This window comes from Cervus elaphus, chromosome 10 (genome assembly GCF_910594005.1).
Source record: "Cervus elaphus chromosome 10, mCerEla1.1, whole genome shotgun sequence".
Taxonomy (NCBI): Eukaryota; Metazoa; Chordata; class Mammalia; order Artiodactyla; family Cervidae; genus Cervus; species Cervus elaphus.
In genome coordinates, this window is record NC_057824.1 from 34,959,679 (window position 1) to 35,028,955 (window position 69,277).

At 45.6% G+C, this 69,277-nt stretch overlaps 1 protein-coding gene across 2 annotated transcripts; it reads left to right on the top strand.

The window, feature by feature from the left end:
• The first annotated feature begins 7,676 nt into the window (after positions 1–7,676).
• Positions 7,677–35,697, top strand: SCNN1G (sodium channel epithelial 1 subunit gamma). 2 transcript variants are annotated; one of them, XM_043915586.1, is made up of 13 exons: positions 7,677–7,831; positions 11,293–11,640; positions 13,453–13,762; positions 16,819–17,009; positions 18,025–18,128; positions 20,845–21,008; positions 29,015–29,113; positions 30,646–30,763; positions 31,599–31,677; positions 31,761–31,818; positions 32,008–32,069; positions 33,787–33,862; positions 34,157–35,697. In XM_043915586.1, the coding sequence occupies exons 1-13, from the start codon at positions 7,689–7,691 to the stop codon at positions 34,535–34,537; spliced, it is 2,133 nt and encodes a 710-aa protein (XP_043771521.1). In that variant the 5' UTR covers positions 7,677–7,688; the 3' UTR covers positions 34,538–35,697. The 2 variants fall into 2 exon arrangements, with proteins under 2 accessions (XP_043771521.1, XP_043771522.1); XM_043915587.1 differs by lacking the exon at positions 7,677–7,831 and adding an exon at positions 7,845–7,881.
• The last annotated feature ends 33,580 nt before the right edge of the window (positions 35,698–69,277 follow it).

Consider the following 69,277-nt stretch of genomic DNA (forward strand, 5'->3'; position numbering starts at 1 on the left):
ACATATCAAAAATTACAGGATGTAGCTGAAGTATTTCTTAGAGGAAAATTTATAGCCTTAAACACCTATATTAAAAAAAAAAAAGATATCAATTTAAGGGCTTCCCAGATGGTGCAGTGGTGAAGAATCCTCCTGCCAATGCAGGAGATGCAAGAGAGGTGGACTCAATCCCTGGGTCGGGAAGATCCCCTGGAGGAGGAAATGTCAACCCACCCCAGTATTCTTGCCTGGAAAATTCCATGGACAGAAGAACCTGGTGGGTAACAGCCCATGGGGTCACATAGAGTCAGACATGATTGAGTGCACACACACAGAAACATCAAATCTGTAATCTAACTTTCCACCCTAAGACAGAAAAGGAAGAGCAAACTAAATCACAGACAGCCATATGGGATCTGGTTTCTATAACTTTTGAGTACCTTTTGTATCCTGAGATGGTTAATTTTATGTATCAACTTGACTGGGCTAAGGGATGCCCACACACCTGCTAAAACATGATTTCTGAGGGCTTCTGTGAAGCCTTCTGAGATATTAGCATTTGAAGCAGTAGCCTGAGTAAAGACCATCCTCATCAGGGTAGGCAGGCATCATTTAATCTGCTGAGGACCCAAACAGAAGGACAAGAAAGAGGAGGGGGTTGTCTCTTTTCTTGAGCTGGGATGTCCATCTTCTCTGCCTTTGAGCACCCATGATATAAACAACTACTGTTTTAGGAGCCTATTTAGTGCCATTTTTCACACTATTGTGCGTTTTGTTAGTGATTTTGCTGTTTAAATTGGCCTTCAAGTGTACTGCTGATGTGCTGTCCTGTGCTCCTATGCACAAGAAGGTTGTGATGTGCTTTCAAAGAAAATATGTGTGTTAGATAAGCTTTGTTCATGCATGAAGCATATGCCATAGATGAACAGTGTTCATCAATGCTGATGAACCAACTATATATATATATACATATATATATATATATATAACATTTTATATATTTATTTATTTACTTGGGCTGTGTCAGATCTTAGTTGCTGCACATGGGCTCTTCATCGCGATGTGTGGGCTCCAGGGTGCACAGGCTCAGTAGTTTTGGCCTGCAGACTCTCTAGCTGTAGCGTGCAGGCTTACTTGCCCCACTGAATGTTGGATCTTAGTTCCCCAACCAGGGATAGAATCCATGTACACTGCCTTGGAAAGCAGATTCTCAACCACTGGACCACCAGAGAAGGCCTGACAATATATGTTAAATAAGATATTTTAAAACAGAAACACACATTTTTAAAATTTATGTATTGATCAATTGATGAATACATTGTGACCAGAGGCTCACAGGAACTTAGCTCTCAGTTTCTCCTAAGAGTAGTGGTTCAGTAGTTGCTAATTCAGTGTTTGTGATGACTTCGTAACTTCAAGTGCAAATATCAAGAAAAACTTTACGTTTTTAGTTCTAAAGGTAATCTGACTGCGACATCTCTTATCAGTCATATGTTGGCTGGAAGAGGTCACTTTCACTATTTCTTCCTTCTTGCAGTATCCATCTCAAAGCTGCAAGTGGCATTTTGGGGGAGAGGAACATATCGTAAGAGACCTCCTGCGTCCAGGGAGAACCCATAACTGCACCCGTAGCTGCTGTCCATGGTGCTGATCATCTAAAGCCAGCTTGCTGCAAGAGAAAAAGCATCTGAAAAATCATTATGAAACTTGCATGAGTAGACTTAAGGATCCTGTCCTCTACTCCTCCATGATCAAAGAGAATAGGTTTCCCAAACTGGGTTAATGAGCATGCATGATTAAAGAGTCTTGATCCCACCCTTGTAACATAAACGTAACATCCACAAGTACCGAGGAACACTATTCTAGAGCCACAGGAAACCTGGAAAGAGCCAAAGTTGGGAGCACACTTACTGATTACCACTGAGTCCCCACACTTTGCCAATCCTGGGCTACTGAGGACTAAGCCCTAGTACCAGTTCAACCAATCCTTCCAAATCACTTTAGATTCTCCTCTAACTCTCCAGAAGATTTAAGATCTCCTGGTATTTCTCATGACTGGCTTCTTGAGTCTCCAAACCTCGATCCTCTAAAACCCAGAATCTTTGCAGACTCTGCATTACAAAAACTTTCAGAAAGCAGAAGTAAATTTTAGATAAACTGATGCAACAGAGAAGACAGTGTTTCCCTGAGACAATAATCAAGAGCAAGTGCCAAAAAAAAGGGAAAATTGGGGAAATTATGGAAGATTAGCTGTTTTGAAACCCAGAATTTACCTGAATGTTGCTTTTGGGAAAACAACCACTGTCTCACTCTCAAACCATGTGTTTTGGGTAAAGATGATTCCAAACCTAAGCATGTGATCCAAGCCTAAGCCTATCAACGCATTCTCTATTCTAATCTCAGCTTTCAGGTAGAGGTTGGGACATGCTTCAAGCAAGGTAATAAAGCCTAACAAGGACAATTCAGTAGTCATGTATGGCTGTGAGAGTTGAACCATAAAAAGGCTGAGCACCAAAGAATTGATGCTTTTGAACTGTGGTGTTGGAGAAGACTCTTGAGAGTCCCTTGGACTGAAAAGAGTTCCTTAGTCAATCCTAAAGGAAATCAACCCTGAATATTCATTGGAAGGACTGATACTGAAGCTGAAACTCCAATACTTTGGCCACCTGATGAGAAGAACCAACTGATTGGAAAAGACCCTGATAATGGGAAAGATTGAAGGCAGGAGGAGAATGGGATGAAAGAGGACAAGATGATTGGATGGCATCACTGACTCAATGGCCATAAGTCTGAACAAACTCTGGGAGATGTTGATGGACAGGGAAGTCTGGCATGATGCAGTCCATAGGGTCACAAAGAGTCAGGCATGACTGAGCAACGGAACAACAAGGACAATTCAGAACTAATTCTACAAACTATGCTGGAGCCACAAGTCTTGCTGGACTCAGTTATGTACATTAGAGACTAGAGCTAATGCAATCTTCTTATGATCAAACTGGACAGAAAATGGCATGAACACTGAGAAAGTAGAGCCAAGACTTAATTGTAGAAAAAAACAGGTCCTGGTGACATCTTTTCTTGTGTGTGACATCTTTTGAATCCAGGCTTATGCTAAGCTGAAACCAATTCCTCAGTATATGAGATGATTTGTTCCATCTTAAAACTAAACTTGTTCAGAGTTGTTTGTTTCAGATACTTTCAAAATAGAGTTCTACTTAGATTACAAATAAGTACTAGAAGTGGACTAAAATATTTTAGGTGGTGTATGATAAAATGTGGAATTCACGAAGGCCAAGTAAGTTGGATACAGGGCAGTGAAAACCCTTCTGACATAGCTTGGAAGTTGGGAAGACTTTTCACCTGTTAACAAAATGTTGATTAAATTCTTTTTAGGGGAAGGTTTTTATCAGCTGGCTCAGGAAGCATCCCCTTCCCGCACAAATGATGGCCAAAGAGAAGATTGCTGTGGTTGGTGTTGAAGTGGGGGGCTCCTAGCAGAATCATATGGCTATAAGCTAGGGGAAGATGATTTCCCAAAGTAAAATATAGGCTCTGTTGCCAGTAGAAAGTGGAATGGATTCCAAGCAGGCAGGAGAAATAGAGTCCATCAAGAACTCTCCTGAAATAGTTGTCTTGTAAGTGCTTTCAATAAGTCCCCTCATAAGCATGTCTCTTGAGCCTTAAAGAATCAGATTAACAAAATAATGTTTCTTGTACTAGAAAATGATGCTAACGTTTGTTAGAAGCATTTATGTCCCTTGGAGAAAAAAATGTCGGGGAAAATTAATGTAACCAGAGGTACCATTACACGCCAGTCAGGATGGCTGCTATCCAAAAGTCTACAAGAAATAAATGCTGGAGAGGGTGTGGAGAAAAGGGAACCCTCTTACACTGTTGGTGGGAATGCAAACTAGTACAGCCGCTATGGAGAACAGTGTGGAGATTTCTTAAAAAACTGGAAATAGAACTGCCATATGACCCAGCAATCCCACTTCTGGGCATACACACTGAGGAAACTAGATCTGAAAGAGACACGTACACCCCAATGTTCATCGCAGCACTGTTTATAACAGCCAGGACATGGAAGCAACCTAGATGCCCATCAGCAGATGAATGGATAAGGAAGCTGTGGTATATATACACCATGGAATATTAAAAAGAATTCATTTGAATCAGTTCTAATGAAATGGATAAAACTGGAGCCTATACAGAGTGAAGTAAGCCAGAAAGATAAACACCAATACAGTATACTCACGCATATATATGGAATTTAGAAAGATGGTAACAATAACCCTATATGCAAGACAGAAAAAGAGACACAGATGTACAGAACAGACTTTTGGACTCTATGGGAGAAGGCGAGGGTGGGATGATCTGAGAGAACAGCATCGAAACATGTATATTATCAAATGTGAAACAGATCGCCAGTCCAGGTTGGATGCATGAGACAAGTGCTCGGGGCTGGTGCACTGGGATGACCCAGAGGGATGGGATGGGAAGGGAGGTGGGAGGGGGGTTCAGGATGGGGAACACATGTAAATCCATGGCTGATTCATGTCAATGTACGGCAAAAACCACTACAATATTGTAAAGTAATTAGCCTCTAACTGATAAAAATAAATGGAAAAAAAAAAGAAAATTAATGTAACCAGATTTGCATTTCTTTACTATTACAAAAAGTAATGCTATTGGCCCAAGGTAAGTCAATGTGCAGAAACAGTGTTCAGGTTACTGGAAGCTAGGGTTGGATTAAGAAATAAGAATGATTGTCTAGTGTGTGTGTGTGTGTGTGTGTAGAGATGTGTAGAGAGAGAGAGAGCAGTTCAGATAGAGTGGACACCTGTCACAAGGCCTGAAACAGGAGTGTGTCCATCATATACAAGAAACAACGTGGAGGACAATGAGAAGGAAGCAGAATAAACTAGAGTATAAGTCACAGGAGATAAGGGAAGGTTGATAACAGGAGTCAGGTCATGGAGGGCCTCGTTGGTGTCATGACGACTTTGGCTTTTACCCTGAATTAAGTAAAAAGCCACTGAATGGATTTAAACAGAAGGTGATATGATACGGCTAATATAAGAGCATCCCAGTGGGTAGTGTACTGACAACAGGCTATAGAGGATGGGCTCATCCAGGCTAGTTGGGAGGCTATGGCAATGATCCACAGGAGAAAGATGATGAATTGGAGCACAGTGGTGGCCCCAGAGATAACGAGAAGTAGACTGTAGATACATTTCATAAATATGCTTCTGGGGGAAAAGAAGTCTAATAAGGGCTTCCCAGGTGGCACTAGTAGTAAAGAACTCACTTGCCAATTCAGGAGACAAAGAGACACGGCTCCATCCCTGGGTTGGGAAGATCCCCTGGAGGAGGACATGGCAACCCACTCAAGTATTCTTACCTGGAGAATCCCATGGACAGAGAAGCCTGATAGGCTACAGTCCACGGGGTTGTGAAGAGTCAGACATGACTGAAACGACTTAGCACACATGCACGCATGGTCTAATGATGATAGAGTTGTTTCAGTTTTTATAACTTGAATAACCATGCCGCCTTATGCAAGCACCTTGAGAGAAGGCTTGCAGTCCCATGGCCCAGGAAGTGAGGGGTTTCTCTCCATCTCAGCCATCCCAAGGGTGTTTTGTCATCCTTCATGTGGGACCTGGAAGGATGAAGCTTGGTCCTTACTCACAGCAAGATTCTCATGCAGCCTTGTGGGTAAGTGTGTAGGCTTTGTATTCCATAAAACAGACTTGGATGCAGATATTGGCTCCACCACTTACAAATGGTAAACTTCAGCTTTCTGAGTCTCAGTTCCTTCATCTGTAATACTGGGGTAATAATAATTCCATAAGCAGAGGCAGTGATAGCATAGTAGAAAAACAAAAGTCACAACTGAATTCAGGGGGGAAACCAGACACAAAAAGACACACATACTGTGTGACTCTATTTACATGAAATTTAAGAACTGAGAAAGTGAATCTATTATTTGCCCTAAGAAATGCTGGCTGTCTATGGTAAGTGAGTAAAAATGAACTGAGGGAACTCTCTAGGGAAATGCGCTATATGTTGATTTGAGTGATGCTTACATAGTGCATATATTTACCAAAATTCATGGAAAACAAAAAATCTTTGCATTTCATTGTATACACATTTTTACTTGATTTTTTTAAAAAAGAAGGCAATCTAGCCTAAATTCACTATGTCCTATAGTGACATAGATCTGATTTTAAGTCTTATTCCTGATTTCAACTAGCTCCAAATCTTGTAAAAACATTTTTTATTTTTATGATACAGGTTTTATATATATATGTATATATACCTATATATATATGGCTAAGCATTGAATAATTGATGCTTTCAAACTGTGGTGCTGGAGGAGACTCTTGAGAGTGCCTTGGACTACAAGGAGATCAAACCGGTCAGTCCTAAAGGAAATCAAACGTGAATATTCATCAGGAGTGATGCCAAAGCTGAAGTTCCAGTATTTTGGCCACCTGATGTGAAGAACAGACTGAAGGGAAAAAACCCTGATGCTGGGAAAGACTGAAGGCAAAAGGAGAAGAGGGCAGCAGAGGATGAGATGGTTGGATAACATCACCAATTCAGTGGACATGAGCCTGAGCAAACTTCGGGAGATAATGGAGGACAGGGAAGCCTGATGTGCTGTAGTTCATGGGATCACAAAGAGTTGGAAACAAACTGGTGACTGAACAACAGCATATATGTGTGTGTGTGTGTGTGTGTGTATATATATATATATATATGTAAATAAAACAAGAAAAAACAAATAAAATTCACTTGTAAGCCTACCCCAAGAGATAACTTCTTTTTAAATATTTCAATATATATTCTATATGCTGTTTTGTAGCCTGCTTTTTTCTCTTAACTGTCCTTTTTGTTGTGCCGATTAAACTGAGTAAATACCTTGTCAGAAAAAAATACACATAGGATTTTATCTCCCAAAAATAATCAGAGATGAACATGATATTTTACAGAATAATTAGTAAAAAATTGGAGACGATCTTGAAATATATCAAAAGATCAATTAAATGATATGTGAGTGGAATACTTCGGTAAATGTAGTTACTGGCAAGGAAAGTTACATATACTGTATCATAAAGTGAAAAAAGCGCAGACACCTTCTCCTCTCTGCACCTGTTCCTTCTCTAGTCAATGGAGCTGTGACAGAGGTGTCCCTATGGTCCCTCCCAGTTGCTATTTCCCAAGCTCATTTCTTGTAGTTTTCAGCGTGAGTTCCTAAAAAAAAGAAAGAAAGAAAGAAAGAAAAAGACAGCTGAAGAGACTGAAAGATGGGCGACCTGTCTGAACATCCCTGCTGCCCAGGTGGGCAGTGAAGCAGCCTCAGGCTCCATCCAGGTCAAGAGGAAGCCGGGGACAGGAGGCTACTTGGGATTTCTCTTGATGCTGGGGCCGGGAGGGTGCCCAGCTGGACCAGAATGGAAGGCTCTGGGCAGTAACAGGGCGGCAGGAGGCGCTGCGAGCGCGCGAGGAGCAGGATGCAGGGTGGCCTCAGGGCGGCAGCAGGCCCAGCGCCGTACCACCTGGAAGCACAGCGCTGGACGGGCTCGGGCGCAGAGCGCCCTCGGGATGGCAGGGGGCGCTACAGAATCGTGGCCTACTCCCGGCGGCCGCAAGTCCCCCGGCCGCTGGGGAAATACACCTGGGCAGGTGGGGGGCGGGGCCCGATGGGGGCGGGGCTCCAGGGGGCGGGGCCCAGCCCACAAGAGCTTGGCGCCTGGGCCTGCGGGATGCTCTCGCTGAAAGAGGAGCGGAACAGAGCGTACTCGGATCGCGCGCACGCTAACCGCAGACACTTCCGAACCGTGAGGTGAGCCCAGCGGAGTTGGGTCGGGAGTTTCAGACACCGGAGAGGCCGCGGTGAGCTTCCGGACGCTGTCCGGGCGGTAGACGCCGCGTGGGCATCATCAGCCCCGGGCTGCCTTCGGGTACCTGGGATGCTCGGACTCCTTCCCAAATAAATCCATTCGGTCTAGCGCTCTGCTGTCTGCCCACGCGGTGGCCGGGGAGTCAGAGCTAGAGCCGGAGGCGTTTCTGATTTATTCAGAAACTGGGTCCAGGGGTTCGGGGCTGCGCCCCGCCCAGTCTCTCCACCCAGCACCTGCTCATTCCTTTCCTGGCCTCAGTGAGACGCGTGGACCTGACAGCGGTCTTTCCTTTCCCCCTCTGGAATGTTTTCTTTAGGGTGACTGTGGTTGCAGAAAACAGCAAACACTTGAAGCGAGTTGGTTGGGTTCTCTCCTGCGGCTTCAGCCCTGGCTGCCCCGAAGCAGACGTGGCTTCGGTCACAGCACCGGGTCCCTCTGCGCGGGGAGGGCAGGGGCTGCAGAGTCTCCAGTGAGGAGCGCGGATCTGGCGCCCAGAGCCCGAGGTTCGGGTTCCATCACTGAGATTTGGGGGACAGTCGAGGTCGGGAATGGGCGAGAGGGGTGCAGAAGAGAATCATGAGGGAACCCGGAATTCCAGAGAATTATTTTAACCCCTCCTACCTGTGTGGCCCTGGACAAGTTGCCTAAGCTCTGCACCTGAGTTTTCTTCTCTGTGCCTGCTCTTGCTCAGTTGGGTCTGACTCTTTGTGACCTGCCAGGCTCCTCTGTCCGTAGGATTTCCCAGGCAAGAATACTGGAGTGGGTTGCCATTTCCTCCTCAGTGAGGATTAAATAAGGTAATGCGTGAAAAGAATATGAGCAGGAAGCTTGAGAGTAAAGGATCAATAAATGAAAGCTGGTATTACTTTTGTTGTTCTTGCTGCTGTTGCTATTGTTATTATTATTATTATTTGGGGAGTTGTTTGTAGTTCAAGGCTCCTGGTTTCAGTTCCAACTCCGCCATTTTCCAGTGTGACCTTGGGCAAGTTGCTTAACCACTTGGTGTCTGTTTCATCTGTATCATGGAGAAAATTGTGGTGTCTGTTGCCGAAGATAGTTGTAGAAATTAAATGAGCTAATACTTGTAAAGTGCTTAGAAGAATGAGTGCTGGGTGTCAGTTACTAACTCTACCACAAGGGCATCATGTTTAATCAAGCAATATAACCTAAATGTAGCTACAACCTTGCTTTGTAGCAAACCCTACTTTGCTCAGAAGTTGAAATATTTTTTGTGTGAAGATGTATCTGTTTTATGATGAGCAAGGTGGGTTCCCTTCTTTCACCTGCAGTTTCACTGACATTGGTGGCTGACCCGCTGGAGTCAAAGCAGTCCTGGGGAAGGGGCTGGTGGGGTAGAGGGACCCTAGGAGTTGTCTTCAGTGAGAAGACAAGAAGGTTTGATGACAGAAACTTCCAGAATCACAGTTTCTGTGGAACATTCACAGAGGAGAAAATCTTCTCTGGGTTGCAGTTTTATTTGATACAAAATTGTACCTGGACCTAGGTTTCTAAAACAAACTCTTGCAAATTTTTGCTTTTGGGTTGTAGGGAGAGAGGAGGTGGGGATGGACAATATTTAAAATGATAAAATACAATAAATCACTTTCCTCTTGCCAAGAGGTTTATAGCATGATTTTGAAGATCGGAGATCACAGCAAGATCATATACATCCCTGAAGGCTTAGAGTGACTGGCTGCCTCTGGATGTCTTATCTCCCCTGCAACATTCTGTATCCTTGCTGTCATAAACCTGAAACTCACTAACACCATAAACTTGAAGGCCTCCCAACTTGGCCCCAGCTCCCGATTTTGGACAAATATCCCATGGGTTTGGGGTAGAGAATAAATGAGTGCTCAAGTCCAGAATCGTGAAGAACATGATGGGGTAAACTACAGTCTTTGTCCCAGGCCCAAGCCTTCTGGCGGGGTGGGGGGCATGGGGATTACACTGCATGTCCTACTCCAAATTATAGTATACCCTAATTTGTCTCTGTCACCTATGGTAGGCACAGGAGGCAAGAGTTTCCGTATACCCCTCTCCAATGCCAGTGTTTACTAATACCAATGTTAGGAAGCGATTGCACTAACTACTCAGAATTTAAAAAGTAAATAGCTCAGGATCCCATCTTCAGTTCCAAGAACTGTTAATTAACTCATGAGGACGGGGCAGCACCCAGCACAATACCAGTCCCCTCAAGGCATATACCATGATGATAAAGGTTCAAGGTTCCAACCAAGGGCCTCCACTTACTAGCTGTGTAATTTTGCACAAGTTACTCCAACCTCTCTGAGCTCATTTTCCTCCTCAGTAACCTGGAAATAATAATAATATGTCTACCTTATGGCGTTGTTGAAACATGAACTGAAATATATATAGATAGATAGATTTGGATCGAGATTTATATGTTCTATATAAAGAATGAAACTGTATGCATTTATGAGACTAGTGAGACTATATATTATTTTAGTTCATAGATTAAAAGATTGTTATCGCACATTGTAAAGCTTCTGTAATTCAGATACATCGTGTATATTTACATGATGGTAATTGGTAAATGAAATATGGTAATTTGCTTTTCAACACTCTTCCTCGGACAAAGCTGTTATAAAATCAAAGTGTATTCTCCAAATCAGTGGTATGTTAGAATAAAGGAAATCTGGCCCAATGCCTGGCAAATATTAAGTGGCCAATGTTTATAGGCTATTATTGTATTATTGTATCAGGTGCTCTAGAAACACTAAGAGCTTGACTATAAAGAGAAAAAGTGAAACAGAAGTGAAACAGAAACACTCCACTTGCAGTGAAGCAGCTGAGAAAAGCTTGGGAAGCTCCGGCTGGTCTGGCAAGGGACTGAACATGATCTAGTGTGGCTGCCTGGAAATTCTCTTGGCCGATTTTATCTGTTAGAATCGATTTGCAAGGCACTTGCTCTGTGCCAGACGCTGAGGTCAGCACCAGGGGGGCAGGACGAAGTAGGAATGATGCCCTCAAGGAAGGCAGGCTAATGGAGGTGATAAAATCAGGCCTAGGCTGCTAAGCTCACGATGGAGCTTGATAAGAGGGGAGTGGAGTCTGATGGGGTAGGGTTGTTCCAAGCACCCAGGAGAAAGGTCTTTCAAATTCACCCATTTTCAGGTGAAGCCTTCCTCAGCCCCCACATCCACACGGCTTGGCCTGGGGGCTGGGGCTGCCGTGGGAAGCAGGCAGAGAGGGAGGCAGCTCTTTGGCATCTGTAGTGGCCCCAAAGCAAATATCCTGGAGCAAGGGCCAAGGCCTCAGCAAGTAGGCTGTCCAGCCCAAAGGGAAAGAGGAAGACAGCTTTTGGGGACACGTGGGCTGGGGTTTCCCAGCGCCCAGCCTCTGGGCTGTACCCACTCACCTGCCTCTTTTCTCTCCCCTCCAGCTTGTCTGTCCCACCAAGTCCCATCCTCACCATGGCTCCTGGAGAGAAGATCAAAGCCAAAATCAAGAAGAATCTGCCCGTGACGGGACCTCAGGCGCCTAACATCAAAGAGCTGATGCAGTGGTACTGCCTGAACACCAACACCCATGGCTGCCGCCGCATTGTGGTGTCACGTGGCCGCCTCCGGCGCCTGCTCTGGATTCTCTTCACGCTGACGGCCGTGGCCCTCATTTTCTGGCAGTGTGCCCTCCTCATCTCATCCTTCTATACCGTCTCTGTCTCCATCAAAGTCCACTTCCAAAAGCTGGATTTTCCTGCGGTCACCATCTGCAACATCAACCCTTACAAGTAAGAGGCAGCAGCAGGCATGTGGAGGAGGGGTCATGCCCCCTCCAGATGCCAATGCCCCTCTCAAAGGTGATACACTCCAGCCTGCAGACACACTGTTTAGAAACTTGAATTTCTTGCCAGTGTTGGTAAACTGCCCTCTCCCTGGTTTAAAATCTATACCAAATTTTCAATCCATCAGTAACTTCTGAGGATGGACTGGCTCAAGGAAGGGAGGAGTGCGAGAGAGGCTGCAAGGAACTCTTCTGCTTGGCAGCTGGGTCTGGAATGGACAGCATCCCTCCTGTCTTAGACACACACACACACACACACACACACACACACACAGAGTCCAGCTTAGCCATTTGCCCTAAACTCGCCAAGTTCACACCCTCACTCTCCCCTGAGCGTGAGCTGGAGGCTGACTCAGACATGACACCTGGATGACTTCCGGAAGCACCCCAGCTGCCCAAAACCCTCACTTGAATCAACCCAGCCCCACTAATTGAGATCACTGGGCCCTGGGCAGGACCATCCCTTCGTCCTGCCTAATTGTCTGCTGCCAGACCTGTTCTAAATGGGTCATCAGAATCCTTCTCAGGATTATTGAAAACTGATCTGTGAGGCAGATCAGAATTTGGCAGAGCAGGGGTGGGGGCGGGGAGAAGGAAAGAGCAAGGGAGGAAGACCATCAAAGGGAACTAACCTGTATAGAGTCCTCGATGAGTTGATGGCAAAGCTCAAAATCAAAATCAGGTCTAAACTCATTCTCCCCCTCAAAATCTTTCTTTCCTTCCTTCCTTTCTTCCTTCCTCCCCCACCCTTTCTTCCCTCCATAAATTGTTCCGTAATCTCTTACTCAGCCTCTACAAGTTGTCATTTACTATGCCTCGTTCTGGGACATGGAAGTGAATAACCCAAACACAATCTTTGTCCTAGTGCAGCTGATGTTGGTAGAGGATTGGAATATTAACAAATAAAATTACACAAATAAAATTAATAATATTCATTATTATTTAATTGCATATATATATATCACACACATACATACACACAGAGATATGTGGATGAATGGCTAGATAGATAGAATAAACTGGTTAACTCTTGCCAATAATCACATTTTACAGATGGGAAAACTGAGACACAAAAAGGCTAAATGGCTTGACCAGAGTCCTACATCCAGAACCAGGGTGGGGAACTGGAACCCAGGAGTTTGGCTCCAGAGTTTCTATGTTCAGTCACTATGCTGTGTGGTCTGCGTGTAGAGCAAGGGGGTGAGAGAGTGAGGAGAGTTAAGACGGAGGTCAGGACCGTTCAGTATTGTGAAAATGAAAAGATGGTGTTGTTATGCTTCATGTAGTCAACTCCTGAATCATTCTGTGTTCTTGGGGGTTTTCAAGGGAACAGTAATACCCCTCCCTCCAGCACTGATTCGAGGAGAACCTGTGGGCAGGGGCAAGTATGCCAGGTGGAGACAGAGCCTGCCCCTACGGAGACTCCTGGTTAGCAGTTATTTACTTGTCTTCACTGTGGCTGGTTTATGTGAGGCAGCTGACAGTCACCACTCCAGAAATGCTGGTTGGGGCAAACTCATCAACACACCCCGAGAGCAAGCAGTGATGGCAAAGGTGAAGCCACAGGCAGTTACACAAGGGTCATACAGGAGCCTGGCCCCATTTATTTGAGCCAGTGGTCTCGTTGGAGGAGGAAAATTAAAAATGGCCTGGTCTTCTTGGCCAAGGGCGCTGGGGTGATGGGCACATCGATGGGAAGCAGCGCGGTGAAGGGCCAGAGGGGTTTCCCCATCCCGACGCCTCCTTCCCGTCTTGGCAGGTACAGTGCTGTGCGCCACCTCCTAGCCGACTTGGAACAGGAGACCAGAGCGGCCTTGAAGACCCTGTATGGCTTCTCAGAGATTAAGTCTCGGAAACGCCGAGAGGCACAGCCCTGGAGTTCAGTCAGGAAGGGCGCTGATCCCAAATTCCTCAACCTAGCCCCACTGATGGCCTTTGAGAAGGGTGATACGGGCAAGGCCAGGGATTTCTTCACGGGACGGAAGCGGAGAGTCAACGCAAAAATCATTCACAAGGCATCAGATGTCATGCATATCCACAATTCCAAGGAGGTGGTGGGATTCCAGCTGGTAAGACGCACATCCTCACCGGTTCAGGGTCTGGGGTGGGATCATGGGTCCAGGGAGGTGGGATCATGGATCCCGGTAGTTGGGGTCCTGGGTCCAGGGAGGCGGTGTCATGGGTCCAGGGAGGTGGGGTCATGGGTCCAGGGAGGTGGGGTCATGGGTCCAGGGAGGTGGGGTCATGGGTTGGGGAGGCAGGATCTTGGGTCCAGGGAGGTGGGATCATGGGTCCGGGGAGGTGGGGTCATGGGTCCGGGGAGGCGGGGTCCTGTCCAGGGAGGTTTCTTCTTTGCTGTTGGTCCTATAGTCCCTCAGAAAGAAACACATTCAGGGTGAATCAGCTGCAAGCAACTGAAACTGACCCAGGCAATCGTTATTATGTGTGCTGTGCTCAGTCGTGTTCAACTCTTTGCAACCCTGTGGACTGTAGCCCGCCAGGCTCCTTTCCATGGGATTTCCCAGGCAGGAATACTGGAGTGGGTTGCCATTTCCTCCTTCAAGGGATCTTCCTGACCCAGGGATCGAACCTGCGTCTCCTGTGTCTCCTGCATTGGCAGGCAGATTCTTTACCACTGAGCCACCTGGGAAGCCCCCAGGCAATCTTAAGCTGATAAAAATGCCAGTAGAACTGGTATCAGGTTGGTGGCCTGTTAGGAACCTGCCACAGAGTAGGAGGTGAGTGGTGGGTGAGCCAGCAAAGCTTCACCTGCTGCTCCCCATCTCTTGAACCATCATCCCCACCCACAACATCTGTGGAAAAACTGTCTTCCACAAAACCAGTCCCTTGTGCCAAAAAGGTTGAGGACCTCTGTCTTAGAAGGTGACTAGTGGCTCATGGAGTCCTCTCAAAGGACAGGAATTAGGGAAGATTCAGGGATCCTGGTGGCAAGAAATGATGAAGAGTCATTTCAGATATTGATGCTGGATTAAATAAGCTTCAATGGTTGATTCAGATCCCATTGGGGACTATCTGATTGACCAAGTTTGGGTTGCCTGATGGCTCATGTAGGGTAGGGCATCTTGATGGACAGTCTTGGCCAACTATATCTAAAGAGGGAAAGGAAATTCTACCAAATAAAATTGGAGTGCAGATACCAGGAGGAAGAAAATAGAAAATGAGGAGCAGAAACACACAGTGTTCCCAGCAATACTTGCCTTCATGAGGTGCCTGACTTCTCATCTCTCCTTCTTGGCCCCATTTAAGGGGCTCTGAAGAAGCAGCCATTTACCAAAAATGAATTCCATTGCCTTCCTGGCCACACTCAACCTCTCTGTGCCCCAGCTGTTTCTGCAGGATGAGAGCTACTTAGTCTTTATAGACTTGGTTGCTGATTGTGAGACCTGATGGCTCCATTTGCCAATCCTGAGGGGAAAGTGGCACTTTCTCTAAATCACTGAACCTTTTTGAAGTTTTCCTGGGTCCTTACGCAAGAAAAAGTTCTCCTTGATACCCAAATTCACCTTTTGGTGTCTGTCTTTTAGGAGAGTTTTCAAGCCCTATTGATGAAATGAGAGGGTCTTTTCAGGTGGCACAGTGGTAAAGAATCCGCCTGCAATGCAGGAGAAATGGGTTTGATCCCTGGGTTGGGATGATCCCCTGGAGAATGGAATGGCAACCCATTCCAGTATTCTTGCCTGGAGAATTTCATGAACAGAGGAGCCTGGCAGGCCACAGTCCATCGTGTCACAGAGTTGAACATGACTGAGTGACTAAGCACACATGCAAATAAGTATGATGAGAACATCTGGAACATATCACAATTTCCCTATAGAATTCCTATTATTATATATTTTGAATGCTGGTCTTCTGAACCAGCATATGAGGTGGGGAAGTATGGTATTTTGATCAACATTTTGTAGGTGAAATAAGGATAGGTACGCAGATGACACCACCCTTATATGGCAGAAAGTGGAGAAGAATGAAAGAGCCTCTTGATGAAAGTTAAAAGAGGAGAGTGAAAAAGTTGGCCTAAAGCTCAGCATTCAGAAAGCTAAGATCATGGCATCCAGTCCCTTCACTTCATGGCAAATAGATGGGGAAACAATGGAAACAGTGACAGACTTTATTTTGGGGGGCTCCAAAATCACTGCAGGTGGTGACTGCAGCCATGAAATTAAACGACGTTTGCTCCTTAGAAGAAAAGTTATGACCAACCTAGAGCAGCATATTAAAAAAGCAGAGACATTACTTTGTCAAAAAAGGTCCATCTAGACAAAGCTATGGTTTTTCCAGTAGTCATGTGTATATATGAGAGTTGGACTATAAAGAAAGCTGAGCACCAAAGAATTGATGCTTTTGAACTGTCGTGTTGGAGAAGATTCTTGAGAGTCCCTTGGACTGCAAAGCAATCAAACCAGCCAATCCTAAAGGAGATCAGTCCTGAATATTCATTGGAAGGACTGATGTTAAAGTTGAAACTCCCAATACTTTGGCCACCTGATGTGAAGAACTGACTCATTTGAAAAGACCCTGATGCTGGGAAAAATTGAAAACAGGAGGTGAAGGGGATGACAGAGGATGAGATGGTTGAATGGCATCACCAACCGGCTGGACAGGAGTTTGAGCAAGCTCCAGGAGTTGGTGATGGACAGGGAAGCCTGGTGTGCTGCTGTCCATGGGGTCGCAAAGAGTCGTACACGACTGAGCGACTGAACTGAGTGCCTTGCCCAGAGTCCTGCAGAGAGGTCATGGCAGTGTCTGGGCTAGAATCTCAATTTTTAGACTGTTGATCCGATAAGAAGTGTGAGAGTTGGGCAGAACTCAGTAGCCATAACCGGTTAAAGCCTGACTATCTGGGGACTCTGAAGAAGCTGGTCTTGCTTCTCACTTAGGGACTCATGAGAGTGAGGCTGTGTGTCCTTCCTCACTCAGCCCCTTCTTGGTCCTTGAGGCTTGAGGATGTTGAGTCCCTGGCCTCAGAAGTGGAAAGAAGCCCATCCTGGCCCAGGTATCCCTCCTGTTCCCCTGAGAATCTAGAGTCCCGGTTCCTTAGCCTCACAGTCCTTCTAAAGGCCCCTGGCAGGGCCAGTGGCTTTATCCTGGTGTCTCCTCCTCTTCACAGTGTTCTAATGACACGTCGGACTGTGCAGTCTACACCTTCAGCTCAGGGGTCAATGCCATCCAGGAGTGGTACAAGCTGCACTACATGAACATCATGGCGCAGGTGTCTCAGGAGAAGAAAATCAACATGAGCTACTCTGCTGACGAGCTGCTGATCACTTGCTTCTTTGACGGGGTGTCCTGCAATGCCAGGTGAGTCGTGGAAGGCTGCTCTCTCAGCTCCAGGGACCAGGGGCTCTAAGTGCCGGGCTCCTTGCACGCACCTGCAGCTCAGCTAGAGGTCTTGGGAGTGACAGGTGCTCCTCTCACTGACCCTGCCTTTTGGCAAATGAGCTCAGCTCTAGAGTCTGTAAGGAAGATGAAGATGACCTAGCGTTCAAACATCCCTAAATGCATTAAATTATAGAAACAGAGTAGTTGATGGTAGACATATAACCTTGTATATTACCATCACACATACCAGTGAGAACCATCAATCTAGTCAAGAGGAAGTAAGAAAGGAGAGACGGAAGGAGGCAGGGAGAGAAGAAGGAAAGGCAGGAAGGTCTGTGTAGAGACATGAGCTTTCAGACCTTTCTACTGTTAAGATAACACCCAGATTCCTGGTGGACACTAGGCAGTCATGGGACATTCTAAAGTGTTCCTGTTTATTGTAAGGGCTTTCTTCATTCTTTTAAAATACTAAGCCTTAAATAAATAAATAAAATAAAATAAAATAAAATACTAAGCCTTTCTATATGTTAGTCGGTATATTGATCCTTGTGAAAACCGAGTGATTAGAATCATGTCTCCTGAAGGTTGGATTCGAAAGTCAGTATAAGGACGTGTATGATGTGATTCCTTTTCTGGGAATCATTTGTTAGGAATCAGAATGGGAAAAAAGTCAAGTGTTGGCTGAGATATTCCAGAGTAGAGGAAATGAGGACAGATATATTGGCCCAAAGAATGCCAAGTCAGGATGGAGAGGGAGGTGAGTGGATTAAGAGGGTGAAGGGAAAGCAGAGGGTTCTACGTCGACATGTGTCAGCTGGACGAGGGGCCTTGTTTGTCATCTGTCAGAGGAAAGATGGGGAGAGAAAGTCGTGTCTATCATCCATTGTCCACAGAAGAAAGCTGGCCCGTTAGCACTGCCCACTGAGATGTCAGCTCAGGCGCATGACGGGAGTTCCCAGCACAGCCCTTTCTGACCTGTCTTCTTGCGCCATAGGAACTTCACGCTTTTCCACCATCCAATGTATGGGAATTGCTACACATTCAACAATAGACAAAATGAGACTACCCTCAGCACCTCCATGGGAGGCAGTGAATTTGGTAAGAAAACCTGCATCAAGGGGATCCTGGGGTGCTATAAATGACAAGCTTGCTGGCAGCAGGACAGTGGGGTGCTTTATGCCTTCCAGGGATGGAGGAGCCTGGTGGGCTTCCGTCTATGGGGTCGCACAGAGTCAGACATGACTGAAGCGACTTAGCAGCAGCAGCAGCAGCAACATGCCTTCCAGAGATACAGGCTCTCCCTAACCTGGCCAGAAACTGGGGATACAACTTTTTCTCATCCATGTCGGTTCTTTCCTTCTCTATCAGAGTCTGTTTTCTTTTTTGACATCTCCTCTTTGCTTTTGAGAGAGCAACAGGGGCGATCCTGGTGTTTCTGGGGAAACCACTCAGGTTTAAGACTGTAGCTGGAGTGAGTAATGCCAGAGGCAGCTTCTGGATGGATTTAAATCCAGATGCACTGGGCAGGGGATTAGAGATGCAAACACACCTTCATCTTGAGTAAGATGCCAGATTTTGGAGCCAAAACCCACTCTGTCACTCACTGTGCGACCCAGTGAAAGTTTACTCCCCTTCATTTATAAAGTGGGAATAATAATGGTATTGATAATACAAGGTAATTGAGAAGTCAAAATATGAAAAGCAGTTAGAATAAGACCTGACACGCACTGTATTCATTTGGTTGGGCTGCCATAGCAAAATATTATAGATGGGTGACTTAAACAATGGACGTTTAGAAATTCATGGTCAAGCTGATGGCAGATTTGGTCCTGGTGAGGACTCTCTTGCTGGCTTGCAGTCAGCCACCTCCTCCCTGTGTCCTCTCATTGGTGGCAGCAGAGAGAAAGCCGTGTTGTCTCTTCCTCTTCTTAAGAGAATACCGATCCTAGGGGATTAGGGTCCACCCTTATGACCTCATTTAACCTTAATCACCTGCCTAAGGCTAATTCTCCAAATACAATCACAGTGGGGATTAAGACTTCAGCATATAAATAGGGTGGAGGGGAGTCTGCAGAAAGACACACAATTCAGTCCATCACACATTCTAAGCAGACAATAAATGCTAGTTGTGGTTGTCATTACTACTGTTACTGCCGTTACTACCATTGCTGCTGCTGCTACTATTACCACCAAAAATTACTACCTCCAACATTATTATTATTGCTACTCTACTACCGTGACTTTTGTAAAAAAGGCAGGAACTCAACCAGTTGATCTATCTTGAAAGATTCTAAACAAATTGAACCTGATTTGAGATATAGATGTTCTCCTATAAGGAGAGGCAAGGTCTTATGGAGGAAAACCCACTTGGACTCCTCATCTTTGTTACTGCACAATCTGTATTCTTACCACACCTGCAAGAAACCATAATTCAGGGCACATATGTCAGTGGGAAGAAGTAGTCTGGGAACCGTTGCACAATCCTGACTCTGCTGCATTTGAGCTGCGTGACCTTGAGCAAATCACTTCCCCACTCTGGGCTTTGATTCCTTTACTTACAAATAGAGTGAAGGCAAAAGGAGAAGGGGATGGCAGAGGATGAGATGGTTAGAGAGCATCACTGACTCAGTGGACAGGAATCTGAGCATACTCCAGGAGATAGGGAAAGGACATGGGAACCTGGTGGGCTATATACAGTTCATGGGATCGCAAAGAGTCAAACACAAATTAGCAACTTAGCAACTGAACAACAACAAAAAGAAGTCAGAATAATTTAAAAAATTCTCTTCTTTCAACTCACATGGGCCCTGTTCATTTGCTCATTTGTTTACCAAATATTTTTGAGTACTTTCTATATGTCAGGCCCCCTTCCAAGTCTTAGGGACCCAGTGGTGAATAAGATAGATGCCATCCCTGATTTCAAGGAGCTTGTATTTTGTTGGAGAGACACAGGTAAATGAATGAACAAGCACATAGACATTATCTGGTTATCAATCCCAGGTTTATACCTCAAGAATTACCTCACACAAGGGCTGAGTTGAGATGGGAATTTTATTTCAGATAAGGAGGTCTGGAAAGGCCTCTGGGTTGAGGATTATTTGAAGAAGAGAAGATGTATGATAAGGTCCACTGAGGAGCATTTGAGCACTAGCAAGTCCGAGGACCTCAGTGAGGAAATGGATTTGGTGTGCTCTGGAAACAGAAAGATGACCAGTGTCCTTGGAGCTTCCTGATGGAGGGGGAGAGCGGGATGAGGAGGAAGGCATCACCATCACCCTGAGAGCTAGTCAGGTTTCTGGACAGTATTTTATGGCGTCCCCGTGTATGCAGTGAGATGCCTCTGAGGAGTTTCAGACAAGGGAGTGACCTGATTTTAAAAGGTCCCTCTGGCTGCTGGGCTCAGATTAGACACAGGTGCAACAGTAGGATCAGGGAGAGGATTTAGGGCAGTGATCAGATGCACTACTGGTATCTCAGCCACAGCCCTGCACATCCCTTTGGGAGCCCAGCAGAACTCCCCATCTCAAAGAGCCACAAGGAGATTCATGTCATAGGCCAGGGAGCAAAACTTGTGCTTAGCAAAGCTGAGTAGTGACACTGCTCCTGAGCCCTATTTTGTGCTAAGCCCCGGAAAGAGAGCAGTGAAAAGTCATGCTCCCCTCACGGAGCTTCCTATTTTGCTCTTGTCCACCTTTCACTTGTAGGAAATGTCTGGGTCTTGGTTCTGGGACTCCCAGAGTGGTGGGGCAGGTAAGCTACCAGCAGGGAATCTTCTCCTGGCTTTTGACCACAACAGGCTGCCTTGTCCTTCCAGGGCTGCAGGTCATCCTGTACATAAATGAAGAAGAGTACAATCCTTTTCTGGTGTCCTCCACTGGGGCTAAGGTGATTGTCCATCGGCAGGACGAATACCCCTTCGTTGAGGACGTGGGAACAGAGATTGAGACGGCCATGGCCACCTCCATAGGAATGCACCTGGTAAGAGAACACTCTGATTTCCATCTGCTTGGCAAGGAGGACAGATTTTATTGAAGGATAATCAGTGAGGTGGAACTTACGGAAAAGGGCATTGGTTTTAAGAGGAAACATAGTCTTGTGTTTTCCAATGATTATGCAAATTGTCACTCTCTAAGTTACACTAAAGGCTGTCTTTATGTCTTCTGTATGGATGAACAGGACAGGACACCATTTAGGATAAGAATTGAAGAAACCTTCCTTGTTCCAGAGACAGACATCCACGTTTATGAAACCTGTGCTAGAAGCAAGGCATCAGATACTAACGATATATTTGTCAGTAATATAAATGGAGCAGATTTACACCTTCCTGGGCCACCTACAGGCCAATGGAGCATGTAAATCACTATTGGAAAGTTACTGGGCCTTCACAGGTCTATTAAGTCCCTCCTACTTCCATCACTTTTATCCCATTTACCAAGAACCCCCCTCTCTCAAGTCTGTGAGCTTCTCTGAGCTCACTGGGTGCTGAGAACACTCATACCTGTCAGCAGAAGCACATCTGGGCTGCAGACTCCAATCCTTGGGTTGGCCATGCCCAGTGGAAGTAGAGGGTAAACTGACAGGTGTCCAAGGACACCCCTGGTCACATCACAGCTTGTATAGTCTCCTGTTTGCAGGCGTGGGTCTTTTATGCCAGTCTGTCTCTCACTCTGTCATTCTGCCTCTCATTCTAACAAAATAACTATTAAGTACTTATTTCAAAGGAGTATATGCACAAAGTCAGTACAAGGATCCTACCGTGCAGATGCACCTCTCCTATCCCTGACCACTGGTCTCCTCCTTCCTCCACACGCAGCTATGGCTGTTGTTTCCATGACTCAGGAGGGTGGTATAGTCTTCTTCAAGCCTGTGTGTAGGTGTAATCTTTTCTTCTTTTATGCAAATGCAAAATACTCTTCTGCCCCACTTTTCACTTGATCATATAGCTTGGAAATAGTTCCATATCAATACACATAGATTCTGCCTCATTCTTCCTAAAGACATAATATCCCATTGTGTGGGTAAGTTATTGAAGCAATTCCCTGTTGATACACTTGAGCTTGTTTCCAAGTACAGCTGAAAACAGTGGTGCAGGGATGTGTAGTTATCCAATTACTTCCTAGAAGTATATCATTCAAGATGTAGATTAGCCAAATTGCCCTCCAATGACGTTGTACCAAAACAGGCGTTAAGCAATTTTTAATCTTTACTAATTAAAAAAAAAAAATGGCATCTATTATAAGTTTAATTGACAGTCATTCTTAGTGCTATTTTTTTTCACCTATTCATGGAGGGGAAAAAAAAGTCTCCATGTGGACCCTTTGTTCATGCCTTTGTTTATAGCAACTTTAACATTCCAAGGGCTTCCCTTGTGGCTCAGCTCGTAAGCAATCTATCTGCCTGAAATGCGGGAGACCTGGGTTTGATCCCTGGGTTGGGACGATCCCCTGGAGAAGGGAAAGGTTACCCACTGTAGTATTCTGACCTGGAGAATTCCATGGACTGTATAGTCCATGGGGTCAAAAAGAGCAACTTTCACAACACTAAAGTCCCAAATTAAACCTTACCCTTCATCCCTCAAAAATTTTTCCTCCAGAGCAGTGGTCTCAAACTTGTTTGATCATTAGATTTAGATCTACTGAATCAAACTCTCTGAGAGACAAACCCAAGGATCTGTATTTTTACCAAACCCCAGCAGTCATTCCAAGAGGCAGCAAACTCAGGAACCTGAGCTTTAGAAACCTGAGTAGTTTAGAATGAAAGAAGAAGAAAAATGTGTCTTCCTAAGAGAAAGGAGAGCTAGGATGACACCAGAGCTTTAGCACAACTGTAAATGCTGTCTTCAGAGTGTTACAAGGTCATATGATGGACATTGGAGCTTATATATCTATCCATCATCTATTCATCCAACAAGCATTTTCTGAGCACTTCATGTGTGCTAGATACTGGAGCTACATCAGTGTCCCCAGGACTGTCCCTATCCTTTTAGACTTTGGGTCTAACAGAGAGAATTTATATTAACAAACTAAAAATCACATAGGTGATTAACTATAATCATCATAGGTGCTAAGAAGGATAAATACAGGATACATGAGAGCATATCACAGAGATGCGTGATTTAGGGCTTTTTATGGGGTGGGGGGTCAGTGGGGAGTTCAAGGGGTACTTTCCCGAGGAAGTGGTACTTAAGTTGAGAAAGCAGAGTTGCTCAACTGGGATCTGTGGTTTCGATGCCTCACCATGTCCCGGTCAAGAGCAACCTTGGACAAGAGAAAGCATGGGGATGGTCCTCTGGGAGCCCCAGCGCTCAAAGGAGCCCTGTCACTTAGGGGCTTTGTTCAAAGTGGGCAGTTTGTTCCACAGGAGAAGCGTTGTGTACCAACTTGAGCTGTGTGGGTGCTGATGGCCCAGGAAAAAAAAATCTTGAGCCCAAACTTGCTTGAACTGTGATTTGAAAAGACTTTAGGTTCCTACTTAAGGAACTAGGTCTCTGATTCCTCTCTTCACCAGCAGATTACAAAACTCCCTGATCAGAACAGTACGCATTTTGGTCCAATGTTCCCCTGCAATTTTGTACTTGAAGCATCTGGAATTTACAGCACATTCTTACCTTATTATTCCGTGCTCTCCTTCCCTCCTGCCTATTGCGGTGTCTGCAAACTTAGAGCTTGGGAAAGTATGAGAACTAAGGGAATTGCCCTCTGGTTTTCTTCTCTGAGCTTAGGAATGCCCATCACATTGTTAAGCAAATGCTCCCTTTAGCAATGATGGGTAAACAAAGACATGGGTGGGTTTTCTGCTACACCTAGCTCGAGATGTACAAAATCAAAGCCACAGAGCAGGGTCAGGCAGCTCTGGTTTTGATTTATGAGCATTTAAGACAACAAAAAAAAACCCAAGGATTACTGAGAGGTCATCAGGGGGTCATTAAGAATAAGTCCAAACACACTAGACTTCCTTCCTTTCTTCTTTATTTTTTTTTTTTTGGTAGTTATTTATTTACTTTTGAGAGGCATGTTAAACTGGTGGACTCAGTTGGTGAGGCAGCTGGTTAACAAATCTTCTTTCATTCATTGAGGGATTATGTGCCCAAAGCACTGGATATTCAGAGATGGGTATAACAGAGTACCTACCTTCAACATTCACCTTTAAAAGAAGACAACACAGCTTTGCAATACAGGTGCAAGCTCTATGGGAACAGGGACCATTTCTATCTGTTCCCAGGCCCAATTCTTAGAACACAGTAGATCCTCCATAAATATTTTTGGATGGATGGATGAACAGGAGCCAGGACAAAAGCTGCTGGTCTAGGCTTTATAAATGATGATTTCTTAAGGACAAATGTCAGGCAAATAGAATCAGAAAGGGCTACTCCAGACAAAGGGCACAGCAATTACAAAGGGGGTTGCAGAAAGCATTTGAAGTCTCATTTCAAAATGATTCAAAATGTAGTGAATCATTTTGAAAAACCACTTTGAAGTGCACTCAAAATACTAGAGGCAGCCGAGTATTTACAGCAGTACTAGAAAGAAATTATGACTCCTTCGCTGAGGCAATGGCTGTGGGGATGAGCAGAAGTGAATCGATTTGAAAGATATCATAGTGTGGAAGCAACAGTGCCTGACAACCAAGGTCATCGGGGAAAGGCCAGGGAAAGTTAGATCCATATTTAGGTTCTGACTTGGGTATTGGGTTGAATGGAAGTACCAGCTTCTGAATTAGGGCATACAAGAAGAGTAGGGTTTGGAGAGAAAATGACCACTTCAGTTTGGCACATACTCAAGTTGTAGCTTTGGGAAATCAGGCTGAAAATGTCCAGTGATTAGATGCTCTAAGCCTGCAGCTCAGGAGAAAAATCCAGAGGCAATGGTGGGGTGGGGGTTGCATCTAGCATAGTTCTAGACTTAGAAATAAATGCCATCACTCAAGACCTGAGACAGAATGCAGATGTTTAAGGGCTGAGCAGAGAGGAAATGGAGAAATAGAGGCACCAAAGTGGCAGCAGAAGCTGGAAAGGCTTGGTGTCAAAGAAATGAAGAGAGTTTCAAGGAAGGTGTTAGCTAGAGTGCCAAACACAGTTGAGTGGTCAGGCAAGATAAAGGGTAAAAGCTGCTTTCTGGGTTTGGCAACCAAGAAGTCACTGGTTCTTTGCCAGAACAGTTTTCAGTGGAAGGAGTGGAACAGAAACCAAAGTACAATAGATTGGATCATGAATGGGAGATGAGGAAGTGGGCAAGGGCAAATTCATCTAGGGAGCTGTGGACCAGGCCCTGAAGAGGGGCGAGACTTCACTGTCCCTGCAAACTCTACTGTACATTCTTATCTTAAGGCACCCGTTTCTTTTCACAAGCATGTTTGTAACAGGGATTAAGGGCTCAGACTCTGGAGCCAGACAACTAGGATCCAAACTCCAACTTTGCACTTTGGTCGTGTGATCTCTGTGTCTCAGTTACCTCATCTGTAAAATGGGGATGATAGTAATATTCCTGTACAGGCTGGTGAGAATTCAGTGAGCTGATTCATGTGAAACTGAAAACAGTGCTTGGCATGTGTTGAGTGCTCCAAAAATATGGGCTATTACTATACACCTTTTTTTAAAAAAAAAAAAAAGAAAGAAAAGAGATGTGAAAGGATGGAAAAATAAGCATTAGGGGAGATTTTTTTTGTCCTTCCTGACACCCCCATTCTTTCTGAGTGAGATATTGTTCTCTTCCATATAGTATATAGAAGGCATACTAATTATTTGCTGAATGTGTTACAAATATTTTTCCCAGTTTGTGCTTTCATTTTAGCTTGCATTATGCTACCTTTTTCACATGCAAAAACATCAGATGTTTACATAGCCAAAGTCTTCATTTTCTCCTTTAGTCATTATGTTTATTGAGTATTTTTCCTCCTTGAGATCAGATACTGAGCTGAATTTCCTTCCAGTTATTTCATTATTTCATTTAATAGTTTAACCCACTAGAATTTCTATTTCTGCAGGATTTGAAATTGAGATAGGATTTATTACTTCCTCCAAATTCTTAACAAGTAGTCCTAACTTCATATGTTGAATAGTTCTTTTTTCCTCCATTGATTAGGAACATAAAGTCTTATAATTTATTAGCGTCTAGGAATTATTTCATAACTTATTACAATATAAAAACATAACAAAAGGAAAGAGTCAAAGCACCCATAACTCCATCTAGGGTTTCCTGTTGCCCTTGGGCGTTTCCCTGACACAGTTCAGACTTGACAGGGGTGAGCTAAGGACTCCCGTGTGACGTCCCTCCTCCCCCAGAATTCTCAGAAGGAAGCAGATAGGACCTGGTTTGAGAAAAATGAGTCCTGTTTCCACATACACCCACATGCAACACATATGCACACATACGCCTAATCATACCCACACACACCTGTGCATGCACGCATACCACACACCTATCTTTCCATCTGTTTGAACTTCACACACTCTCTCTCTCTCACACACACACATAGATTCATTCTCATTTTGGGGCCCCTAGGGATCAGGACAGAAGCCAAAACGTTTCCCCACCCTGCCCCTGTCAGCAGTCCGGGAAAGCTGGCAGGGAAAAGAGGAAAGGAAAGGTGAGGGGGTGAGGCGGAGAAAGAGTGAGAGAAAGCCAGGGCTCTGTCCAAATTCTGACTGACGCTTCGAGAAGCTGAAGACATCTATTCCACTCTAAAAAGGACATTTGCCCCACCTACCTCCGCCCCAGGTGTTTTAGGAAACAGCCTGAATATCCAGGAGCTCTGAGCTTGATAAGCATCATCCAGAGTCCAGGGCCATTGAATACTCAAAAAGCATAAAAATCACAATGTTATGACTTTCTCACAGTCAGTTTCCTGGAAGTGGTCCTCAGGCTGGTTCTCAAAGTAGAAAGAGCCCCAGCTGCCTTTGCCAACTGCACAGGGCTTACCTGCGTGGACAGACCCTCCCCTCTAGATTTCAGGGTACTGAACTCTCCCCGCAGGCAAAGACAGCCCAGGGCTGACACTCGGGACTCTGTGGCCAGTTTAGCAGGACCTGGGAGCTCCAAGGGACACCTGATCGGGAGTGTGCTGCTTAGAGAAGCTTAGAGGGTAGGGGTTGGGTGAAGGTGCCCTTGAGGGAAGCCACTGCTTGGCATCTCTGTGCCCATTTCCCAGCCCAGCCCTGGCATGTACTGAAAGCTCTGAATCTGTTTGTTCCCCAGCTATTAGAGGAATGAAGTAAGTCTGTTTATTCTGCACTGACATGGAAAGACACGCACTCTTTATTATGAATGAGAAAAGGATATTATAGGGCAAGGGAACATGTGAGTCTTTGTGTCTGGATCTCAGGATCGAAATCTGACCTGTGGCAGTAGGTGCCCAGGGGAAGAGAGGAAATCAGACGGTTTCTTTCCTCTCTGCTTCTTCTGTTTAAATGTTTTATTTATTTATTTATTTTTGTTTAAATGTTTTAAAATGAGCACTGTCTTTTGCCCTGGAGATAGTTGCAGTTAATTGAGGAAGACTAATGGATCAACAGATGAATTACAATACAAACAGAAAGAGATTATAGCCCATTGAGATGACTATAGTTTCTACCTGCACCAAACTTCTTGACTCCTTTCCCCCCAATCCCCACCCACCCCCAACTATCTTTCTCTCTATTCAGTCACTCTTCAAAGAAAAAAGAATTTTATTCATCCCATAAATCTGCCATCCATTTGCCCTTTACCCTCCCCATCTTAAAAAAAAACAAAAAATCCAAAACTTTGTACACACACACAGACACACAAACCAAATCCTAGCTATGAGTTGGTCACAATTTATATTCTATAGTTGCTCCCCCTTGGGAGACATTATCCTTCTTCTCCCCTAATTGTCTTGTCTGGATTGTTCCTTTGTAGTGACAAATATTAAGCTAGAACCAAACGTGTAAGCCATAATAAAACATAATTTAATAAGGCTTCCAAACAGTGAGTTGCAATGTTCTTATCTCCTCTGATCATGGTATCATTCTATACTGCTGGGCATTCTTTGGTCCTCTCTAAGAAAGTCCATTTTTCCAAGTCACCTTCTGGGACCAAAAGGTAAGAAGGTAGAAAATGAGTCCTTCGCTGAGACAAGAATCCCATGCAGCACAGTCACTGCTCATCTAATCCCTCCTGCCCGTTCCCCGTGGATTCTCCAGCGGCTCACTACCATTCAGAAAACCAAATCCAAACCCACATTTCTCAGCACAGTGTAGGAGACTGCCACAATTTGTCCTTGGCGTCCCTCTCAGACGTCATCTCCAGCGACGGCTCTCCCTTTCACCACAGTCCAGCCACCCTGACCCTCTCCCGCCTCCACTCTGGCTGCTCCCTCTGCCTAATCCTCTTTCTACGTTTCTTAACAAATCCAGCTCTTTCCTGCCATTCCATGTCCAACCAACATGTTCTTTTCTCAAAGACGTCTTCCCTAATCACTTTCGGAAAGGTTGTCCCCTCCTCCCAACCCTTCCAGTCTCTACCCAGTTTCACTGATTACTATAAAAAATTATTCAAAATGACTCATTTGCTTTTTGATCATCTGTCTACTCCATTAGAATGTGAGCTCCAGGAAAGCAGGGAACTTATTTTGATCATTGTGGATTCCATAGTGCTCACAAGAGGGTGGCTCAGTGGTAAAGAATCCAACTGCCAATGCAGGAGTTGTGGGAAACTCAGGTTCAGTCCCTGGGTTGGGAAGATCCCCTGGAGAAGGGCATGGCAACCCACCCCAGTACTCTTGCCTGGGAAATCCAATGGACAGAGGAGCCTGGCAGGCTACAGTTCATGGGGATGCAAAGAGTTGGACATGACTAAGCGACTGAGCGACATAGTGCCTAGAATAGCATCAAGTTCCTAGTAGGTGCTCAAAAAATATTTGTTAAATAAATGAGTGGGTGGTTGCTCAGCTCCTAGAAGCTGCTAGCAATGCCCCTTGTCTGGGTCCTGGAGGAGTGCAGGGCTGAATGTGTGCCGCTGTGATTACAGACGGAGTCCTTCAAGCTGAGTGATCCCTACAGCCAGTGCACAGAGGACTGGAGTGACGTGCAGATCACGAACATCTACAACGCCACGTATTCCCCCCAGGTACAGGCTGAAGGCAGCACCCAGCCCCGGGCTGTGGTCTGGACCCAGGAGACAAAATTATATATAGGCTGGGGTGTGTCTGGGACCAGGAACTGTGGTGAGAATCCTGGGGTTCATCCAAAGATCTCAAGAACAAATGATGCCGGCTGGTTCCAGTCCTCTTCAACCCACCGGTAACCAGAGCTTAATCGAGGTTTGCGTGGAACAGAACGTACAGCTCGACAAGCCTGCTTCCTAAATCGGCCTTGGCAAATGAGAGACAGAAGGAGGAGGCAGTCTGGGAGGGGCTGGCTAAGGGGTGCCTTTCATCCGCTGACAGCTTTGGACAAGTTGTGCGCTCCTCAGTAGCCACCAGGGGAGTTTGGATTGGATCAGGGGCTGCTAATGGGTGGTTCCCAGGCCCCTTCCAACCTGCCCACCTGGTTTTTCTGGATGGTGTTTAAAAGTTGGGGAACTTCATAAGAAAACCCAGATTTCTAGCTTCTCTTGAAAAACAAGATCTGGTAACAATGGGCCCATATTTCTATAGGGTAAACAGTGAGTAGAGTGACCTTATCAAATGAGACATGTCCTTTGGTTCCCTGCAATCTCCACCACCCATCATTACCCACATTGACCCTTGGGTGCGGTTACCTGCTACACGTTGTCTCCCTTTCTGTGAGTCTGCCCTTCGCCTCCCACCAGGATACCCAGAGAGTCAAATGAGAATCACCCAGCAGAGCCAAAGGACCAGGCACCCTTTGTCCTGAATCTTCTAGCTTCCATTAGAGCTGAGCTGAGAGGTGGTGGAGACATTGAATGAAAAGAGGCTAGTGGTCAGACAAGGTCTGCTTGTAAGAAATAGAGATGCAATCACACTGACGTTAAAACAGAAGAAAACAAAAAGTCAGCTCATTGGAAAGACACTCAGGATAATATTTAGTGAGAAGCTAGCATTCACAAACACTTTACATCTTTCGATTCATATCACAACAACCCCATGAAGTAGGTCCTGTTATACAGATTTCAAAAATGAAAAAAACAAAGCATCAGAGAGCTTAAGTAACTCACCTGAGGTCACACAACTGGGAGGTGGCAAGGCTGATATATGAACTCAAGTAGCCTGACTTCCAAGCCCCCTTTGTTAGCTTTTACGGCTCTAAGCTTTGTGGATATCATGGTACCTTAAGATCCCCAGGGATCCTGAGTGGAGGGCATGCAGCTGAAAACTGGAAAGTTGGAGACTGTGTTTGTTTCGCTGTTTCTTGGCACCTGTTCCAAGTTCCCCACTTATCTCCGGGTCAGCACTCACATGGTGGCAAATGACCACCCCAGCCCCTCTCTAGCTCATCCTGGCCTCCACATCTCAAATTCCCAATAAGTTTTCTAGCTTTGTCCCTTTGACCCTATCATCCAGGACATGAGGGGTACATTGATGCTGTCTGCCAAGGCTGTGGGAGGCTGACCCTCTCTGACTGGGGGATACAGGGAGAGGAGATAACTGGCAGCCACAAGCAAGGAGGTTAAGCGGACTCCTGGGTTTTGTCTTTCAGATCTGCCTTCACTCATGCTTCCAGGCAAAGATGGTAGAGAACTGTGGGTGTGCCCAGTACAGTCAGCCTCTACCTCAAGGAGCAGACTACTGCAACTACCAACAGCACCCCAACTGGAGTGAGTGAGACCCCAACAGCCCCACCTTGCACACCCCCAACCTTGCACACTCCCCACCTTGCACACCCCAGGAGCAGGGTCAGCTCCACCCTGGCAATAACTAAGGCACTCCCAGGACCCTGCCCTGATGGCCTATGACCTGAGGGAGACAGAGAGGTATTAACCAGTTTCACTCGTGTTGTGAAACCTGGCTTGAATTCCACTTTCTGACTAAGGACCAGATGTTACACCCCAGCTTCTGCTAAGTCCCTGACCCCCTCTGTCAACTCCAGGAGGTAGGGACTATTGATAGTGTCCTTTCACAGAACAGGTAACTGAGGCTCAGAACGGTTAAGCAGCTTGCCCAAGGTCACACAGCCAGGGTCTAACAAAGCTAGACCCAAGGCAAGGACTGCCAACCCATCCCACCTCCAGCTAATGTTCTTAACTGTGGCAGTTTTCTGTCTCTCAAAATCACAAGGCAGCAACTGTTCCCAGAGAACTAGTATTTGTAGAAAGTGGAAGGTAAAATCATTAAAAGGAGACTGTGGGGGTATCGGGCTTCCCAAGTAGCTCACTGGGTAAAGAATATGCCTGCAATGCAGCAGATGCAGGCAGATGCAGGTTCGATCCTTGGGTCAGGAAGATCCCCTGGAGGAGGGCATGGAAACCCACTCCGGTATTCTTGCCTGGAGAATCCCATGGACAGAGGAGCCTGGCGGGCTACGGGCCATGGGGTCACAGAGTCAGACCTGACTGAAGCGACTAAGCTCGCACACAGGGGGGTATCACTGGAAAACCCTAGAAAGGGCCCTGTGGCCCCAAAGTTGATATCGCCCTGCTCCCTGCTCCTTAGTGTACTGCTACTACCAGCTGCACCAGGCCTTCGTCCGGGAAGAGCTGGGCTGCCAGTCGGTCTGCAAGGAAGCCTGCAGGTGAGTGGGCCCGAAGGGGTGGGACGAACACCGCTGGGCTGGGCCAGGCCCCCCACACTCACTCCGTGCCCTTCTCCGCTTAGCTTTAAGGAGTGGACACTGACCACCAGCCTGGCACAGTGGCCATCGGAGGTCTCCGAGGTAAGTTCTCTGCCCACTCTTTCCCCCTGGCACTGTTGGCCATTAGCCTGAAGTCCTGGCTGTGTCCTCTGGCCTCAGGGGTGATCCACAGGGGAAGTCCATGTCAGGAGCTGGGGCTGAGAGGAGAGAGCAGACAGGCTGGTTCTGGCCTCTCCAGGCATCCCCAGGCCACTTCTTTCTCCACCACAGAAATGGTTGCTGTCCGTTCTCACCTGGGACCAAAGCCAGCAAATAAAGAAGAAACTCAACAAGTGAGTTGATCTCTGCCCTGCTTCCTCTGCTCCTGCCCACCCTGATTCCAGCCTCCTCACTTGATTCCTCAGTGCCAAACCCTCTCCTTCTCGTTTATTCATTCCTTCACTCATTCCTTTATTCAACAGATATTTCTTGAGTCTTATCATGAGGTAGGCCCTGCTCTAGGCGAAGGGCTCTCAACTGTTTGACCACAACCCACAGCATGAGAATATTGATACTTTCCCCATTGCGGCCCATTGAATACACCACCAGAATAAAAGTGTCATGAAACAGTACTCTTTTATGATGTACAGGCTGCTTCTCAGATATTGCACTCTTGTGTACCAAACCATCAGACTTGTGTGCCAGTTGTTTACAACTGTCCCATGGGTCACAACTTAGTTCTAAATGCTTGGTGCTTGTATCAGTTGATAAAAATTTCGAATCTCCCTGTGAATGTGACCTGATCTTCTATATTTCACTTTGTAAAAGGTACTGGTAAAGGCTCAGTACATTTATTTCATGAGTTCCTGATGTATCTTGACCCACTTGGAAAAATACTCTTTAAAACCATCCTTATCAAAATTCACTTCCAAAGGACCTTTAGCAAAAATCAGCCAGGCCAGAGTTCAAGGATCTCAGCAGATGGACACAAAGGTAGAGAGGGTGGGTGGGGGGATTGCTGTGTAAACTCACATTTCTCTGGGCCACTACTGTTTACATAGTTCGCTACCCCAGTTTGGTCTCCAGCATCTTATTTAATGTCCACTAGGCAAGGTGTGAGGTGCTGGGGGCTGCCATGATGACCAAGCAGACATCATCCTTGCCTCCAAGGTACTTAGAGTCTAATAATAAAGATAGACTTTGATCAAATCATTGCACACTGTTAAACCAAGTATTACATGGTAGTGACCCCTGAGCCAAATATGATTCCACCAATATAACCTGTTATTTCCAACTTTTCCTGAGAGATCGAAAATTCTGGCAACATTAAACTTCCATTTTTGCAAAGCACCAAAGAGTACTGAGTACTGGCTGCCTCTCTGGAATAAGCATGAACTTTCTAGCTTGCCACAGTCCTAACAGGAGGGGATTTAGTACAGTGAGTGGTTAAGAGCACGAACTTTAAACTCAGATGTAGCTAGGTTTGAATATCAACTCTACCGGTCATGAGCTGTGTAGTCTTGGGCAAGTTACTCAACCAATCTATGTCTCAATTTCCACGTCTAAAATGAGGATACCTGCCTTATAGGGTTGTTGTGCGAATTAAATGAGTTAATTCACACAAGGTTCTTGGAAGAGTGCTTGGCAACACAGGAAGTGGTCAATAAATGCTAGCTGTTATTATGGTTATTATCATTATTCCCCTCTGTCTCATTTACATCACTTGCCTGTCTCCCGGACGTGTTTTAGATTGCCATCAAACAATCATGACGGCAAGGTTTAGTCAAGCACATTGAGCTGTGGGAGGGCAGCTATGGGGACTGACTTAGTCTAGAGCTGGCGAAATGGTTTTTGAGTGAAGGGATGGCCTGAGTAACCAGGTCCAGGCTGGAGATGTGTTCTGCATTGCACAAGGAACCCCGTAAACCAGGTTCTAAGACACCCTGTGGAGCTCAGAGCTTGGGCCTTGCTGGGGGCTGGGCAGGAGAGACACAGCCATGCTGAGGGGCTGGCTATTTGCTAGAGTGCAAAGGCCTCCAACTCACCTTGGCCCTTCCTCTTGTCTCACAGGACAGACTTGGCCAAACTCTTGATATTCTACAAAGACCTGAACCAGAGATCCATCGTGGAGAACCCTGCCAACAGTGTGAGTGGCTCCCTTCTGGGACTGTCCCGGGTCTGCGACTTTGCCCATCTGCCTGGCCTCGGGGAGCACAGTCAGACTGTAGGGGTCCAGCCCAAGCTAGTAGGGCCACCAAAGACCAACCAGGCCTCAGATCAGAATGGGCAGGGTAGGAGGGGACAGACAGCCTGCCCTTGTCTTCCCCAAACCAGTTCAGGGCCAGGGCTAACCAGTGGCTCCCTTGGGCCTCGGGGTCTTTGCATGAAGCCAGCTTGGTGGGGATTCCCCCTTGATCCTGTGGTTTGGCCTCCCTTGCAGATCGAGCAGCTTCTGTCCAACATCGGCGGCCAGCTGGGCCTGTGGATGAGCTGCTCCGTTGTCTGCGTCATTGAGATCATCGAGGTCTTCTTCATTGACTCCCTCTCCATCATTGCCCGCCAGCAGTGGCACAAAGCCAAGGGGTGGTGGGCCCGGAGACGGGCACCCGCATGCCCCGAGGCTCCCCGCACCCGGCAGGGCCGGGTCAACCCCGGCCTCGACATAGATGATGACCTGCCCACTTTCACCTCCGCCTTGAGCCTGCCTCCAGCCCCAGGGGCCCAGGTGCCCGGCACGCCACCCCCCAGATACAACACCCTTCGGTTGGAGAGGGCCTTCTCCAGTCAGCTCACAGACACCCAGGAGGCCGCTGAGTCCTGAGGCAGGGCAGAGAAGAAAGATGGAGCCAAGATGGCCAGTTTGAGAACTTAGACTGTCTCCAGCACACAGGGGGTGTCCTCCCCTCACTGGGCTTTTCAGAGACATTGACTACGAGTCTACTTTGAACAAGGTGGGCCTGGGTGTGTGCAGGGGACCGTCAGAGCTCCCCCAGCCACACTCACGGCCACCCAGGACGAGCTAGATCCTGCAGGCCAAACCCCTTAGCATACCTGCTATGGAGAGAGATGGGGCCAGGGAAATGGGGCCGGCCTGGATAAAGGCCAGGAGTGAAGCCTGACAGAGTTCTTGGCCAGATCTTGAGAGAGAGAGAGAGAGAGCAAGAGACTCCTCCAAAGCCCCAAGTTGGGGGTTTCAGTCACTCCTCCAGCCTAGCCTGGGACCCAAGGATGTGACTTTACGTGTTGAGGCCTGACATTCACTGCCTGGTGCCAAAGATAGGAGGAAGCTCCGGGCCTGGAGCTGGAGCTGTTTGTGAATAAACCATTCCCAGTCGTTGACATTGGGGCAAGGTCTGCTCTGAGCCCTCAAGAGGGAGCTGGCCCAGGCTCCATGGAGTGTTAGAGGGGAAGGAGGCCCTGTGGGGGTGCCTAGGGGTGTGACAGGAGGCCCTCACTCTGAGCTGGGGTGGGGAGGGGGACACATTCTAGGCAGCTGAGCAGGTACTCTGGGCCCTTAGCAGAGAAGGGCCAGTTAAAGGACACTGTTAGCCACTCCTGTTCAGTGGTAACCCAAGGCATGACTTCCTGATAACCCACCTCAGCTGCTTTTTCTGCAAGGCAGACCACCTGCCCCACCATGGCCTGCCCCCCAGCAGTAAGTCAGCCACGCCATCAGCTGCCTCCTGCCATATCCACACCTTCCATGATGATAGGAGCTGACGTGCATTAAGCACACAGTAGGTGCTCACTATCAGCTCAAGAACCAAGTGCTGGCTGCTGCACTCAGCACTTATAAAAATTGGCATAGGGGACTGCAAACTTCAACCCACAAGCCAAATCCTGTTTTTGCCTGTGACCTGAGAGTGATTTTGGTGGTTTATTTTTTTTTTAATACTATTAAAAATAGCAGAAGAAGGACCATTTGTGACATGAAAATTATATGCAATTCAAGTTTCAGTGTCCATAATAAAAGTTTTATTGGAACACAGTCACGCCTGTTTGTTTACTAATTGTGTACAGTTGCGCTACCACAGAGGGCAGAGTTGAGGAGCTGCTATTGCAGCCCCCACAGAAGCCTACAGTACTTATTCTCTGGCCTTGTACAGAAAAAGAAAACTACCAACCCTGGGATTAGCACAGTAAGTAGTTATGGTTATCCCACTGTGTGGATGAAGAAACAGAGAAAGGTTGACTTACTTGCCCAGGGTGACCCAGCTGAGAAGTTGCAGAGCTGGGTTTCCAACCTAGGTAGTGTGACTCCGGAGCCCGTGCACTTTATCACTCCATCATTTTTGCATCTGATCAGTGTCTATGCCTTTTACAGATGAGGTTCCTGTCAGTCCAGTGGGAAGAGGGGAAGGCCCCGCACCCGGCTGTAGGGCGGAAGGAAGTCCCTCATCTGTGAATGTGGACAGGCCTGCATTTCAGGACTGCCTTCTGCTCAAGAATGGCTGCTAGATGGAGGCAGGAGACTCAGTGAAAGAGCAAGGGAGGACTTCCCTGGTGGCGCAGAGGATAAGAACCTCCTGCCAATGTGGGGGACACGGGTTCGATCCCTGGTCTGGGAAGATTCCACAAGCTGTGAGCCACTAAGCCCAAACACCACAACTACTGAGACCTAGCTCTAGAGTCCATGTGCCACAACCCCTGAAGCCCGTGCGCCCTAGAGCCTGTGCTCTGCAATAAGAGAAGCCACCGCAGTGAGAAGCCCATGCACAGCAATAGACCCCGCTCACCACAACCAGAAAAAGCCCGCACAAAGCAGCTAAGACCCAGCTCAGTCCAAAAAAAAAATAGGAAGGGATGGGGAACCTTGCCTGGTCCAACCCCACCTCAGACTTGCCCCATCTCTGCCCCATGCAGTGGTTCCCCTGGTCCTTGCAGGTGGGGTGCTGCTAGGAGGCAAGGCAGCACTCTGGGAGAAGGTCACTGTGACCCCTGGCAGGAGCTGCCTGAGGAGTGGGCTCAGAAGCCAGGGCTGATGCAGGCAAGCATCAGGTTACAGAAGGCGAGAGCCTGGCTCCTGTCCATGCTGGGCTGGGGTGGCTGCAGCCAGCGCCGACAGGGAACTTGCCACGGATGCCTGCCTGGGCATTGCCCAGAAGGAGCTTCCTCCTCCTCCCCCGAAGTAGGAGGGGTGGGGACCGACCTGCCTCAGCATGACGTCACAGGCAGAAGCAAGGTTTGCACAGGTTTGCAGCAAGGCTCGGAATTCGCTGAATTTGTCAAAGTGAGTGTTATTTGCTCAGTCGTGTCAACTCTTTGCAACCCCGTGGACTGTAGCCCACCAGGCTCTTCTCTCCATGGATTCCCCAGGCAAGAATACTGGAGTGGGTTGCCATTCCCTTCTCCAGGGGATCTTCTCAATCCAGCGATCAAACCTTGGTCTCATGCATTGCATGCAAATTCTTTACCATTTGAGCCACCAGGGAAGCCGGGCTTTGTCAAAGGGAGGTCAAGAGCATCTGGAGGCATAGCCACCCACATCTCCCCCAGCACATAGGTGACACCCCATGGCTCAGCCACCCTCTTCCTGCCCGGCTCCAAGCCTTAGCCAACCTGTGGTGCCAAATGCTGCCGTCTCTCCTCCACTCATCCTCCCAGGTACAGATATCACCACTTTGGCAGAGTCTTCCCATCCCTTCCCTTACTAGCTTACTCTATAAGAGAGTTTCCAACTGAGCATGCTAAGTCATTTCAGTCATGTTTGACTTTGCAGCCCTATGGACTGTAGCCCACCAGGCTCCTCTATCCATGGGATTCTCCAGGCAAGAACACTGGAGTGGGTTGCCATGCCCTCCTCTAGGGGGTCTTCCCGACCCAGGGATCAAACCGGCATCTCCTGTGTCTCCTGTAACGGCAGATGGGTTCTTCACTACTAGCACCACCTGGGAAGCCCCTTAGTTTCCATTCCCTGATAGAATTTCTTATCCGTTTGTCTGTCTCTCTCATTAAATGATTCCCTAGTGGCTCAGATGGTAAAGAGTCTGCCCGCAATGCAGGAGACCCAGATTCAATCCCTGAAGAGGACATCGGAGGGGAAATCCTCAGGGGCAGGTGGACTCCGATGTCCTCTTCAGGCTTCAGGTCCAGCCTGCTCAGCTGAAGGACCCTCCTGTGCAAGGACAGAGGTGGGGATGCGGGGAGCACTGCTTCATTCCCAGACCCCTCGGATGAGCAGCCACGTGCCAGGACTTACTTGTGGAGACAGTCTGAGCGCGGGTTGGAGCAGAATTTCCAGATGCAGAGTATTGCAGAGAGGAGTGAGTTTATTAAGAACAAAGAGCAGAGATAAAGCAGGCACTGTGAGTGCAGCGGACCGACAACTCCTGACAGACCAGGGCGAGTCGACAGTTGTCATTGAGTTAATAGCCAAATTTTATAGCCTCGAGACAAAGAAAATTCCTGCTGGAAGACTGGCATGAGGTGATTGGTTGGGGTGCCATAGGGTGTTTACTGGAGTGGGCATCTTTGCCAAATTGGGAGTCAGGAAGCTTGTTAGTGATGATCAGGGGGCTTTTGGCAACAGTTACAAAGGGGCTCAATTAGCTTCAGAGGTGACCTTGGTTCTGGGCTCCACTTCTGTGGCCTCACAGCAAGGCCTCACACCTGTGGCCTGGGGGCAGGACGCGACATTACTGACTCCAAGGGGCAATGGCTCCACAAGCAGGTCGTGGAAATGTTTGTTCTTGACGCACCCTTCTTCTCAAACTGAGTTCCTGACCTCACTGCTCTTCTGATCCCCCTTCCAGGCCCCTGAGTTCCAGCCTCAAGCATCTCATGGCCCATAGAATGACTCCCTGATGACAGAGATGCCTCAAACTCAACATGTCTCCCTGTAAGCCTGCACCCCGGGGGGGTGGTATCAGATAGACTCCAGCCTCTCCTGGGGTTGAAGACTCAGGCAAGAGGTCTGGGCCAGACAGAGACTTGTGGGGGTTGACAGGGGAGGGGATGAGGTCACCATGGAAGAAAAGCAGGTCAAAGAGGAAGAGAGTCAATGATGGACTCTGAGACCTGTACATCTAAGACGCAGCTGGAGCCCAGACAAAGGGCAGCACAAGGCTCCCTTCCTCACGAATCCCCCAGCTCTCCTGTCTCCCATCCCGACTCCAGGCTCTGCCCAGGGGGTGTCTCCGCAGGGCAAGCCCCTTACAGACGTCCTGCTGACGTGCCCCTGGCCACTCCCCGTTACCTTAGCTACATTCCTCAAGTCACAGGACCTACCCTACAGTGGCAACTTGAGGTGGCCCCCAAACTTAGCTACAATGCCAAACTCTGCTCTCTCTCTCCACTCACCCTCCAAGCCCAGGAACAGATGTCACCATCTCTGTGAAGTCTGCCTTGAACCCTTCCCTTACCCCAGCAAACTGGAGCAGTAAGTACCATGGACAGACAGAACATGGAAAGCCATTCCATTCTTCAACCCACAGAGACATCAAGTCTGAGTTTGGGGCTCATTGGTCTCTAATGCTTTCTTATGGGTGCTAAGGTCTACTTTTTAACAAAGAGAAAGCTGAATCAGAACCCACAGATTTCTGGCTATCCAGCCCAATTTAACTGCCTTACTATGTTTACAATGCCTTTGTTTTCTCAGTTACCTTCTGCTTGTTGTAATACTGGAGTTTCCCTTAGTTACTGATTGGGCAGCGTATTCTTTAACCGCTGTTCATTGAGCTCTGCATTAGCTTCCTGTGGATGTTGTACCAAATTGCCACAAACTGAGGAGCTGACAACCACAGAAATGTATTCCCTGACAGTTCTGGAGGCCAGAGCTATGAAGAGTCGCATAGGGCTAAGATCAAGGTGTGGGCAGGACTGGATGCATCATGAAGGCTCCAGGTGGGAATCCGTCCTCTTGCCTTTTCTGGCTTCTGAAACTGCATTCCTTGGCGCCAGGCCCCTTGGTCCATCTTCAGAGCCAGCAGAGTAGTGTCTTGCTTTAGTTATCACATTGTCTTCTTTTATTTTTAAAATATTCACTTATTTACTTTTGACTCTGCTGGCTCTTCATTGCAGAGCAAGGGCTTTCTCCAGTTACAGCGAGTCAGGGCTTCTCTCCAGTTGCAGTGCACAGGCTTCTCATTGTGGCGGCTTTTCTTATGGCAGAGCACGGGCTCTGGGGCATGTGGGCATCAGTAGCTGCCGCTCCAGGGCTCCAGAGCTCCAGAGCTCGGATTCAGTAGCTGTGGCGCATGGGCTTAATTGTCTCGCAGCAGGTGGGATCTTTGCAGACCAGGGACGGAACGCTAGTCTCCTGCATTGCAAGGTGTATTCTTAAGCACTGGACCACCAGGGAAGCTCATCACATTGTCTTCTTCTCTTGCTGCCAAGTCTCCCCCTGCTTTTTTTTTTTTAAGAGGGAGACTTGTGATTACATTTTGGATCACGTGGAGAACCCAAGATAGTCTCCCCATCTCAAAATTCCTAACTTAATCATATCTACAAAGCTTCTGTGTGCCATAGAAGGTAACATTCACAGGTCCCAAGGAGTAGGACCTGGATATCTTGGGGCTCTGTTATTCAGCCTCCCTCAACTGCTTACTCTGCCAAGCAGCCCTGTAGGAGCTGGGGACACATGTGTGGGACCAGCAGATAAAGCTCCCTGCCCACGTGGATCTCACCCCCTCCTGAGGGAGAGACAGACCCAGAAACAATCTGTGTAAGAAGTGAGTACAGTGGATAGCACGTCGGAGGGTGAGAAGTGCTATGGAAAGGAGAAAATGTACTGCAGGGTAGAGAGGGTCTGGGACTCCAGGGGCAGACAGAGGGGCCAGCCTGGGAGTTATGTGATTGGGGAGACCTTCAGGCAAGGGTATTGTCTGAACAACTTGAGGGACACATTCATATCCGAGAAAAGAATATTTCAGGCAGAGGGAAAAGTCAGAGGTGATGGAACAGTTTTCTTTTAGTTTATTTAGTTATTATTTAGATTTTAGCTTATTTCTGGCTGTGCTGGGTCTTTGTCACACTGCTCAGGCTCTTTTCTAGTTGCAGTGCATGGGACCTTCTCTACTTGCAGTCCTTGGGATTCTCCTTGTGGCACGTGGGCTTAATTGCCCTGAGACATGCGGGATTTTAGTCCCATGACCAGGGGTCAAACCTACGTCATTAGAGGGCAGATTCTTAACCACTGGACCACCAGAGAAATCCCAACAGTTTCCTTTTAAAATAAATCATTCAGCCATAAAAAGAAATGAAGCACTGATACATCTCCAGCATGGATGAGCCTCAAAACCACTGTGTAAATGAAAGAAGCCAGCCATGCATTGTGTGATTCCATTTACGTGAAGTACTCAGAATAAGTAAATCCATGGAGACAAAGTAGGTTGCTGGGGGGAGAGCGGGGTGGGGAGTGATGGCTCAGTGGGTCCAGGATCTCCTTTCGGGGGTGAAGAAAATGTTTGGAGCTAGACAGGAGTGAACATGTTGAGTGCTACTGAACAGTACACTTTAAAATGCTGAATGTCATGTTACCTGAATTTTATCTCAGAAAAAAAAATTCAAAAAAATTTAGTTGCTTTAAAGAGTAAGTTGGGGCTTCCCTGGTGGCTCAGTGGTAAAGAATCCACCTGTCAATGCAGGCGACATGGGTTCGATCCCTGGCTCAGGAAGATCCCACTGGCCACGTGGCAACTAAGCCACAAATACTGAGCTGCAACTACTGAGCCCGCCTGCCACAACTACTGAAGCCCGTGTGCCCTCCAGCCTGTGTTCTGAAACAAGAGGAGTCACTGCAATGAGAAGCCCACGCACTGCAACAAAGGGTAGTCCGTGACTGCAACAAAGGGTAGTCCGTGCTCGATGCAACTAGAAAGTCCAAGCGCAGCCACAAAGACCCAGCCGGAAAAAATAGTGAGTTGACTTAAAGGGAAATAGTAAGAGAGACTGTAAAGAAAAGCAGGAGGCACTGACCCCAGAAATCAGGATAACAGAAACTTCTGGGGAGGGGGTGGCAGGAGTGGAGGTGATCAGAGGTCTACAGGGCGTGTGGAGAACTGGCTGGTGGTGGTCCCCTCTTCAGCAGGGGCTCAAACATTGGTGTTTGCTCTCCTATTTTTAAAAACCACATACATGTTCTATGCATATCTTTATAGCACAGGATTCTGCACATTTTTAAAAATCTCAGAAAACAAAGAAAATAGTGGGCAGTGACATAGATATCGCATGGATGTTAATAGCATCCTCAATCAACTCTGAATGTTCATTGGAAAGACTGATGCTGAAGCTGAAGCTCCCATACTTTGGCCACCTGATGTGAAGAGCTGAGTCATTGGAAAAGACCCTGATGCTGGGAAAGATGGAAGGGAAAGGGAGAAGAGAGTGTCAGAGGATGAGATGGTGAGATATCCTCACCAACTCAATGAAGGTGAATTTGAGCAAACTCCGGGAGACAGTGGAGGACAGAGTTGTCTGGCACGCCACAGTCCGTGGGGTCACTCAGAGTCGGAAATGACTTAGCAATTGAACAACAGTAACAAAGCTATGTGGTGTTCCAGGAAATGCCCCCAGGGGCAATTATCTCTCTGTCTCTGTCCCCTCCCTCCTCCACTGAGACAGCTCGGGAGATTGCCAGAGAAGCATCCCCAGGGTGCGTATCCTGTGTGTTCACTTCAGTCTTGTCCAACACTTTGTGACCGTATGGACAGTGGCCCACCCATGGGGTTTCTCTGTCTGTGGGATTCTCCAGGCAAGAATACTGGAGTGGGTTGCCATGCCCTTCTCCAGAGGATCTTCCATACCCAGGGATCAAACCAGGGTCTCTTATGTCTCCTGCATTGGCAGGCATGTTCTTTACCGCTAGTGCCACCTGGGAAGCCTTCCTCCAGGGTGGGTGTGCTGAAATGGCACCCCCGCCAGGCTCAGCTCTGGCCCACGCTCTGACCCACCTCCCACCTCCCAGGAAAACCAGGAAATTGTTGCAGCTCCTTCTTTCCAGGGGCAGGACCAACCCAGGGTGGAAAAAGGGCGTTATCAGCAGGATTCCTGGGTGCTCTAATTGCAGGCTGCAGGCTGAAGGAGCCTCATTCATCGTGAACCCAGCTGGAGCTGGAAGGAGCCGGAGGAGGAGGTGGAATGGAACCCAGTTATTACCGGTCCTTCCCTTCCTCCAGGAACACTCCCGGAGCAATCTTCCCAGCCACATCCGCTCACATCTCTAGCCAGACCTGCAGGTGTTTGTTTGACAAATTCTATTTAACAGCTCTGCTTGTTGACCAACTACACATACTCAGGAATCTGACAGTTGTCTTTTGTTCCTTTAAAATAACATTAGCAAAAACACAGATTTGTATTCGTACAAAAGTAATAAAGATTGTGTAAGGAATTTGGTGCAAGTTCTAAAAAACTAACTTACATTGGATCGAGAAAATGTTGGCTCAACTAACTGGAAAGGTGTTTCTGGCTTCAGATACGGTTGGATCCTGAAACTCAAGTGATAAGATCAGAACCCTCACTTCCTGCCTCTCTGTGCCTTCCTGCATGTTAGCTACATTCTCAGACACTCTCCCTGCAGAGTGGAAGCCCCAGATATATGCTTCACCTCTCATAACCCCAAAAGGAAGAAAGCTTTCTTACAACTCTTCAAAGAAAAAAAAATTATTTAATGGTCTTGCATTGGACATACTTGAGTCTTGGGTCTTTTCTCGAACCAATCACTGTAACCAAAGAGATGAAACACTTGATTGTCCAGGCCTGGATTGTGTTACTTCTATATTAGGGGAGAAGCCTCCCTTCAAAAACCATATTGAAAGGGAGTAGAGTGAGGAGTGGGGTTGCTCAAGAACCACTTAGGTGCTGCTATCACAAGAAGGAAGAGGGTATACTGGTTCAGCACATTCAACAGAAACCTGCTATACACTGTGGAAAATTGGATCATTTCAGGAAAGCACAGAAAACAGAGAGCAGCCACTAACCCACCATGACAACCTTCCTCCATAGATCCTCCAGGTTATCATTTCATGTGAGAGGGAACTCGGTCCAGCTGAGGTTGATGCCTCAACCCAGCAACATAACAGTGATCCAAGTAAGAACATGAGAAGGAGAAGAAGGGCAAAGGGAGCTTTGGCAAGACCATGAAGTTGGTTATCCATGGTCCTGTCAGCCTCCGATGACCAGTACATACCCAGGTCCCCACCAACCTTGGAACAAACTTCTGCCTCCTTCAGTACTGCTACTCACCTATCCACCCATCACCAATTCATTCATCCAGTTATCCATCTACTCATATATCCATCTATTTATCATCATCCACTTAGCTGCTAATTATCTTTCAAGCTCTGAAATCAGACTGGGCTCCTGAGAAATCACCATACTAGACCACTGGGGCGCCACCATTTAGATATGGGTCTTGTGGGGGCGGGGGCCTGGAGAAGGAAATGGCAACCCACTCCAGTATTCTTGCCTGGGGATTCCCATGGACAGAGAAGCCTGGTAGGCTGCAGTCCATGGGGTTGAGCAAAGAGTCAGACATGACTGAGTGACTGAGCAAGCAAACTGGGCAACCCACCCTTCATAACCTTGATGAACAGTTTTTGGAAATGGACAGACTTCCAGAACACAACCAGAGCCAAAGGGGTGTCCTCATCACTTCTTCCTCCCCACGGCAGAGATGTCAGGAAAGAGGATGATTGGGGAGATCACTAGCTGATTCGCCAGGTGGAAAATTGGATTTGGATTTTTGGGTCAAAGTTTGCGATCTTGGAATAATGTTCTAGTCCCTCCTGAGCGATGGGTGTAGTTCAGGGACTAAGGGGAGACTGTGGTTGCCCTGAGTCAGCTTGCCCCAGAGTTTTTGCACTGAGTCCAAGAAAAAGGAGAAAGAACAAGATCAGGACTTAAGATTGAGTTAACCTACGGCCACAGGAGGGCCCATCACACAGTCAGGTCAGGAGTCAATCTGTGCTCAGGATCAGTTGAAGGCCAGGCCCAGTCCATGACTAGGTCTCCAGTCCAGCTGACCTCACTTTGCTCTCAGGCTTCAATGGAGGCATCGCCTGCAGGCATTTCTCAAAGTGGGCTTGCCTTTCCCTGGACCCTCTCTGCCACTTCCCTGCCCCTCATTCTAGTCTTCTTCCTGTGAAGTTCTTGCACCTGATATACACCATCACCCATCATCCAGAGCTCTTGTTCACATCCCCCAGGAGACTTTAGCCCCTGATGCCCTATTTTATTCTTTTTTTAAAAAGTATTTATCTTCATGTATGTATTTAGCTGTGCTGGATCTTAGTTGTGACGTGCAGGATCTTTGCTGCATATGGGATCTAGTTCCCTGACCAGGGATTGAACCTGGGCCCCCTGTGTTGGGAGCATGGAGTCTTAGCCACAGGAGCACCAGGGAAATCCTGCCTCATTTTCTTCCTGAATCTGTGCTTTTTCACTTGTGTCAGATAGCTCAGCTCAAAGAACTATGTAGGCTTCCACAAAGGAGAGGGCGAGGGACTATCTTGACTCATTTGAATGAAACGTGCAGATGCATCTAGCTTTGGGAGTGAATGGACTCTGCCGCTCAGCCTTGGGACTTCATCCACCCCTCTCCGCTTCATCCATCCCCACTTCCCTGAGCAACTTGCTGCTTCTCAAGACCACTTCTCTCCACACAGCGGGGAAGATGGCCTCTGACACCCACCCTCACCACCCCAAGCCTATATTGCTTTGTCAGCTCGTTCATGTCAAAGAAAATGAGATCCTCCTTCCCCAGCCATACATATGCCAAACTCACCAAGGGACTCTGGTCCCGCTTGGGCCACATGCCTATTACCGAGTCCAAGCTCACTCTGCTCGCCACACGAGAGGCCAATGAAACTGAGAGACGAGGGGCTGAGGCAGAGAATACAACTTTATTCAGGGAGCTGGCTGACCAAGAAGATGTCAAGTTAGCGCCTCAAAATAACCATCTTATCAGGGTCTGGATGCCAGGTTCTTTTTATAGAGAGATGGGTGGGGGGAGGTGAGAAAGCAAGGTAAACTGATTCTTTGTGACCCCATGGACTATAGCCTACCAGGCTCTTCTGTCCATGAGATTTCCCAAGCAAGAATACTGGAGTGGGTTGCCTCCTTCTCCAGGGGATCTTCCTGACCCAGGGATAGAACCTGAGTCTCTCGCATCTCCTGCATTGGCAAGCAGACTTTTTACCACTAGCGCCACCTACCCTGAAGCAAAGTAAAAAGGCCATTAATCTTGCAAACATCTCCTAGAACTGCAGGCCTCAGGCAGGGGATGTGTTAATAATCTCTTCCTTCCTGCTGTCTACAGGTGGACGGGTTCTGAACAAAGGCTTTTAATTTAACAGTCAGATAGAGGGGCAGGATTCTCTGAGGCCGGCCATTCTGTATGATTATAATAAAAAAAGCAAAGAAAAGCAAATCAAAGAAACGGTCCCAACAAGGAGCCAGAACTGGTCTTTTTTTGCAACGTGCCCACCTCTGAACCAGTCACTGTGGCTATAGGATGGTACACTCCAGTTGGCCACATCTGTGCACATACCCACTCTCAGTAAGCATGAGTTCCATCAGACTCACATGGATCCCCAAAGGATGGTGACTGAGCAAGCAAGCACAGATCCTCTCCTTGAGCAAAGTTGATGTGAAGAACTGACTCATTGTAAAAGACCCCGATGCTGGGAAAGATTGAAGGCAGGAGGGGACGACAGAGGATGAGATGGCTGGATGGCATCACTGACTCGATGGACATGAGTTTGAGTAAGCTCTGGGACTTGGTAATGGACGGGGAAGCCTAGTATGCTGCAGTCCCTAGGGTCATAGAGTTGGACATGACTGAGCGACTGAACTGAACAGATGGTAATAGTGGTTACTTAACACAATGCTTCTCAAATTCTGACATGCCAATGATTCACTTGGGGATCAAATTTAAAATGCAGATGCTAATTTCTTAGGTCTGGAGTGAGGTGTGCTGTACTAACCAGCTCCCAGTTGAGGCTAATGCTGCCAGTGGTCAGAGCATTATGTTAAGCAGCCAGAGCTTAGTCATCTTTTACTTCGGTGTTCCTCCAACTTCCCTTCAGGGAAGAGCCACCTGGGGGCACTTGTTAAATGAAAAGGTTTTCAAGTCTCTTTCCTGGTTTGGGTTGGAGGCACAGAGACTTGGATTCTAACACGTTCCAAGTGACCCTTATCTCCTGGAACGCTTGGGAAATACTGCTATCTCATGGTTGCTTGGTCGCATGACGCACTTTGGCTTCCAGACCTTCTCTGTCATCCACAAGCTCCACATTTTCCCCACCCCTCCTCAGGTGAGCTGGCCCCTGCCTCCCTAAGAAACCCACTTCAGCATTCTTGGGCTTCCCTTGTGACTCAGCTGGTAAAGAATCCGCCTGCAATGCGGGAGACCTGGGTTCGATCCCTGGGTTGGGAAGATCCCCTGGAGAAAGGAAATGCTACCCACTCCAGTATTCTGGCCTGGAGAATTCCATGTACTGTATAGCCCATGGGTTCACAAATAGTCAGACACAACTGAGGATTTCACTTCACTTCACCTCAGCCTTGGAGAAAGAGGCACCCTGTCCTAAGGTCCCACCTGTCTCCCACAGGCCCCTTGTTCGATTACAGCTCTCTTCATGCTCATCTTCAACCTCCGCAGTCTCCTGGGCCCTCCTCTGCCTGTGAAAACTCTCCTATCCTAAAATTCCACTCCTGTAATACCCTACCTTCCTCCTCCCTTCATCACCAAGCTCTTTTTTTTGGTCATGTCTACATTCTACAATGCAATCATAGTAGAAAAAGTGATATTTTTATTTTTTAATATATTTAATTTTTTTCTGCTGCCTTGGGTCCTTGTTGCTCTGCCCAGGCTTTCTCTAGGTGTGGAGAGTGGGTGCTTCTCTCTAGTTGTGGTGGCTTCTTTCATTCCAGAGCACAGGCCCTAGGCATGTAGAATCTTCCTGGACCAGGGATTGAACCCATGTCCTCTGCGTTGGCAGGTGATTCTTAACCATTGACCACAAAGGAAGTCCTGAAAAAGTGATGTTTTTAGGTCACTAAACTCATTTTTAAAATTTTAAAAAGCTTGTTTATTTTGAATTCATTTTAGATTTACAAGTGAGCCACAAAAAAATAGCACAGAGAGTTCCCACGTATCCTCCATCCAATTTCTCCTAACGTGAGCATCTTAGTGAACACATTGAGCACATTGGTCAAAACTTGGAAATTGATGTTGGTTTACTGCTATGAACCAGACTACAAACTTTGATTTCACTGGTTTTCCCACTGATGTCCAAAAGTATATATTTTTAATTATACAAAGCCTACAATGTATCATTTTTTAAAAAATTAAAAAAATATAAAAAGAAAAACTTCATAGTCACCAAAAACCACCATCCAGGCACAACTACAGTTGACATTGCATTGTTTCTCCTGCCATACTTTACCCAGATAAATCCAGTTTTCACAAAAATACGCTCATCCTGCCCTGCTGCGGGCTTTTCCCGCTAAACACTATATTGTAAATGGTCTTCCATGTTTAGCTCCAGATCATAATTTTTATTTTTATTAAAATTTTTATATTAACTTTTTGGTAGGCAATAAAGTTACATGGTTCCAAATTCAAAAGATAGAAAAGGGTATTTAGCATACACCCATATAGATTTAGCAAATCTCCCATAGGACTTCTCTGGCTGTCCAGTGGTTGAGAAGCCACCTTCCAATGCAGGAGAAGCAGGTTCGATCCCTGGTCTGGGAAATGAGACCCCCATGTGCCGCAGGACAATAAGCCCACAAGTGGCAACTACTGAGCCCTTGAGCTACAGCTAGAGGGTCAGCAAGCAGCAATGAAGATCCAGCATGCCACAACAAAGACCCAGTGCAGCCAAAGAGATCAATTTTAATAAATAAATAAATCTCCCTGTCACCCCAATTTCCTGCTCACCCAGTTCCTTCTTCTCCCAAATTATTATGCAGATCAAAAAATGTCAAAGGCTGAAAGCAAATTCTAGGAGGAATAAACCATTATTTTTGCTCAGCCAATCCCTTAATAATGTATACTTAGATTGTTTCCACTGATTTACATTATAAAGATACTTTGATTTAACAGATTTTGCTACCTCCCTTGTCCAGCTATCCAATTATCCCCTTTGGATAAATTGGTAGTGGAGTGGCCAGGTCAATGAGTTGACACTTGTGGGGAGAGGGGAAGGGCCTTTTGATTTCAGATGGCTTTTTATAAAGATTATGCACCACTTCCAACACCTACACTCACACAGGTTATCAGACTATACCAATCAGACTATACCAATCAACATAGTGATGTTGGTTTAATCTGTATCCCTTTTGTAAATAGAAAGGCTGAGTCATGTTTACTTGGTATCTGTGTACAGATGAATTTCTTGGAAAATGTCCTCAGCTAAAACTTCCACTTCTTCCCTCCCCATTGATTCCTGCCAATCTGGGGTCCAACTTCATCCCCTCACCCACAAGATTGTCCAGCACAGCATGGCACATAAGCATCCAATCAGTCCCTTCCCATCTTCATCCCATTTAATTTCCCTCTGTTACTGAACATTACAGAAGAGGCTATCTTAAAAAAAAAAAAAAATGGGGTTGTTAGACTGAGTCTTTTTTTTAAAAATCCAGCTTTGTTTATAGAATTCACAATCTTTTGTATCTAATTTGAGTTTCTAAAATTTTGTTTATTTATGTTTTGGCTGTGCTGGGTCTTCACTGCTGCACGGGCTTTTCTCTAGTTGCGGCAAGCAGGGGCTACTCTCTAAATGTGGTGAGTGGGCTTCTCATCACAGTGGCTTCTCTTGCTGTAGAGGGGCTCTAGAACACAGGCTCAATAGTTAAGGTGCGCAGGCTTAGTTGCTCCGAGGTATGTGGGATCTTTCCAGATTAGGAATCGAACCCGTGTCTCCCGCATTGTCAGGCAGATTCTTAATCACTGAGCCCCCAGGGGAGCCCTCTAGTTTGAGTTTTGACAAACATATACAGTCATGTAACCACCACCAAGAACATACCATAGAATGTTTCCATCACACCAAAAAATTCCTCTCTGCTTCTTTACAGTTCACTCCTCCCCAGACCCAATCCCTGGCATCCACTGATCAGCTTTTCATCCCTGTAGTTTTGCCTTTTCTTGAATCTTAAACAGAATCACACGGTGTGGGGGGGTTTTGTTTCTGGATTCTTTTACTTAGCATAGTGCCATTAAGATTCACCAGTACTGCTGCAAGGATTAGTTCGTTCCTTTTTACTTCCCTGGATGGATATACCACAGTTTGTTTATTCATTCCCAAGTTGATAGACTTTTGGGGTTTCCAGTTTGGGGCTATTTTGATTCAAGCTGCTAAGATTATTCAAGTACAAATCTTTCTGTGAACATACAGTTTCTTTGGTAAATCCCTAAGAGTGGAATTCTGAGTTACTGTGAGACGCATTTTAATCTTTATAAGAAACTGCCCTGCTGTCTGTTTTCTGAGTGGCTATAGCATTCTACATACCCACCAGCAGCGTAAGAAAACTTCCGTTGGACACATCTTCACCAACACTTAGGGTGATTCACAGCCCCACGGTGACTGGTTCAGAGCTGAACATGTGACTCAGGCAGGATCAATCAGAATCCCTCGGTGAGTTTGGTATAGGTACAGAGGATCTCATTTTCTTTGACATAAATGAGACACCAAAGCAATGTGGGCTTGGGGTGGTATGCTTGGTATTGTCAGTCTTTATAATGCTAGCTCTATGAATAGACTCAAGGTCGTATCTCATTGTGGTTTAAATTGCATTTCCCTAATGAATGGAGCCTCTTTCCCACCTGCTCATTTGCTACTCATGTACTTCTTAGATTTTTTTAATTAAATGAAAATTAGGGTAACACATGCCCATGGTTTTAAAATAATTCACAAAGTACAAAAGGGAAAAGTCAATCCCCTTTACATTTCTGATAATCCTGTGGAGACCGGCGAGGAAACTGAAGCACAGGTAGCCTTCCCTCAGTTACATAGCTAGACAAGGGTGGGGCTGGGAATTACACCAAGGCAGTCTGGCTCCAAAGCCACCCTTATCCAGTTTTACATAAATGATATTACATCCTGTTCTATGCTGCTTCTGACCTTTTCACATCAAGTATCTTAGATATTGTTCCAGTTGAGTACTTACTGACTTTCCTTGTTTAATAACCCCATATATTCCACTGAAATGCATATATTCCATTAAATGATGTGTCATTATTAATTTTGCAAGTCCTCTATTGATGGATATTGAGGTTGTTTGCAACCCTTTGCTACAACAAATAATGCTGCAGTGAATATCCATGTACAAACCTCTCAGTACACTTAAATAAGCATATCCATCCAGTGGATTCCCAGAAATGGAATTACTAGGCCAAAATGTGTATGTCTTTACTATTTTAGAGTGTTTATATCCCCACGTCCTCTCCAATATCGCGTAAAACTTTTCCATTCTTGCCAGTCTGGTAGATTTTTTTTGTTTGTTTTTTAGTGCTACCTCTTCATTGTTTGATTTAGTTTTTATATTTATTTATTTATTTTTGGCTGTGTTGGGTCTTCATTGCAGCATGCAGCTTCTTCGTTGCAGCATACGTGATCCTTCACTGTGGCACGTGGACCGCTGTCTAGCTGAGGCTCGTGGGCTCAGTAGTTGGACTTGGTGGTTGTGGCACACCAGCGTAATTGCCCTGCAGCATGTGGCATCTTAGTTCCCCAACCAAGGACTGAACTTTCATCCCCTGCTTTGGAACGTGGATTCTTAACCATGGGACCACCAGGAAAGTCCACTCTCCACTGTTTTATGGTGCATTTTTTCATTATGAGTGAAGATGAGTGTGTTTTCATGCCTTTAAAATTCAACTGCATTTCTTGTGATCCCAAAGTCTCCTTAAAATGTGTGGTGGTCTCACGTTTGGGCCCTACCTTTTCTCTTATTTCTCCAATTTCTTTTTCCTTCTCCATTTTCTCTGCTGGCTTTCCTTCCTTCATTTTTCCTCCCCAAATGGCAATTCTCTATGGTTTTCTCCTTAGTCCTTTTCTTGGTCTACTTTATACTCTGGGATATCTTGTTCTTGCCCACAGTGGACATTGTCTCCTTCTTATTTACAATTCTTATTTTCCATCTTTCTTGTTTTTTGGTTACCGCATATGGCTTGTGGAATCTTAGTTCCCTGACCAGGGATTGAACTTGGGCCCTGAGCAGCAAAATCATGGGGTCTTAACCAGTGGACCACCAGGGAATTTCTTCATTTTCCATCTTTATATAACTCTCTGTGAGCTCCAGATCCACATCATCAATTGCCTTCTAGACATATCTACCTTATTACCCTTCAAATACCTCCAAAGTCTCTCTGTTCAAAACTGGACTTGGCCCTTTCCCTCTCCAAATATGTTCGTCTTCTCCAAATGTCAACTAGGGGCACCTCCATCTATGCAGTTAGTCAGGCAAAAAAGTTGGAAGTTATTCTGCCTTCTCCATCAATCCAGCTAGCCCTAGATGTTGGGGGCAGGTTTAAAAAGAGAGTTGCTCCAATACACTGAACCAGAGCCATAATTTAAACCTCTTCATTTTGAGACAGAGGACTTTATCTATGACCTTTTCAAACTGCCTTTGGTCTACATTCTTCTCCGCTTGATCCATGATAACTGTTTTATTGCTAAATCTAGATTTTTCAAAGATATCAAAGTAACTCCTTTTATACTCGGACTTTTTCCCATTGTTAGGCATGGGTAGTGCGTGTTGAGACTTTTTACCTTGTCGAGGTGGCCTTAGGCCTCATCTGCAGGTTCAGCATGTAGGGGAAGACCCAGCTGTTCTGTGCTATATCCCAATCCCAGGGAAGTCTGGGGAGGCACAGGTCCATGCAGAGGCCTTTCCTCTGCTGGTGGCTGCTATATACCTGCGGCTCTAAGAGACAGCTAAAAATATACTTTCAAACTGGAACAAAAATTCTGCTCCTCCTATCTCCCCCCAGACATACTGCAAATTAAAAAAGTAAGCCTACAATGTTATGTGACAGCTTGGATGGGAAGGCAGTTTGGGGGAGACTGTATAATACGTATATATGTAAGCTGAGTCTCCTTGCTGTTCGCCTGAAACTATCACAACATTGTTAATCAGCTGTACCCCAATACAAAATTAAGTTTTTAAAAATAAAATTTAAAAAGGAAGCCTAGAGAACAATGCATTGTAACATTGATTAAAACTGTAATACTGGTTAGATGTTTTACTATTTGCCAGACCCTAGCCTGATGTGTTATACACATGATCTCATTTAATCCTTGCAAGGGCCTACAAAATAGGTACCAGTCTTATTCCCAATTTACAGAAAAGGAAACAGGCTCTGAGAGCTTAAGTAATTTTCTTTGATGCAAAGACTCTAGACTTACAGACTTCACTCCACTCCAGCATAGTAGCTTGTTGGCACAGAACTCTAGCCAAGGAGGAATTAGCCACAGAAACACTTATGATGGCTTAGCACAACATCGGAGGGCCTGCCCCGTTCCCAGCCCCACCGGCTCCTCACCTGAGCCCTGTAGAAGAAATTCCTGCTGGCTGCAGTCAGGTGGTTTGTGCTTCAGGCTGACCTCAGGGCATCAGCCCAGGTTAGGAGAGCTCCGTTCCCTCTACCCTGGACTTATCTTGCTCCCTGGAGCTGTGGCAAGACTCCACCCTCCAACCTTCCAACATTCTTTATGATCACCAGCTACCATCTCAGGCCCGGTTCCTTGAATGTATTTGTGGCAGGCACTGTGCTGCAGAAGACTCTTGAGAGTCCCTTGGACAGCAAGGAGATCGAATCAGTCGATCCTAAAGGAAATCAACCCCGAATACTCATAGGAAGCACTGAGCTGAAGCTCTAATACTTTGGCCACCTGCTGCAAGCAGCTGACTCTTTGAAAAAAGACCCTGATGCTGGGAAGGATTGAGGGCAAGAAGAGAAGGGAGTGACAGGATGAGATGTTTGGATGGCATCACCAATTCAACAGACATGAGTCTGCGCAAACTCTGAGAGATAGTGAAGGACTGGGAAGCCTGGCATGCTGCAGTCCATGGGGTCACAAAGGGTCAAACACGACTGAGCAGCTGAACAAGAACAACGAGCAGGAGGCAAAAATAGTGCCTAGCACATTTCCACTTGACACATGATTTTTTAAAAAAATTTTAAAGTGGTAAATTGTTTAAAATTTTTATTGGAGTATAGTTGATTTACAATGTTTGTTCATTTCCATAATTGATTTTTAATGACTGAATAGGCACTTCCCAGTGCTCTGTGGCCTACAGTCTACAGGGGAAGACAGATCAGTAAACATAACAGAAGTAGAATTCCAACTGTGAGTTTTATGACAGGCAGAATATGAGAATCTCTAAGAGCAAAGCATAGGGCATCTCCTTGAGAGAACTTGCAGGCGCATTTCCTAGAGGACGTGGGGCTTACGCTGAGGCTGAAGGCACTTGGTTAGCCAAGTGAAGGAGGACAAGACAAAGAGAGAATAAGAGGAAACTTTCTACCCACAGAAGGAAAAACAGGGAAGGGTGCACCTTACAGCTGAAACATCAAGGCGTTTCTGCAAAATATACCGGGCTTAAACCAGATTGAGGATGGGCACTGCCAAGCCTTGATTCATTCCAGGCAAAAGAAAAGCCCATTCAAGGGGGAGGTTGGAAGGGATAAAAAAAAGCCCCATGACCCCTGCTGGCTCTGAGCTCACAGGGACTCGAGACAACAGTAGACCAAGGGTACAGCTAAGGGAATGGAGAGGAACAAAACTTGATTCTGCTGAGTTGCCTGCCAATGTCTCCCAAACCAGGAGATACGCTAAATTAAAGATGGGCACCCCCCAAAAAGGTAAAACCCCCTCGTGCTTCTGCCCTGGGCTGAAGCTGCCTCTGTATCTTCACAGATTGTTGACTCTTTAGTAGGACAAAGTAAAAGTGAAAAATGTGAAGTAGTTCAGTCATGTCCAACTCTTTGAGAGCCCCTGGACTGTAGCCCAAAAGGCTCCTCTGTCCATGGAACTCTTCAGGTCAGAATACTGGAGTAGGTAGCTGTTCCCTTCTCCAGGGGATCTTCCTGACTCAAGGATCAAACCCAGGTCTCCCGCACTGCAGGCAGATTCTTTATTGTCTGAACCACCAGGGAAGCCAGGGAAGCCCAGGAAATCTCCACAGACTGCTAACTCTTTAACAGGACAAAGGAAATGTACCGTCAACATAAACTCTTCCCTCCTCTCTTTGAATGGACCAAAAATATTTAAACAGACTGTTTAATTCATCTTAATGGTCAGTGTTGAACAAACACAGGCATCCTTCTGTAAGAATGAGCAAACACAGAATAATGACTGGACATATACAAAGATTTAGCAGGTCAAAAGGATACTGAGATGAGGAATTAGAGCAAATGTTGATGCATAAATCAACTTCATGGCCCTAAGGGCAAAACTTAAGGGAAAAAGTTGCTAATTTGTAGGCTTACCAATTTTAGAGGCTACTGAATTTCTAAAACAATTCTTGCTAAGAAAATAATCATAGAATGTAAATCTATTCTGAAGATGAAAACTGTATTACTGACTTTTGAAAAGTCACAGAGGCAGTTAACAGAAAATTATATGTTGCAACAGATCAAGTCAGTGAATCTGAAGAATAAATTAAAAGGTTCTAAAAACTCAGAGAGAAAAGATTGGGCAAAAAAGAGATAAGCAGATTGGAGAAAAGATGCAAGGGATAAATGTGCCTGTAATCAGATTCCCAGAAGAACAAAGGAATAACAAAGGAGAAGAAAGATTCCAAGGGATAACAGAAGAAATTGTCCCTGAACAGAGGAAATATTTGAATTCATGAAGTAAAACAATTCCCTGATAATCTGGCAAAAATTGATGTGAAAACTCCAAACTCCCTGACACTTTAAAATGTCAAACATCCAGGAAAAGTCCTACAAAAACCCAGGCGGAAAAACTAGTTATGCCAGCAGATTTCTAAGATTTAGATAATACAGTAACACTAGAGAATCAAGTATGATTTTTAGTGGGAAAGATTGTGCTCTACTTACATGCAAGAGAAACAGAAAAAAAGTCTGACATGTAAGAGTTCAGAAAAGATACCACCTATATAATTTTCCAAAACAAAGTTCAAAGAATTTCTCTAGCCTAGGAAGCAATTTCAGGTAAAGATCCCAGGGACAGGAATGGCAAGAAACAAAAGTCCTAGTAAAACAGAGGTAAGCGATCTGGATCTAAACATCTCAGTTCACTTTGAGAATACCAATAATGATTCTAAGCTTTATTAATTATCTATTGCCACTTAACAAATTACCTTAAAATGAGTGGCTTGGTAGTGTTTGAATCACTAGACTGAGTAAAGCAGATTGCCCTCCCCGGTGTGGGTGGGTCTCACCTAATCCAGTGAGGGCCTGAAAAGAACAAAAGGGTGGAGGAAGGGAAAATTTGTTCTCTCTGCCTGATTGAGCTGAGACATTGCCCCTCTCTCACTGTTGGACTGGAACATACATCCCTGACTCTCTGGTCCTTAGGCCTTTGGACTTGAACTAGAACCTACATCATCAGTTCTGCCCTGTTCTCAGACCTTTGAACTCAAATGGGAACTACCCTACTGACCTATCTAGGTCACTAGCTTGCAGACTGCAGATGGTGGGACATTTCAGCCTCCAAAGTCACATGAGCCAATTCTTGTAGTCTATATACACGATTAGTCACTCAGTCGTGTCCAACTCTTTGTGACCCTTTGAACTGTAGTCCACCAGGATCCTCTGTTTATGGGGTTTTTCCAAGCAAGAATACTGGAGTGGGTTGCCATTTCCTTCTCCAGGGGATCTTCCTGACCCAGGGATCAAGCCTGCATCTCTCGAATTGCAAGCAGATTCTTTACCTGCTGAGCCATCAGGGAGCCATAAATATATACTCATTCTGTTTCTCTGGAGAACTCTGGCTAGTTACAGAAACACCATAGCTACTATATTCATCAAAGTGTGTGGTGGCAAGGAACAGAAACCCATCTCAAGTCAGCATAAGCTAAAGGGGGAATTTATTATTTTACAGAAGTGAAAGGACAGAGATAATCATGAAAGCTTCAGGCATGTCTTGATCCAGGGACTCAGATGGTCTCATTTGGACTTCTCTCCCTCACTCTCAGTTCTTTAGAAAGATTCTCTCACTTCTGGTGGACAAAGAGGGATCAAGCAGCCCAAGACTCATATCCTAAAAGTTTAGCAACTCCAGAAGAGAGATTTTTAGTACACAAGTGCTGGGGAAAATTCTGATTGGCCTACATTGTGTCACATACTCATCCAGGAAGCAATCATTATAACCAGAGTGGTAGGGCACTCCAACTGGCCAGGACTATTTGTGTAATGTATCATTGTAAACTAAGTAAATGATGTCAATCATGTGTAAGCTAATCTTAAAATATATTTACAAATTATTTGACACTCCTTCCTTTGAAAGGGGCAATGTAATTCTTCCCTTAAATGTGGACCAAACTTAGTGACTTCTTCTTAATGAATAGAATGTGACAGAAGTGATGATATGTGACTGCCAAGGCTAGATTATGAAAGACACTGCTCCTTTCACCTTGCACTCTCTTGGACTGCTTGCTCTGGAGGAGGTCAGTCATGTTGTAAGGATCCTCAAGCCGTCCTGTGGAGACATCCTCATGGAGGAGGACCTCAGACCTCTCACAAACAAGCAGCACAAATCTGACAGCCATATGAGTGAGTCACTTTAGAAATGGATCCTCCAGGTCCTAACCAAGTCTTCAGATGACTGTTGTCCCAGCTGACATCTTGACCATTAACATCATGAGAAACCCTAGAACCTTCCAGCTAAGCCACACTTGAATTCATGACTCACACAAACTCTGAAGATAATAAGGATGTGTTGCTGTTTAAAGCTAGTGTGCTTGGGGATAACTTGTTCTATGAGAGAGGGCTAACACACATATCATTGTGCAGCATGCATTCACTCAACATTGTGTTTTTAGCTCTAGAGGCGTGGATGCATGTAGATTATTTATTTTGGTTGCCTCAACCACTTTGCATTCATCCATTTCCTTATTGCTAAGCTTTTTAAGTTGTTTCTGGTTTGTTTGTTGCTTTTGGTTTTGGGATATTTTTTGCCCTTTCCACAGCTTGTGGTATCTCAGTTCCCCAACCAGGGATTGAACCTATGACCCCTGCCATGGAAGCCCAAAGTCCTAACAACTGGGTCCCAGGGATTTCCCTGTTTTCTGTTGTCATTGTTTTTTTTTTACAAACCACACAGTGATGAGTATGGTCTTATACTTGTACATGCATCCTTGTAGAAAGACAACCAACTCTAAAATTCTTCTGGAGAGTGCCAATTTGTTCTTCAGAGTAAATATCCCTCGATGATCTTCCACTTGCAGAGTCTGAGGACCACTTCCCCCTCTACCGCCGAGTACCCAATGTCATTAATGCTGTCACTCTGAGAAGTGACAAGACTCTCATTGTTCTAATCTTCACTTCCCTGATGACGTGTGACCATGCCCACTCAAAGCCTCCTGCTGTCTGGCCACCCTCTCCTGGGACTCAGGAAACGTACCTGGGGCCAGAGTCCTCAGTGACACTGAACACATTGTTCATCTGAATGCTCCAGTGGACGTTCATTTCCCAAGGAATTGCCCATGATCATCCATCCCCTGCCTGATGAAATACCTAAAAACAACTCAGTCAGCCAGCCATTTCTAGGAAGGATGCAGGCTGCAGACTGGGGTCAAGACTTACCCCATTCCAGGTCTGGGGGCCGACTCTACCCACTACCTTCCCCTACGGGAAGGGGCAGCAGCCAACCAGGCTGTGAGCCAGGGGGTATAGTCGTCCATAAAAAGCACCCAAGAATTCTGCCCTCTTGAGGGTGGCCTAATGGAGCAAAGGGGGAAAGGGGGGAAGCAGACATCAGTAAGCTACCCGCTGGAGCTTCAGGCACCAGGCTGAGTCTACACAGCCCTGATTATCCCTGAGGACCTAGCCAGTGGGAGCATAGAAACAGGGCCACGGTCCAGGATTTGACTCAGAACTGGGCTGTTCTCATAGGCCCTGAGGACCAGCTCAGGCCTCAAGCAGAGTCTGTCTTTCCTTATCATGGATCATCCTACTCTAACTACCAAGACAGAGGAACCAGAGATCAAATTTCTAACATCAACTGAGTCATAGTAAAAGCAAGGGAATCCCAGAAAAACATCTTCTTCTGCCTCATTGACTATACTAAAGCCTTTGACTGTGTGGTGCACAACAAACTGTGGAAAATTCTTAAAGAGATGGGAATACCAGACCACCTTACCTGCTTCCTGAGAAACCTATATGCAGGTCAAGAAGCAACAGTTAGAACCAGACATGGAAAAACTGACTGGATCAAAATTGAGAAAGGAGTACGTCAAGGCTGTATATTGTCACCCTGCTTATTTACCTTATATGCAGAGTACATCATGCCAAATGCTGGATGGATAAATCACAAGCTGGAATCAAGATTGCCGGGAGAAATATCAATAGTCTCAGATACGCAGATGACACCACCCAAAAGGCAGAAAGTGAAGTGGAGCTAAAGAGCCTTTTGATGAAGGTGAAAGAGGAGAGTGAACAAACTGACTTAAAACTCAACATTCAAAAAACAAAGATCATGGCATCTGGTCCCATCACTTCATGGCAAATGGATGGGGAGAAAATGGAAACAGTGACAGATTTTCGTTTTTGGGCTCCAAAATCACTGCGGACAGTGACTGCAGCCATGAAATTAAAAGAAGCTTGCTCCTAGTAAGAAAAGCTATGACAAACCTAGGCAGTTTTATTAAAAAGCAGAGACATCACTTTGCTGACAAAGGTCCATATAGTCAAAGCTATGGTTTTCCCATGAGTCATGTACAGATGTGAGAGTTGGACAATAAAGAAGAATGAGCACCAAAGAATTGACGGTTTCTAATTATGGTGCTAGAAAAGACTCTTGAGAGTCATTTGGACAGCAAGGAAATCAAATTAGTCAATCCTACGGGAAATCAATCCTGCATATTCATTGGAAGGACTGATGCTGAAGCTGAAGCTCCAGTACTTTGGCCACCTGATGAGAATAGCCAACTCACTGGAAAAGACCCTTCTGCTGGGAAAGATTGAAGGCAAAAGGAGAAGGGGATGGCAGAGGATGAGATGGCTGGATGGCACCACCAACTCAATCGTCATGAGTTTGAACAAACTCTGGGAGATGGTGAAGGACACAGAAGCCTGGCACGCTGCAGTCCATGGGGTTACAAAGATGTGGACACGACTTAGCAACTGAACAACAAGACTGCAGGGGCCTTGTCTGTGTTCTTTCTCCTCCCAGTTCACTGAACTAGTCACCATGGGAAGGACTGCATGGAAGAGTACACCAAAGGCTACTAAATGAGTCAGAAATGCAATTTTTTAATATTTATTTTTATTTGCTTTATTATTTATTTGGCTGTGCCCAGTCTTAGTTGCATCACACGGAATCTTTTAGTTGCACTATGTGAACTCTTAGTTGCAATGTATGGGATCTAGTTCCCCAACCAGGGTTCAAACCCAGCCCCCTGAATTGGGAACCTGGAGTCTTAGCCACCAGGACCACCAGGGAAGTCCCAAGAAATGCATTTTTATTTCATGCATGCATAATATGTTTGGGTATTCTTTACAGCCACTTAGACTACTGTTCAGTTCAGTTCAGTCGCTCAGTCGTGTCCAACTCTTTGTGACCCCATGAATCGCAGCACACCAGGCCTCCCTGTCCATCACCAACTCCCAGAGTTTACTCAAATTCATGCCCATCGAGTCGGTGATGCCATCCAGCCATCTCATCCTCTGACGTCCCCTTCTCCTCCTGCCCCCAATCCCTCCCAGCATCAGGGTCTTTCCCAATGAGTCAACTCTTCGCATGAGGTGGCCAAAGTACTGGAGTTTCAGCTTCAGCATCAGTCCTTCCAATGAACACCCAGGACTGATCTCCTTTAGGATGGATTGGTTGGATCTCCTTGCAGTCCAAGGGACTCTCAAGAGTCTTCTCCAACACCATAGTTCAAAAACATCAATTTTTCAGTGCTCAGCTTTCTTCACAGTCCAACTCTCACATCCATACATGACCACTGGAAAACCCATAGCCTTGACCAGACGTAACACTCCCCAAAACCTACAACTTTTGCTCTTGCTGACACTTATTCCACAGAAGGAAGCAATGTATGGCAATGATCAGGGATACGGTGTTGGATGTGAAATAAATCTAGATTTAAGTTCTGGCCCTGCCACTTACTAGATGCATAAACTTGGGACAGTTAGTTAATCTCACTGAGCCTCATACTGTGGCTAACAACCATACACACCACATAGTTTTTGTAAGAATAAAATGAGAAAATGTCTCATATTCACTTCATTTTTCTGTATGTTGACGCTCAAGGCTATGTTCCTGCGTTGCTGGAGAATTTGCGTGGTATGTCTTGCTCTGGAACTTATTGGCTCTTGGGTGGTGGTTGGTTTCAGTGTAGGTATGGAGGCTTTTGGATGATCTCTTATTACTTAAAGTTCCTTGTAGTCAGGAGTTCTCTGGTGTTCTCAGGTTTTGGGCTTAAGTCTCCTGCCTCTGGCTTTCAGTCTTATTCTTCCAGTAGCCTCAAGGCTTCTCCACCCATACAGCACTCCTTTAGAAGACAATGGGCTGCTTTTCTGGGCGCCTGATGTCCTCTGCTAGCGGTCAGAAGTTGTTTTGTGGAGTTTGCTCAGCATTCAAATGTTCTTTTGATGAATTTGTGGGGGAGAAAGTGGTCTCCCCGTCCTATTCCTCCGCCACCTTAGCTCCTCCTCCTTCACTTCATTTTTCAAGCATACTTTTGTTTTACATTGCAACATTTCTGAAATCTAGGTGTGTCTTTTAATAATAAATTTAATATGGTACTCTTTCCTTTTTATGTTTTTTTTTAATTCTTCATTTCCTGGAAAGCTGTTGTTATATAAATGGTGTATGAGGCATCTTAGAAGCAAGGAAATACGTTGGGAGTTAAAGGTCCCATTAAGTTCCCAATAAAGAGTAGATACTGTTTGTATTGCTGTAGCTCCGCTAGACTTCCAGAGTGATTCATCCAATCACCAACCATTAAACCAGAGGTTGCAAACCGGATGTCCATTAGCCAAATCTGGCCCCAGGGTATGTTTTGATTCTCCCATTTCATTTGAAAGAATTACCAAAATCTGAAAACTGAGAGGCTTCGGGGAATAAATTGGATTCTCAGCTTCTTTTTCAAAATTTTGGAAACTTCACTCGCCTGTATTCTCTAACAGCCTTCATCAGCTGGAGCTACAGACAGCATCCCTTTCATTTACGTCTTTTTTATTTTGTGTATTTCTTTTCAGTTGCACTGGGTTTTCCTTGCTGTGTGTGGACTTTCTCTAGTTGTGAAAAGTGGAGGCTACTCTCTAGTTGTAGTATGCAGGCTTTTCACAACGGTGGCTTCTCTTGTTGCAAAACACTGGCTCACAGGCTTTAGGAATCACAGTTCCCAGGCTCCAGAGAACAGGCTCAATAGTGTGGCAGAGGAGCTTAATTGCTCTGCTGCCTCTGGGATCTCCCAGACTAGGGATGGAATACATCCCGTCTGCATTGGCAAGTGGATTCTTTACCACTGAGCCACCAGGGAAGCCCCCCATCATTCTTACTGTGATAACCCAGCGTCTCATTCATGTATCCACCAGACTCCTGGAGGCATTTGACTGCGGGACCTCAGCAAGAAATAGTAATTATTGGGTAACTGCCATGTACCTCTGCTCTTTCAGTTGATCTAGGAGCCAGTTTGGTGACTTGGGGTGAGTGGTTTGCTGTGTCCGGCAGCAGAACCATATACCTGAATAGTCCCTGTCTAGTGGGCAGAGCCTCTCACAGTTAGGAAGAGAGATGATGAAAGCACCTTTTTTCTTCATCTCATATCTGGTGTGGCAGTCACTTTTGAAAAATTTTAGTTTTCCTCATTGAGGTGCAACCTATACACAAAGAAAAATCACATATAGCATAAATACATAGCGTGACAACTTGCCACAGGCTACACACAACTGTGTGACCTGCACCTAACTCAAGAAAGAGATTGTCAATCATATGATACCGCTTATTGTGGAATCTAAAAAAAAAAAAAAAAAGATATAAGTAAACTTATTTACCAAACAGGAAGAGACTCACAGTCATAGAAAACAAACTTATGGTTACCAGAAGGGAAGAAGAGGTAAGGGGAGAGACAAATTAGGAGGTTGGGATTCGTAGTTACACACCACTATATCTAAAGTAGATAACCAAAAGACCTAGTGTATAGCACAGGGAACTAAACTCAATATTTTGTATCATACACATTTAGAATTTAAACTCTACAATGACTATAGTATTCTATGTAATCATGAGACATTAAGTAATAAATGTAAAGCAATTATAAAAAAGAAAGGGAACATTACCACTGCTCCCCAGATGTCTGCTTCATGTCCCCATTCAGTCAGGAACACCGCCTCCTCACCCTTCCCCCACAAAAAGCAACCACTATCCTGGCTTTTACCAACATAGACTGGTTTCTCCCATTTCTGTATTTTATTTAAATGTAAACATACGGTATATGCTGCATGGTTTCTTTTGCTCAACATTAGTTTTAAGATTTATATACATTCTCGCATATATTTTTAGGGAGTTCATTATCATTGTGGACAGGGTTCTCGTGGATGAATATACCACAATTTATTGGTCCCTTCTACTGTTGATAGGCACTTGGTAGCTTCCAGTTTGGAGCTATGAGAAATACTGCTGCTATGAATATTCTAGTACTTGTGCTGTGCTTAGTCACTCAGTCGTGTCGACTCTGTGACCCACCAGCTCCTCTGTCCATGGGGATTCTCCAGGCCGGAACACTGGAGTGGGTTGCCATGCCTTCCTCCAGAGAATCTTCTCAACCCAGGGATTGAACCCAGGTCTCCCACATTGCAGGCAGATTCTTTGCTTTTTGAGCCACCAGGGAAGCCATGAATACTGGAGTGGGTAGCCTATCTCTTCTCCAGGGGATCTTCTCCCTAGGAATCGAACTGGGGTCTCCTACACTGCAGGCAGATTCTTTACCAGCTGAGCTACAAGAGAAGCCTCATTCTAGTACATATCCTTGTTAAATAAATAAGTAACCACACATAAGTATATTTATATGTATATTTTCCCTTTATTGAGTATTTCTTCTGAGTATGGAATTGCTAGCTTCCCCGGTGGTTCAGTAGTAACGAATCTGCCTACAACGCAGGAGCCCTGGGTTGGGAAGATCCCCTGGAGGAGGGCATGGCAACCCACTCCAGTATTCTTGCCTGGAGAATCCCCATGGACAGAGGAGCCTGGTGGGTTACAGTCCATAAGGTCACAAAGTGTCAGACATGACTGAAGCGACTTAGCACGCATGCATACAGAGTATGATAAATCCAGCTTTAGGAAGCTAAAGTGTTTTGCAAACTGGCTGTACCAATTCTTCACTCCTACCAGTAGAGTATGAGTGTTTCAGTTGCTCCATATCCTCAACACTTGCCCATTTTTCCATCTTTGATTTTAGCCACCTATTAATAGGTGGATGTGTAGTGATAACTCATTGTGGTTTTAATGTATATTTCACTGATGATTGATGATGGTGAGTACTTTGTTAAGTGTTTATAGACCATTTGTGAAGATCTTTTGTGAAGATCTTCATATTTATAGATCTTTTGTGAAGTTACTATTTTTCGATTGCCTTTTCCTTCTCTAATAGCTTGTCTGTCCTTTTCTTATTGATCTGTACTTCTTTGTGTCAGTTTAGTTCAGTCACTCAGTCATGTCCAACTCTTTGCGACCCCATGGACTGCAGCACACCAGGCTTCCATGTCCATCACCAACTCCCAGAGCTTCCTCAAATTCATGTCCATTGAGTTGGTGATACCACCCAACCAGCTCATCCTCTGTCGTCCCCTTCTCCTCCCGCCTTCCATCTTTCCCAGCATCAGGGTCTTTTCCAATGAATCAGCTCTTCACACCAGGTGGCCAAAGTATTGGAGCTTCAGCTTCAGTTTCAGTATCGGTCCTTCCAATGTATATTCAGGATTGATTTCCTTTAGGATTGACTGGTTTGATCTCCTTGCAGTCCAAGGGACTCTCAGGAATCTTCTCCAACACCACAGCTCAAAAGCATCAATTCTTCAGTGCTCATCTTCGGAATACATTGTTGTGTATTCTGCACTTATTTCCTTTTCAGCATTTTCCCCCAGCCCCGCCCCAGTGCTGTTTGTCTTTTCGCTCTCTTTATGGAGTTAATTTGATGAAGACAGACCTTCTTCATTTCAATATGTCCAGTTGATCTTTTGTGTATGGTGTGCGTTGGAGGTGGTGGTGCTTTTGGTGCTCTGGCAGACATTTCCAGTTGTCTGTAAATGTAGATTCCCTATTTTTTCTTTGAAATGAGCCTAGCTGAATAATTTGCCTTCCCAGCCTCCCTTGCAGATGGGATGGCCATTTTGAAACCATGCCCCACAGGGTTAACAGAACCTGGAACCTTAACAGAAATCCTTGAGTGTGTCTTACAGAACAGTAGATAAGGAAACAACTTGTTAGAAATCCCTCTGTTTGTAACCTGCCTTTACAGATTAAGCCTGCTTTAGGGTTGTTTTTTTTTTTTTTTTCCCATTCTCTAACCACATACTCTCCCAGTTCCAAGTTTCACGTAGTCTGGGTAATAAATCACCAGACTTCTTAACCACCCCTATAGATAATGCCTCTGACATATGGGTCATGATAGTAACAGGGGATTAAGTTATTTTTGAGAAATTTGGAGTAGGCTTCTATCCAATTCAGGCTGGCTAAGACTGGAGAAGACCACAGACTCTAAAACTGGGCCTGCACAGAACATCAATTACCTCACCGTTTCCCTGCTTCCAAACTCCTTTCCACACACCTTAAGACCACCTTACAGGATGAACCTGGAGCCTATTATACAGAGCGAAGTAAGTCAGAAAGAGAAAGACAAATACTGTCTATCAATGCATATGCATGGAATTTAGAAAGATGGTACCAACAATCCTATATGCAGGGCAGCACAGGAGACACAGATGTATAAAGAACAGACTTTTGGACTCAGCGGAAGAAGGTGAGGGTGGGATGATTTGAGAGCGAGTGAGTGATAGTTGCTCAGTCATGTCAGACTCTTTGCAACCCCAAGGACTGTAGCCTGCCAAGCTCCTCTGTCCATGGATTTCTCCAGGCAAGAATACTGGAGTGGGTTGCCATTTCTTTCTTCAGAAATACCACTGAAACATGTATATTACCATATGTAAAATAGATGACCAGTGCAAGTTCCAGGCATGAAGCAGAGGACCCAAAGTCAGTGCTCTGGGACAATCCAGATGAACAGGGTGGAGAGGGAGGTGGGATGTGGGTTCAGGATGGTGTGGACACAAGTATGCCTGTGGCCAATTCATGTTGATGTATGGCAAAAACCGTCACAAAAGTGTAAAGTAATTATTCTCCAATTAAATTAATAAAAATAGACCACCTTACTTCTTTATTCTATGAATATCTCAAACCTGTTGCATTCTGGGAGGCAGATCTGAGATTTGCTCTCCCATTTCCTCACTGGCTCCCTTGTGAATAAACTCTTTCTCTGCTGCAGACCTCAGGGGTTTAGCTTGCTGCATGTTTGGCAAACAAATCTGGTTCAGTAACAATATGATACAGCTCTGGTCAATTAGATAGAGAGAGAGAACTCTGCTGGGAGGTGGAAAATTCTGGAGAGTTTTTCCTTTCTTAATAAAATGAGTCAACTCAGACTATATCTCCACTACCCTCCATCTTGTGCCTGAAATACAAATGTGATGTTTGGAGCTGCAGTAGCCATTTTGCAACTATGAAGGAAAGGTCAAGAGAATTGCAATGACTTTAGCCCAATATCAATGAGCAGCTAAACCGAGATAAATAATAAACACACAAAAAGACACAAACACACACATATCCCTTTGCTCTTTGGGACTTTTTGTATATAATGTCAGTGAATCCTTATTCACTGTTTTCTGTGACTTGTAGCCAACCTCATTGCTAACTGATAACAAAACCATCCTCCGTCTCCTGCTCTTGTTCTTCCCATTGTATTTGCCAGGCTAATCCTCCTAAAATCCAGCTGTTTGCATGTCCTCTCTCTGATATGATACCTTCAGTGCCCTGTATCCTGGCTTTCAAGGGCCTCCAAGATCACAGCTTCTGTCTTCAAATCTGTCTTCCATTCATTTCTGATTCACACAATTCCTACTTGGAATGCCAAGGGCAATGTCAACAGAGTGCTGAGTTTTATATTCAGTTGGGATGTTGTTCATGTGTAAAGAGAATCTAAAGACATTCTCAGATATGGAAGAACTCAAATATTAGAGCACTATTTACTCATTCTGGGAAAATCAATTTGAGGATACAATGCAACCAAAGGAAAGATGAACCAAGGTGAAAAACAAATGCATGGAGAAGGCCTACAAAGAAAGCCCTGGTGGTCAGTACTACACCCCAATGATCAAATAACTCAGTCTAGAGAGAATTAAGGTCAGGACCTAATAACTATAGCTATAAGAAATGAAGAGCAATAGTTGTTATGAACATTGAAAGAAACATCCTTATAATTTTTTAAATTACATTCAACTGAGAATGTTACTTACAGGATAAGTCAAACAAAATAGATAACGCTGTCTATATTCAAACAGTTCTTACAAACCAATGAGAAATGTATAAACAAATGAGACCATTCCAGAAGGAATAAAAATGACTAAAAAAAAAAAATCAAAGAAGCTCAACCTTAGTACTAATGATTAAATATATGCAAGTTAAACAATATTTTTTATTCCATTTCACCTTATTTGGTAATAAGAGTTTTGACAGGACGGAAAGGAACGCTCTGTCTACTGGTTCTGTAAATAGGCACATTCTTGTGGATGGCTCCTCATGTTCTCTATTAAACTACAAAAAACATGCAGCAAGAAGCTCCCCAGACATCACCAGCCCATGCCTACCAAACAAGGTTGCATTTTTTAAATGTTCATCCTATGACGACTACAATTCCCAACTTTCCCAGATAGCAGAAAGTGCAAACTTCCCCACCCCCATTTCCAGCTTTCCAAGGAAAGCTTAGAAGTTCCATTCCATGACATTTCCACCAGCTCACCTTGTTTTGATCTGCTGCCGCTCAGGACTTTGTAGCTCATCTTGAACTCTCTATTTTGTGGTCCCCACTCCTTTCCAAACAGAGACACAGACTTAAACCTGACTTTAATCTCCCCTCAAAGCGTGAGAGTGTTGAGCCAGATGTAACTGAGTGATTGAGGAAAATCAGAAATTGCCTGACATTGCTCTTCCACGTAATTGTTCCTGGGGACCACAAGCTCAACCTGACCCCTGGGGACTTTCTAATTCCTACAGCCCAATCCCCACTCAAGATTTCCAGTCTTCTCCATTGACTAGAAGACATTACTTTTCCTACCGTGCACAGTTCTCCAAATGCTTGAATTTTTATGAGGATAATATTGCACTTTATGATCAGAAAAACATATACACACATGATAAAACTATATAAGAAAAAAAAAATCTATCCAGGAATTATAGGTGGATCCAAATAACACATACAGTCAAACTCTGGTGGCCAGAACAGGCAGTTAAGTTAAGGAACACCCCTCCTAGAGTACATCTTGTTCCTGTCTGGGTGTGCCACACATTACAGGCACTCAATAAATGTTTGTTGAATGAATAAATTAATGTTGACCCCCCCCCATTACCTTATGAGATAAAGTCCAAACTCATTTGAAGAGACTCCAAGTCCACGTCCTGGCCTTAAACTTGCATGGTTTTACTCTAGTCACACTCCTGTATTCACTGGGCCTTCGCCTGCTTCATCTCATCCTCATTTCAAGGCTCACATCCACCTTGACATCCCTGTGTTCACAGCCATCCCTCCTTCCTTGAGCTTTAAACCTGCTTACTCTTCATCACATTTCATTTCACATATTAGTTCTTTTCCTGCACTTGTAGACCTTATCTCCTTAAGAAGATACATCCCAGGAGGAGGGTCCTCTCCTGCTCTTATTTCTTCCCTGTAATTAGTGACCAACAAATATTAATAGTTGTTGATTTCTGAATCCATTATTCTTCTTCTGTTCATTGAATCATCAACTCTGTCTTAGGCTGGGTTCCCCAGAAGCCAATCTGAGGACCTGAGACCAGGATTTTGGAGAAAGTGACTCGTTAGGTAGTCTTCCAGAAAAATGAGTAAGAGAATGAGGCAGTAGAGTGGAGAGGAGAAGGAGGTCAAGGAAGGATGGGCTATCGAGGAAGGATGGGCTATCAACGCAAGTCACAGAGGATAACGGTAACCTAACTCTTTGGGGAGCTTTGGGGGCAGTGCAGGTCACATAATACTTTGGCCACCTAACGCGAAGAGCCAACTCTTTGGAAAAGACCCTGATGCTGGGAAAGATTGAAGGCAAAAGGAGAAGGGGGCGACAAAGGATGAGATGGTTGGATGGCACCACCGACTCAATGGGCATGAATTTGAGCAAATCTTGGAGAGAGTGAAG

Bases quoted from the DNA above. Each gene is read 5' to 3' on its own strand.
- SCNN1G (XM_043915586.1), top strand. From the start codon at position 7,689: ATGGGGGCGGGGCTCCAGGGGGCGGGGCCCAGCCCACAAGAGCTTGGC. The intron at 7,832-11,292 runs GTGAGCCCAGCG...TCTCCCCTCCAG, and splicing joins AGACACTTCCGAACCGTGAG to CTTGTCTGTCCCACCAAGTC. The intron at 30,764-31,598 runs GTGAGTGAGACC...CCTGCTCCTTAG, and splicing joins CCAACAGCACCCCAACTGGA to TGTACTGCTACTACCAGCTG.